General features: G+C 36.4%; 1 protein-coding gene, 1 long non-coding RNA gene and 1 other non-coding gene across 3 annotated transcripts; 2 read left to right on the top strand and 1 right to left on the bottom strand.

The window, feature by feature from the left end:
- The first annotated feature begins 23,728 nt into the window (after positions 1 to 23,728).
- Positions 23,729 to 31,435, top strand: LOC110935588 (rop guanine nucleotide exchange factor 12). Its single transcript, XM_022177960.2, has 7 exons — positions 23,729 to 24,023; positions 24,096 to 24,212; positions 25,952 to 26,103; positions 26,171 to 26,245; positions 26,821 to 27,090; positions 27,996 to 28,316; positions 30,799 to 31,435. The coding sequence occupies exons 1-7, from the start codon at positions 23,960 to 23,962 to the stop codon at positions 31,207 to 31,209; spliced, it is 1,410 nt and encodes a 469-aa protein (XP_022033652.1). The 5' UTR covers positions 23,729 to 23,959; the 3' UTR covers positions 31,210 to 31,435.
- A 9,921-nt stretch (positions 31,436 to 41,356) lies between these two features.
- On the bottom strand, positions 41,357 to 41,429 carry TRNAA-UGC. Its single transcript has one exon. It is a non-coding gene; the product is annotated as a tRNA-Ala (tRNA).
- Positions 41,430 to 53,771: 12,342 nt separating this feature from the next.
- Positions 53,772 to 66,869, top strand: LOC118491695. Its single transcript, XR_004891947.1, has 3 exons — positions 53,772 to 54,164; positions 65,795 to 65,856; positions 66,671 to 66,869. It is a non-coding gene; the product is annotated as an uncharacterized LOC118491695 (long non-coding RNA).
- Positions 66,870 to 72,089: the final 5,220 nt, after the last annotated feature.

The raw sequence follows: 72,089 nt of genomic DNA, 5'->3' as shown, positions 1-72,089 counted from the left end.
AGAGTGGGACTCCATGTAAAGATACTACTTCATCTACGTATAACTTGGCTAGCCTTTCCATGCTAAAAGTTTCCTTCATTGGTAGAAAATGAGCTGATTTGGTTAATCGGTCCACAATTACCCAAATCGCATCATTACCTTTTCTGGTTTTGGGTAACTTAGTAACAAAATCCATTGTTATAAGTTCCCATTTCCATACAGGCATTTCCAATTGTTGTAGTAGTCCTGAAGGTTTCTGATGTTCGGCTTTAACTTGTGAACAGGTAAGACATTTAGACACGTATTCAGCTATATCCTTTTTCATACCTATCCACCAGAAATTATTTCTTAAATCTTGGTACATCTTATTATTTCCTGGGTGCATAGTATACCTAGATTTATGAGCTTCTTCTAAAATTTTATTTCTTAATTCTCCTTGCTTAGGTACCCAAATTCGTTTCTTGTGGAATTTCCAAATTCCATCATTTCCTTGTTCCAATTCTTTCATGTAACCTTTCATTCCTTCAGCATCATCCTTGATTGCTGTTTCCTGAATTTCCTTCAATTGTTCCATTAAATCTACTTGTAGATTTAATCTAAGAGCACGGACTCGCTTTTGCTTTTCATGATACTTACGACTTAAGGCATCTGCGACTACGTTCGCCTTTCCTTCGTGATATTGAATATCACAGTCGTAATCGCTCAGGATTTCCATCCACCTCCTTTGCCTCATATTTAACTCTAATTGCCCAAATATGTACCTTAAACTTTTATGATCTGTATAAACAGTAAACTTACTTCCATACAGATAATGTCTCCAGATCTTAAGGGCAAAATTTATGGCTCCTAATTCTAAGTCATGAGTCGTATAATTTTCTTCGTGATTTTTCAATTGCCTAGAGGCATACGCAATTACCTTCTTGCGTTGCATTAACACATATCCGAATCCTAATTTTGAAGCATCACAATATACTTCAAAATCTTCTGTTCCTTCGGGTAAGGCTAAAATTGGAGCATTCGTCAATTGGTGCTTTAATATTTTAAAAGCTTCTTCTTGTCTAGGTCCCCATTCAAACTTAACGGCTTTACAGGTCAGCTTAGTTAACGGTACAGCTATCTTAGAGAAATCCTTAATAAATCGTCTGTAGTATCCAGCTAAGCCTAGAAAACTTCTAATTTCCATAGCAGTTTGTGGGACCTTCCATTTGGTGATTGCTTCTATTTTAGCAGGATCTACGTGAATTCCTTCGTGATTCACCATGTGACCTAAAAATTGCACTTCTTGTAGCCAGAATTCACATTTCGAGAATTTGGCGTAAAGCTTTTCTTTTCTTAATAAAGTTAAGAGTGCATGCAGATGCTCACAGTGTTCTTTCTGATTCTTTGAATAAATAAGTATATCGTCGATAAAGACAATTACAAATTTATCCAAGTATGGTTTACAGATTCTGTTCATCATGTCCATAAATGTTGCTGGGGCATTTGTTAGTCCAAAGGGCATGACTGTAAACTCATAATGACCATACCTAGTTCTGAAAGCAGTTTTAGGTATGTCTTCTTCTTGTACTTTCAATTGATGATATCCGGATCGTAAATCTATCTTAAAAAAATACCTAGCTCCTTGAAGCTGATCAAAAAGATCGTCAATCCTAGGTAATGGGTATCGATTCTTAATTGTAACTTTATTCAGCTCCCTATAATCAATACACATCCTCATCGATCCATCTTTCTTTTTCACAAACAACACTGGTGCTCCCCAAGGGGATGAACTAGGTTGTATAAATCCTTTGCTTAGTAATTCATCTAACTGCTTTTTCAATTCTAACATTTCAGTGGGTGCTAATCGATAAGGTGCTTTAGCTATTGGTGTAATACCCGGAATTAGATGAATTCTAAACTCTACCTTTCTATCGGGTGGTAACCCAGGTAATTCTTCTGGAAAAACATCTGGGTATTCTGAGACTACAGGGATGTCATGAAGTTCTTTACTTTTAGTGTTAATGATTACGGAAATCATATACACCATTTCTTGTTTCCTTGAATAACTAGCCAATTTCATTACTGAGATGAATTTCAGTGGCTTTCGAGGTCTATCTCCTGAAATCAAAATCACCTCTCCTGTGGGGGTTCGAATTTCTACGGAATTCTTATCACATAGGATTCGAGCATGGTTGGCTACTAACCAATCCATTCCTAATACCACATCGAATCCGGCTAATTTCATGGGTAACAAATTTGCAGAAAACTTATGGCCTAATAGTTCTATTTTTCCTTCTTGCAAAACTTTATCTATGTTAACAGAATTACCTTCTGCCGTTTCAACTATAAAAATTTGCCTAAGGGTGGTTAAGGTAACTTAAGAGCTTGGCAAAATGAAGTATTAATAAAACTTTGGTTTGCACCAGAGTCAAATAATACTTTTGCAAACACGTCGTGAACTAGGAACGTACCGGCTATCACATCTGGGATGAGTTCGGCTTCTTGAGTGGTTAGCTGGAATGCTCGTGCATTCTTCTTAGTAGTTCCATCGGTCGTTTTACCTCTGTTGTCTGTTGGTTTAGCTAGCTTAGGACATTTTGATCTAAAATGTCCGGTTTCTCCGCAGTTGAAACAGACTGTTGTCTTCTTTCTACAATTTTCTTCACGATGTCCTGCAACTTTACAAAAGTTGCAGATTATATAGCATCTTCCAAAATGATTCTTTTTGCAATTTCTGCAAAAAGGCGGATTTGCGGATTGCCTCATTCCTCTCTTTTTGAACTTCTTATTATTACCCACACGAAATCCTTGGGTAATCTTTTGAGCCAATTCTTTCTTTCGATCTTCTTCTCTTGTGCATACTAGTTCATCGGTTAAAGTATTAGCTAATTCCACAGCATCGTCAATAGTACGAGGTCTTGCAGCCTTAACGATGTTACGGATTTCACTAATTAGTCCCCAAATATAGCGAGAAATGAGTACCGGTTCTGGCGAAGCCAATGTTAGTACCACTCTAGCATATTCAAAGAATGTCGAAGTATAACCGCGACACTCTACACCTACCATACGATGGCTTAAGAACTTATTCGCCATTTGTTCTTTTTCATATTCGGGACAGAATTTTCTTTCTACAAGACTCTTAAATTCTTCCCAGTTCATAGCATAAGCCATCCTTCTTCCTTTTGCTTGTAATACTGTGTTCCACCACTCTAGCGCCCCTTCTTTGAACAAATTCGACGCATACATAACCTGATCTTCTTCGGCACACTTACTTATTGCAATTACTGCTTCGGTTTTCTCTAACCAACGCAGTACTGCAGTTGCTCCTTCGTTACCTGCAAATTCAGCAGTTTTGCAAGCCAGAAATTCTTTGTAAGTGCAAGCAGGCGTTGCAGCTTTCATTTTCTTAGGAGGTGGAGCCTGTCGTGGATTATTATCATGATTGTCATGATTGCCGCCTCCGTTTACACTATGACTAAAATTATCTTCCTGAGTACGTTTACTAGGAATGATTTGTTGCGGATCAACAGGTTTCTGAGCAGCAGCCATGATTGCTAGAATAGCATTGGCTATCCCTTGAGTAATAATATTTTCTATGTCTTGTCTAGTCATATATTGGTTTTCCTGATTTTGCTCAGATTGATTCCCTTCATTTACTGGTTCATTACTGGCGTTTTCCATCTGATAATTATTATAGATATAACTATTAGTATCAAATGTTTGTAAATAAAAAAATTGCAAGTAATCACATAAATCTTTTTCACAACATATATATATAGCCAAAATTGTCGATGTTTCGACTTCTATTTTGATTTATAGGTTATATAGGCATCTATACACACTGTTTATCTTACAATGTTTTATTTCCCATTTTACAGAGTTAGATTTTTACTATTACTATTATGATACAGACACACTTCCCACCCCGCTATCCTTTGGTTAACTGGCAGTTTTAGTAGCGACGCTCCCTCTTGTCGTACTTCCAGGAGATTTGTTCTCCCATTTCCCGGATCCTATTCCCTGTACCTATCAGCTCTTCACCGAACTGACGAAGTTCGGCTAAGTTTTCGTTGCTCATTGGAGGATTGGGGAACGGTTCTGGATCAAACTGTGGGAGGAAGGAATAAGGACTGTTGATCATATTTTGGAATTGCCAGTCATTCGTCCACCATTCTTCCATTTGGCCTAAAGGTCGAGTGTGGATTAGTGGGTCTGGAATAGCTGGTTCCAGATTTACGGGAAGTTGGTTTTCGGCAGGGTAAGGATAAAGATTATTATGGATAGGGCTAATGACATCACAATTTGCCAGTAAACGGTCTATTTCGTCTTGAAATGTGATTTCTTCAGGTTGTCTAAAGCTCTCTCCAATTTCTATTCCTTTTTGTTTAGAATCTTTCCTGATTTCTATCTCTGCTGGCTTAGAATTTTCTCCGGTTTCGATTCCTTTTCCTTTCTCTATAGGGTTTTCTACTTTGGGAAGTTTCCTAGTGGCTGGCTTTCTCCTGCGTACTTTCCTCCATCCTACATATCTTCTTCTCTTTTTAGGTTTTGCTTTTTCCAGCGGTGGAGCTTGGAATTCCAGGGGTTCCTCTATGTCAGCAATATAACCAGTAAAGTCGTGAGAGACTTCAATTGGTACTGGGTAGAGGTTGAGATTCTGAAATGCTTCCAAGATCTCACTCATGCTGTGTAGCATATATGCAAAATGCACAAAAATGCTAATTTAAAACTTTGGAACAAAGTTTAACAAATAAACATTGAAGTTTTGTTGAATACTAATTTGTACAAGAGACAACAGGAAAGAGAACACACTAGGATTTAGTTATTTATTTACTAGGTAGTAATTTTCATGCTTATTGATAGTTTAGAGGTTTGCATTCTCTGTTACGGTAGCTAGCATATAAAGATTTGCCCATTTTTCGTCTAATTCGTCTTTCCAAGGTGGATTATTGCCTAATTCCTGGATTTCTGGATTAAACCTCACTTTCTTGACTTGGGGTTTCTGGCTTTTCCTAATAATCGAATTTCTTTTCTCTGGTGTAAGAGGATTCTCATATTGTGCTTTCCGGACAAAAATTCCTTCTTCCAGGGTTGCTGGGTATTTGGAGGAAGAGGTTCCTTTTTCCGTGGGTGCAGTATCTAATTTGTGGTAGATGGCAGAAAGCCTTTGTTTACCCATACTGTAACTAACGAATAACTAATTAAAACACATAATCACAAAATGGCAATTTAAGTATTCCTCAAATAATTTAATAGACTTAAATCAGTAGTAAGCTTATAACAGTGGCTCTGATACCACCTTTTCCTGTCACGGCCCTCGGCCCCGGTTTGACCCGGTCCAGAGCCGCGAGACAGGAAATCCCGTGGTATTTAATTTAGGCGACAGCGGAAGTCTTTTTAATACAGGATCTTTTAATACTAAAACACCCGTTTAATATATTACATAAAGTTTAGGGATAAAATCCCATAATTTACAATAAGATGATTTCACAGGGAAATCTTTATTTTTCAAAACATGTTTCTTTATTTATTCACATTGAGCCACTTCTCTAAGCTTGCAGTGCTTCACGGCACTTTTCTTGGATCACAACAGATCACCTGAAACATGTTTGAAAAGGGTTTGGTCAGCGGGGAAATACTGAGTGAATCATTCTTTTTATGTAAAAATCATGTTTAGTTATAATTTACAGTATTAAAAGCGATTACAATGTTTCTACATGTCAATCAGCTACCCACAGTATTTGTCACTCGACTCGTTTCGGTGACTGTGGTCATATCACTGTTGGGTCCGTTCACCCACAAGTGACGTCAATCACTATTAGGTCCGTTCACCTAAAAGTGACATATCATGATTTAGGTACGCTCACCTAAACTGATAAAACACTAGTAATGTGCACAATACCCCACATACCGGCTGTAATTGAAGACTACAAAGACTTAATCCTTGTAATTATAACTTTGGAAAATAATTTGGAGTATTGTAAAACAGTTGATAAAAAGAGAATGACTCACATTGCAGATTTAACGAGCAGAGTATAAGCCTAGTGATTAGCCTTTGATTTAACCTAATTTAAACAACAATGCACACACAAACGGGTTAGTAACTAATACAGCAGTTACGACAATTCACGAGATTAAACCCTCACAACGATCAACAAAGTGCAATACTTAATAATTCAACGGATTCACAACGAATAACAGAGCATAGTCCGAATTCGAACAGCACTCAAATATTCAATTCGAAATCACGACGAATAACAAAGTATAAGCTCAATTTGAGCAGCACTCAAACAATCGTTGGATAGTTATAATCGATCGGACGTTGAATCGTAATAGCGATCGAGTTATTACCCTGATCGCGGCAGCGATTCGTGAATCGTGTGTGTTAATTGTACTGTTATTGCTATAACTCGACGTACACAGTGAGAATTGACGTCGTTCCAAAGACAGAATTCAAGTCCCGAAGTCTGCTATTTATACTAATTTTTGGACCTCGCTTACGGACCGTAAGCCCTTTTCCCTTACGGTCCGTAAGGGAAGCAGTCTATTTATAGGGTGGCTAGGTTCGGGACTAGGCTTGCTGACTTGACAATTTTGCGAAATTCTAATTTGACAACGAATTATTTAGATAATCGTTGGCTAGGTTTTACCCCCCCCCCCCGAGTTTTAGGGGCCCTGATCCTGATTCCGATTGTTCTGGAAATTTTGGGATTTATGCAGAATCACTTGGGTGTCTCAATTAGGGTTTCCTTAATAGGCAATTATCACCCTAAGTATTAATTTTAATGAGAGTTGTTACAATTATAATTACTTACTCCACATAATACAACTAATGTAACATAAAAAGTTCGGTAAGGTTAACTGGTTGAGCATTGGGTGATTCCTGTTCGGTCAGGTTACCAGGGTCTAGACGAGGTTCTGTTGGTTGACACGTTGTCAAAATGTCTCGATAAAACTACAAACAATCAAAACGACCAAGTGAAAGACGAACGGAATGACCAGCACGGAGTGCTATCCGATCGGACTACTCGGACAGCCATCCGAGCGGCTGGCCATTTGAACGGCTGACACTTTAGGTCCCACACTTAACCAACTGAAGTTGAGTATTGAACGAATTGCTATCCGACCGGATTACTCTTCGGATCATGAGATACTTGACTTTAACACTTAATCGATTTTCAACATGTTCAATGCGCTAGTAATGCCACCCGACCGGACTGCTGTCCGATCGAGTGACAACCTGCGGTGAACTTGTTCTCACTGAAGTGTCAACCTATCGGATTGTTGTCCGATCGGACAACCGTCCGATCGATCGACCTGAAGGGTAGAGATACTTCAATGTTTTCAAATGCTACAACAAAAACTTCAAAAGACAAGCCATCATACACAAACACATCCTTCTCATAGAAAGAAACAATCCACTCGAATAGTCATCCGACCGGACTACCGTCCGACCGGATAACCGTCCGAACGGATTATCATCCGCACAACTGGCCGTCCGATCGGATTACCATCCGACCGAACTGCCATTCAACCCATCAACACTTGCTTTCGTTTTACGAGTCACTTATCGTTATGCTATCGTTCTAATCAGGCTAACCTTACTCTCAAGCGCTCCCTTCAATCCATCAACCGCCGTGAGTATACTCGATCCCTTTTTGCTTTAAGCACTTTTGGGAGTTACATACGTTACTTATACGAAATCACATCAACACACTACGCAATACTTTTAATGCTAACCGTTACCGCATGTATTACATGACTTAATGAATGCTCGTTTGTTATGTTTACACATGGAATGCTGTCTACCTGCCTTAGCAATGATAGTACTATAGTTTGGACTCAGCACCCGTTCACACGGGGGTTGTTAAGGACAATTATTTTCATGGATTACGGTGGTGATCATGTATTACGAACTGCCTTGGGCAGTCAACCCGCAGTCATTGGTATCGATAGGTCCATGTCGATAATTAACATGCTTCGTTTTCCTCTGTGTACGTGCTAGTTATATGCGTAAACTATTTCGAACTCTATATGCTATTATCAAACTTGTATGCTCGCCTTTACACTATGTGTATTGACTTTTATTTTAACGTATGTGACAGGTTTTTAGGATGCTTATCTGCTAGGAAAGCGAGGCTAGAATAAGTTTCTAGAGGCCAACAAATAGTTGTCTCTACAAATGTAATCAAGAGTCTCTAGAAGCAGATAAACAATTGGGCTATTTGAAAATCTGAGTTGTCGGAATAGAACTATTTGCCTAGATTTTGTCTGTAAAAATCTGTTTACCTTTTGAGACGTGGTATGGGACATGTTACTTTAAATTGATTGGTAATGATAATTGTTATGGAAACTTCTGGACAATCTGTTTCGCTCAGTGCCATGCCCCGATGTTTCCGCCGTCGGTTGGGGTGTAACAGATTGGTATCAGAGCCATAACTATAGGGAATTAGGCAAGACTCGACCTAGTCCGGGTCGATGTCTTAGAGACCTAGTCTATAGTTAGGACCCAATAGACCGACTTGTGCATATCCAGTAGGGGTCATGTACGAGCCTATTACTTGCTTTCTCGCCTATACTACACTATCACTGCACTCGAATTTTCAAATGAAGACAAGCGAATAGGTCGAGATTAGGTGTGAAAACCGCAAACTCTCGACTAAAAATTTGCTTGATCAACCCGCATTTTTACTTACCAACGGGGAGAATTATACCAAATCAGGAGTGAAATCCATATTTTGATGAATAATCTCCTCTTTTTTTTTTTATTAAAAATAGGAATGAAGTTGCTAAGCCAGGGGTGTAACCCTAACCTTGACGACTTTTTCCGAACTTTACTTGGTTTTACAAAACTCTCACCAAAGTCTCGACGGACTCTAACGACCTGAAGTCACGATATGACTAACGGGATGCGTGCCAAATGCCCAAGAATCGAGGCAGGAGCACAAGTCCTGAAGGCCGAAGAGTGTACGACAAGTCGTTGAGAATAGTCGGATCACTTTGGATAGTCAATGTCTAAATAGCCGCAGACAATCTATTTCTCGATTTTTATGTGTTTCGATTCTGAGCCCGCGACTGCTGACTTTGATGATTCGTTGATTTTAAGTGTTTTATGTGCATTTACCTGTTACATGTTTAAAATTTTTGGAGACTTGTTCGATTTTTGCCTTCACTTCGATCAAGGGGGGATATTGTTGGAACTTATGAGATCGTTGATACTTGAACTGGATTAGTTTTAGTATAGTTTGTAGCTTGTTTTAAAGTCTAGGGGCTTATTTTGTAATTTAATGAAAGTAGCAAACCTGACCTAGTGTAGATAAGATGCCAGCATAATTATAATTATGTTGGCAAGTCAGGATCTATATAAACCCATGTTTTGTTGCCCTAGCCAAGCTTTTGGCTCTTTTGGTGAATATTAGTGTTGTTTACATTCAATCTCTACTATTGTGCTTAAATCAGATTTCCAAGGTGCTTCATTGATTTATCTTCTTGTTTGGATTCAACACAACACTTGTTGTATTCATCATACCATTAGCTTCATCTTCATTCTTGATTCTTCTTCACTTTTTCATAGTACAAACACTTAATCAATAGGTGTTTTGGACTAAAACAATCAACCACTGTGATCCGGATTGATATTGGGATCTACAATCATATTGCAAATTTTTTTCTAGCATTATTATTTTGTAAGTTTATAGAACAATTCGGTTTTGTACAAAACACGCCCCCTCTTATAAGTTTATAGAACAATTCGGTTTAGCGCGCAGGGTTGTTCTCTAGTTCTTATAATAAAAGAGAACAAAAGAAGAAAAAAAAAGTTCGAAATGTATTTATCTAAGAATATTAGAGATGAGTTAAAGACAAGTAAAAAACACTAAATGAAAATGAAAGTGTATTTAGCACAAGCCATTATTCACTTTTGTTTTGTTGTTTTAGTGGAAGAGTAACATATAGTTTATAGTAATATACTAATTTAAGTATATTTTGGCTGTGAAATATACAAGTCTACTAGTTCTCATATATAAAGTTTTATATTTCAACTTTACTTAGGTAATACAATTATATAAAAATTAGAAGAGTAAACTGCCATTTTGGTCTCTGTGGTTTAGGCATTTTTGCGACTTTAGTTCAAATATCAAACCTTTTGCATCTGGGTCCCTGTGGCTTCAATTTTGTAGCCATTTTAGTCCAAAAGTGAAATCAGGCCAGATTCCCCAAATTAAACTCTCATGTTTTGTCTTTTTCCTCTAGGGTAATTTTGTCATTTTCGTTTTATTATAACTGATTATTAATTAAAAATAATAAAACTAAATAAATCACCCTATAAAAACACATCATCTTCCCCATCACCACCACTGCCACTCTCTCCCCCCTTCTCACCACTGCCACCTCCTCCCCCTCCATTAACACCACCACTACACCACCACCATCCCCACCGCACCACCACTACACCACCACCCATGTCTCTCTCTCCCTCTCTCCTCTCTGCCACCACAAGCAACACCACCACCATCAACACCCACCCCACCCCACCCCACCCCACACTACAACCACCCCCACAAGCACCACCTCTTCAGAGCCCTAAAACAGACCCACTTCAAAAGGTGTAATCTTGAGGTGAATCAATGATCAAGATTCAAGAACAGTGAAGGTGGCAGCCATGGAAGCATCATCTTTACAAGCATCATCTCTGCCGTACCTAATTCTCCCTTCGGCAACTCACTCTCTCCGGTCATGAGTCCGATGATGGTTCGTTGCTGTTAGGCATAGGTGTCGCTACTACAACCCCAACAACAATATCCAATCAACGACATGGGGTTTGGTGATCGTGACTGCAGGGTTGGGTGGTGAGATTAGGGTTTATCAGAATGTCGGGTTGCCTGTTAAGGTCGGGAATCTGTTTTAAGATCTCATGTAAGCTTTCTTGAACCAATTTTAATGGGTTTTTGAGGGATTTGGGTTTCAGGGTTTGTGGATGTGAGATCTGTGTCTGATTTTGCAATTTAGGTATTGGGTATGTATGTTCAGTTTTAAGGGTCAATTTGAGATTCTCTAGAGGATGGATGATAATAGACCTAGATGTTGATGATACAGAATTGTTGCGTTAGTTATATCAGAGTAATTGTTCGGATAATTTGGTCCCTAAATTGCCTGTTTGATTTGCAGAACGATGAATAATGAATGAAGATTTGGGGGTTTGTTGATCGAAGAAGCACATAATGAATGAAGATTTGCCTGTTTTTTTTTTTTTTTTTTTTTTTTTGGGAAGATAATGGTTAAATAAGGGTATAAACGTATTAAATATACTTAATTTAGTTTATTAATTATTAATATGTTATATTAAAATCAGATGGACAAAAATGCCCCTGAATAAAAAGACAAAATAGGCAGGTTGCAACAGTCAAAAAAAGGGGGTTTTTGCATTTTTGACTAAAATGACAATAAAAGTGAAACCACAGGGATCTATATTTAAAAAGTTTGAGATTTGGACTAAGATTGCAAAAGTACCCAAACCACAGGGACCAAAATGGCAGTTTACTCAAATTAGAATATTAAAAAATGTAGTTTAAAATCTCAATACGTAATTTTCATCAAACGAATTGTATACCTAATACATGACAAGTAGAGTAATTAAGTATAAAATATCTAACATGTATGTAAATATATAAATGAATATATGAATATTGATTACCACATGTATCTTATTGTCATCCCTAATTACTCTAGAAAACTTGAAGCCTTGGATTCCAATTTGTTTGAACGAATTCGAGATTGGCTTGTACGGATTATTTTTCATGACTTATGTATTATCAAAATGGGGCCCATTCTATTTATTTGAATTTTAAGGGGCTAGATGACTTTTGACTTTTGACTTGTGAGTTATGACAAGTCAAAATCAGTGTGTTATTTGTGTGTTAATAAAAATAATGCAGAAGCCGCCTGTAGATTGGGCCCAAGGCTGTCTTTGATGGGGTGCGGGGTGGGCAACGGCATAGGGCCCAAACCCTTCAGGGGTCCAATTCTTTTTAATTTTGTATAAAATTTACGTTGTATAAGTTAGAATATATATATATACTGAATCGAAAGATGATACAAATAAACTTGTTGGGGTGGTTGTTGCCTTGCTTAGACAACAAGGAGATGTGAGTTCTAATCCTAGCGTCTCCAATTTTTTTTATTTTAGGTTCATGTTTTAGTTTTTTTAGTTGTATATGACATTTAATGCCTAATTTGTCAATTACATCTTTTTCTTTAATTAATAAATTACTAATTACGCTTAGCTAAAAATAACTATTTAAATTACTTTCACATAAATTTTAGTGATTAAATAATTGATGAGTTTATAATACATGGAAATTTGCGAATAGGGCCCAAAATTTTTATCTCGCACAGGGCCAAAAATTTTTTTGTTATTTTCGGAGACGGTCCTGATTGGGCCCAAGTTGAAGCTATCAAATTTTCATACAGGTTGTATTATGTTTGGGTTAATCTTTTTTAGAACGATAAACTAAATCAATGGATAAGTATCCTGTGAAACATCTAAATTGAGCAAATGCATCCCCTCTTTATAACGGTAAGAGTTGGATGCATACCGAACCATCAAGCCACCAGTACCGGGGAAAACCCCCCGCCCGAAGGCCACTGTGGTAAAACCCGATTCGGCTCAGTTTCGAACTGGCGACCTCCAGAGAGGCTTAGTTCTAAACTTCATTGCCACCACCAATGTCCTTCAAAGTGATGCTAGTGGGAGTTGAACTTCGGATCTTAAAGAGAGCTGCCAAGTGACCAACCACTAAACCAACTTATCAGGATATTATGTCGGGTTAATATTTCAAAACTCCTTTTTCTTTTTTATTTCATTTTTGTTTGGTTTTATGTGTTATTGATGTAGAGTAAACTATTATCGTATGACAATATTAGTAAAGCGATCTGATATGTTGTAAACATCGTAGCTTATTCTGATTAACTTTAAACTCTTGATTTTTGACACTTAACCATGTTTCTATAGCTAGTTAAATAAATTAGTTGGAGCTAGTTAAATTTTTGAAATTTTATAATGGTTAAGATGAAGGGTAATTATGTTAAAAGTTACATCGTAATATATTTGATGTAGTAAATGAATGTTAGTTATGGTAAGGGATAAGGAAAAGGTAATAGTCAATTATTGTTGATTTATGTCTAATTCATCATTTTCGAAACGTAAATAAACGTTTGTATGCTTCCTAAATTTGAAATATATACGATAAAATTATCTTTTTCTTTTTTAATTCGAGTATAGTATTGGCATATTTTTATTTTTTAGTGTAATTAGGTGTGTCGTCATTATATTAACAATGTGTCTAACTTTAGTGTCACCCGGTGAACAGTTCATTTAGCCTATATAACCCGTATGTGACGGGATATGTGACTTTGTTGCCAACACTTTAAAATTTAGTTGGACGCATTTACTATAACAACCCTCGGTAAAACCGACATCCTCATAATAATTCTGATACCCTAATATATCTTTAAATGTATCTAATTGTCTTTATATGTATCCCGTATGTGCAAACCGAGCCCCGAACTAGATTATATTATATAAAATAAATAAAAACAATAAAACTTAAGCCGAGGCGGGCCGCGTAGGGCCTCACCTCAAGCTTAAGCAGGCCGCGCGAGTAGGTAACCAGAATTCACCAAAACCTTAAGCCCAAGCGGGCCGCGTACATGGTGGGTTAAGTCCATGCGGGCCGCGAGTGTCCGGATTTGTGGCGTGACCCGGAGCGGCCACGTGTCCAACTCGTGTCGAACCTATAGGATGACCCGGACAAGCTATGCCTTGACCCGGAGTTGACGCGGGCCGCGTGAACCCGGCCCAAACTCCACGCGGGCCGCCTGGAAGTCCAATTTCAGCACTATAAATAGGAGGCATCGGGCATTCAGTCTGATCGTTCAATTTTCGTTCTTTCTCTCTCACTTTTAAATAGCGGGCATTATACCCGAGTCCAATACCCCCTAAAATAGCGAGGTTCTGCTACGATGTAAGTATTATAACCCCTGGAGACGTATTAGATACGCTGCCCGATTGATCTAGGGTTCCGTAACGGCTGTCGTGGTTCTGCCCGACGTAGTCGTTGGAATGCCGTCTCGGGGAGGGTATTACTAATGTTAAATTGGGTTATTATACTAACACACGTGCATTTGTGTAAATTATAGATATTCACCAGGAAATCATAAAGGATAACCTAAAACAGCAATGTGAGTTGATCCACTTTTTGTTAACTGTTTTTACAAAACCTTGCATACTTTTACATGAAAATAACAGTTATTGAGTATTTGTAAGAATATAATTATCACGGGTATGTTGGGGTTTTGTATACAAAATTGGTTACAACCTGGATATGGAACCTGGATATGGAGTAACATTACCACAAGTCGGGTATCGACAGTACCATGGGTGATAATTGATATAACTTGGAAACAAATGTAATTGCGGGATGCGCCCTCAATACTGTTCACTGTGAATTTTATTTAAACTTGATTAAACTGGGATTCACTCACCAGTATTTCCCACTGACAAAACCTTTTTAAAACGCGTTTCAGGTAACGCAATGTGAAAGCCAAATAGAAGCCAGCTGGACAGCACTGGAGGCTTGGAAAAGTGGCAATAAAAGTTACCTAAATAAAAGAAAGCGTTTTATTTCAATAAAGTGGGATTTATCCCTGTAATTCAGTTTGTAATAAAAACTTGGGTTTTTCCCATGTGTTTAATATTATAAAATATGGTGGTTTACTCTGATTTAAATATTTCCTAACTACGGTCCTGATGAAATTTCCGCTGCCAAATTGGATAAATAAACGTGATACCACCGCAACTGGCTCACGACCGCCCGTTCCCGGGAACTAGGGATCGGGGGTTGTGACAGGAGGTGGTATCAGAGCTATGCCACTGATTCAGCCACAGAAGTGTTCTGCTGACATCAAAATTCAAATTGTTAGGAAATAAATTACGGAAATACGTGCATAATTGTATTTATTTGTTATGTGTTATCTGACTATTTGTTAGTTTACAGTATGAGCGACCAAGGACCCTCTGACGCGTATCGTCAATTGTCTGGTTCGCCTAGGAGCGAAGGCACCTCTTCTCAGCCTGCCCTCTCAGGGTATTCTGCTGATACGGAAGAAGGAATCTTTGTGTTTAAGGCTCAGTCTGAAGAGCCATTTCCTCAGAAAAAGAGGGGATGGTTCAGTAGGGGAGCACATGAGCGTAGGAAACGTTTGAAAAAGTTACAGGATCAGCGAGTGTTAGCCGCAGCCAAACGAGAAACCGATGCCTATGCCCAGGACATGCTCAATAGGGGTATAGCTAATATCCGTATTTTAGCAACCACTGCTGCTGACCCAAATCTGGAACAAATGCTTGCACCCCAACCACAATTACCAAATCCTGATCAACCCATGGAAATAGAAAACCCAGAAGAGATACCTAGGGTACCTGCACCCAATCCCCTAGACCCAAATAATTACGACCCCTGGTGGAACGAGGTTAGGGATTATGTGCAACAAAACCCAATTCAGGAAAATGTGTCGATGCCAAATTTAGGAGCCTACCCAGGGTTAGATCCTCAAGATCCCTACAATATTACTGATGCTTACGTTAGGGAAATCTTAGAAAACCCATACCCTTACCAGGCCCCGTATCAGGCACCCGCACCACAAATTCCAAACCCAGTCCTAGAACCTGCACCCCCAATGAGTGCAGAAAATGTCCAGGAACTTAGGACTTTTGGGGAAGAAATTTTAGAAAGCAGTGAGAGAATGAGACAGGTGGGAGAGCGTCTCGTCTGGAAGTATGACGAGCGCAATATGGATTTCTGGATGAATCCATATCAGTAAATGTGATGGTAAAACAGTAGTAGTAATATAATATAATATAATAATAATATATGTGTATATGTTAGAAAAAAAAAAACTACGGATGCATACTACTAGTATTGTAGCTTTACATTTCAGTCGGTACTGTAATTTTTAATTTCTGTACTGGTGTGTATCGATGCATATTATATAAAAAGAGTAAAAGTCGCAATGCTCGACGCTTTTGGTTAAAAAAAAGTGCATGTTATGTGATTAGTTATATACAAATATTATTTGTGATATTAATATTTGGTAAATGTCTAAAATTCAGATGGCCGACGCGGGAAATCAAGAAAATCTGAATAACGATAACCAGAGTAACAATAACGTGGTTAATGAGAATCTGAACAACGATAACAACGGAAACCAAATGGATAATAGTGCCATTCAGCATATTGTGGCACAGGGAATTATAGATGCGATGCCCTTTATTATTCAAACTGTTCAAGAAGCGAATAATAAAAGTAAGCATAGCAGTAAGCGACCAACTGAACCAGAAAACAGCGTGAACAATGAACTTGTACTTCAAGCGCCCATTCCTAAAAGAAGAAGAACCATTCCACATGGTTGTTCTTACAAAGAATTCTGGTCCTGCAAGCCAATAGAATTCTCGGGCAATGAAGGACCCATTGCAACTTTACGCTGGATAGAGAAAACTGAGGCAGTTCTGAAAATAAGCAAGTGTGCTGAAGAAGATAAAATAATGTTTGCCTCAAATCTATTTAAGAATGCAGCCCTAGAATGGTGGAACACTATTCTCCAAACCAGAGGAAGTGATAGGGTTTATAACATGGAGTGGGAGGAATTTAAGAACATGGTAGAAAGGAAATTCTGCCCTCCCAATGAAAAAGAACAAATAGCAAATAAATTTCTAAATCTTAGAATGACCGGGGTAGACAGTAAAGGTTACACTACCACATTCTTTGAATATGCTAGGATAGTGCCAAACCTTGCATCACCTGAACCGGTATTAATTTCCCGTTACATCTGGGGATTAATTGGAGAAATTAGACATGCAGTCAAGGCAGCTAGACCTCAAACCATAGAAGAAGCTGTAGAACTAGCTAATACCTTGACAGATGAACTAATCCGTACTAGGGAAGAAGATCAGAGGAGAAACTTAACCCAAAGGCTTACCCAAGAATTCCGTTCTGGGAATTCTAACCGTAGAAATATAGGTTCTACCTCTGCACCATACTGCAGGAACTGCAGGAAGAAGCATTCTGGGAGATGCTCCAATTACTGCAATTTCTGTAAGTTGCCAGGTCACAAGGAAGAAAATTGCAGAAGAAAAACCAGTAATGGAATGTGCTACAATTGTGGAGAAAAAGGTCATATTAGGACCAACTGCCCAAAGTTGACTCCAGCTGCAAACAACAAGAACCCTAAAAATGCTAGAGCATTCGTTTTGACTGCAGACGAAGCCAAGATGATTCCAGACGTCATTGCTGGTACGTTTTTAGTTAATGATATTTTTGCTAAAGTATTATTTGACTCTGGTGCAAACCAAAGTTTTATTAATACTTCGTTTTGCAAATTCCTAAATAAATCATTAACTAAACTACCACAAGAATGTCTAGTAGAAACCGCAAATGGAGAAACTGTTAAGATTTCTGAAATCTTGCAGGGGGCAAGGATAGAAATTTTAAATCAAAAATTTATAGCAAACCTCTACCCAATGAATCTGGCTGGATTTGATGTTGTGCTAGGAATGGATTGGTTAATAGCCAATAAAGCCAGTATTTTATGTGATCAAAAGACAATTCAATTAAAGTCACCAAGAGGTGAAAGGATTTCAATTAAAGGAGATAAACCCTTTAGATCCACTAAATTCATCTCTGTGATGAAAACTGCAAGTTGTATAAGAAAAGGATCTATAGTGTATTGGATTTCGATAATCACTAACACTAAAGGAAAAGAATTAAAAGATATTCCAGTAGTATCCCAATTTTCAGATGTCTTTCCAGAAGAATTACCAGGATTACCGCCAGACAGGGAAGTTGAATTTAGAATCCATCTGCTACCAGGAACAGCACCAATTGCCAAAGCACCTTACCGTTTGGCACCCGCTGAAATGCAAGAATTGAAGAAACAATTGGATGAATTGTTGGAAAAAGGATTCATACAGCCAAGTTCATCGCCATGGGGAGCACCGATATTATTTGTCAAAAAGAAGGACGGATCAATGCGTATGTGCATTGACTACCGTGAATTGAACAAAGTCACGATTAAGAATCGGTACCCATTACCAAGAATCGATGATTTGTTTGATCAACTTCAAGGAGCTAGATTTTTCTCTAAGATCGATTTAAGATCAGGATATCATCAATTAAAGGTACAGGAAGAGGATATTCCTAAAACCGCATTCAGAACAAGGTACGGTCATTATGAATTTACTGTCATGCCATTTGGTTTAACCAATGCCCCAGCCGCATTTATGGACATGATGAACCGAATATGTAAGCCATATTTGGATAAATTCATAATTGTCTTCATAGATGATATTCTAATTTACTCTAAAAGTAAAGAAGAGCATGCTAAGCACTTGCACTTACTTTTAAGCCTGTTAAGAAAAGAAAAGCTTTATGCTAAGTTTTCAAAGTGTGAGTTTTGGTTAGAACAGGTACAATTTCTCGGACATTTAGTGAATCATGAAGGAATTCATGTAGACCCAGCAAAGATTGAGGCAATCACTAAATGGAAAACCCCTGAATCACCAACTGAGGTTAGAAGTTTCTTAGGATTGGCCGGTTATTATAGAAGATTTATTCGAGATTTTTCTAGAATAGCCATTCCTTTGACTAAGTTAACCTGTAAATCTGTTAAGTTTGAATGGGGACCAAAACAAGAAGAAGCTTTTAGAATCCTTAAGCAAAGATTAACCCATGCACCTATATTAGCATTACCAGAAGGAAATGAAGATTTTGTAATTTACTGTGATGCTTCTAAATTAGGTTATGGATGTGTATTGATGCAACGTCGAAAGGTTATAGCTTACGCCTCTAGACAACTTAAGAGTCATGAAGGAAATTATTCAACCCATGATTTGGAATTAGGAGCTATAATTTTTGCCCTTAAGATTTGGAGACATTATCTTTATGGTAGTAAGTTTACCATATTCACAGATCATAAAAGTTTAAGGTATGTCTTCGGGCAAAAAGAGTTGAATATGAGACAAAGGCGTTGGATGGAATTGCTTAGCGATTACGACTGTGATATTCAGTATCATGCAGGAAAAGCCAATGTAGTGGCTGATGCTTTAAGCCGAAAATATTATGAAAAGCCAAAAAGGGTACATTCTCTTAAATTAAATCTGCAAGTAGATTTAAATGAACAGATTAGAAAAGCACAAGATTCAGTAATCAAGGAAGATACTGAAAAATTAAAAGGAATGATTAAGGAATTAGAAAAAGGAACGGATGGAATTTGGAGATTTCATAAAAAGAGAACCTGGATACCTAAATTAGGAAACTTACGTCACCGTATATTAGAAGAAGCCCATAAATCTAAATATACGATGCATCCAGGAAGTGATAAAATGTACCAGGATTTAAGGAAAAATTTCTGGTGGATAGGAATGAAAAAGGATGTAGCGGCATATGTTTCTAAATGTTTAACTTGCTCACAAGTTAAAGCTGAACATCAGAAACCCTCAGGTTTGTTACAACAATTAGAAATGCCAGTCTGGAAATGGGAATTGATAACAATGGATTTTGTTACTAAATTACCCAAAACAAGAAAAGGTAATGATACAATCTGGGTGATTGTAGATAGATTAACCAAATCAGCTCATTTCTTACCAATGAAAGAAACCTTTAGTATGGAACAGTTAGCCAAATTATATGTAAATGAAATCGTTTCTTTACATGGCATTCCTTTATCAATTGTTTCTGATAGAGATAGTCGTTTTACTTCTCATTTTTGGTCAAGTTTTCAAAAAGCAATGGGAACTAAGCTGAACCTAAGCACCGCTTATCATCCTCAAACAGACGGACAAAGTGAAAGAACAATTCAGACGATGGAAGATATGCTTAGAGCTTGTGTAATTGACTTCGGAGGTAATTGGGACGAACACTTACCTTTGATAGAATTTTCTTATAATAACAGTTATCATACAAGTATCAATGCTGCACCATTCGAAGCACTTTATGGAAGAAAGTGCAGAACCCCAGTCTGTTGGGCGGAAATTGGAGAAAAACAACTATCTGGACCCGAGATAGTACAAGAAACAACCGACAAAATTATTCAAGTCAAGGAACGATTGAAAGCCGCACGTGATCGCCAGAAGAGCTACGCTGACAACAGGCGTAAACCCTTAGAATTTCAAGTAGGAGATAGAGTATTATTGAAAGTCTCTCCCTGGAAAGGAATAGTAAGATTCATCAAAAGAGGAAAGCTAAGTCCCAGGTATATTGGACCTTTTGAAATTATCAGAAGAATAGGACCTGTAGCCTATCAGCTACGACTGCCAGAGGAAATGGCAGGAATACATGATGTGTTTCATGTATCTAATCTTAAAAAGTGTCTAGCCGACGAATCACTCATAGTACCTCTTAAGGATATAGAGGTTAATGAACAACTCAAGTTTGTAGAAAAGCCACTGCAAATTGAAGATAGGAAAATTAAGAATCTCAAGCATAAAAGACTAGTTTTGGTCAAAGTGAAGTGGGACTCCAAAAGAGGACCCGAGTATACATGGGAACTTGAGTCAGAAATGAAAAAGAAATATCCACACTTGTTCCAGTAGATCTCGAGGACGAGCTCTAAAACAAGGTGGGGAGGATATAACAACCCTCGGTAAAACCGACATCCTCATAATAATCCTGATACCCTAATATATCTTTAAATGTATCTAATTGTCTTTATATGTATCCCGTATGTGCAAACCGAGCCCCGAACTAGATTATATTATATAAAATAAATAAAAACAATAAAACTTAAGCCGAGGCGGGCCGCGTAGGGCCTCACCTCAAGCTTAAGCGGGTCGCGCGAGTAGGTAACCAGAATTCACCAAAACCTTAAGCCCAAGCGGGCCGCGTACATGGTGGGTTAAGTCCATGCGGGCCGCGAGTGTCCGGATTTGTGGCGTGACCCGGAGCGGCCACGTGTCCAACTCGTGTCGAACCTATAGGATGACCCGGACAAGCTATGCCTTGACCCGGAGTTGACGCGGGCCGCGTGAACCCGGCCCAAACTCCACGCGGGCCGCCTGGAAGTCCAATTTCAGCACTATAAATAGGAGGCATCGGGCATTCAGTCTGATCGTTCAATTTTCGTTCTTTCTCTCTCACTTTTAAATAGCGGGCATTATACCCGAGTCCAATACCCCCTAAAATAGCGAGGTTCTGCTACGATGTAAGTATTATAACCCCTGGAGACGTATTAGATACGCTGCCCGATTGATCTAGGGTTCCGTAACGGCTGTCGTGGTTCTGCCCGACGTAGTCGTTGGAATGCTGTCTCGGGGAGGGTATTACTAATGTTAATATGGGTTATTATACTAACACACGTGCATTTGTGTAAATTATAGATATTCACCAGGAAATCATAAAGGATAACCTAAAACAACAATGTGAGTTGATCCACTTTTTGTTAACTGTTTTTACAAAACCTTGCATACTTTTACATGAAAATAACAGTTATTGAGTATTTGTAAGAATACAATTATCACGGGTATGTTGGGGTTTTGTATACAAAATTGGTTACAACCTGGATATGGAACCTGGATATGGAGTAACATTACCACAAGTCGGGTATCGACAGTACCATGGGTGATAATTGATATAACTTGGAAACAAATGTAATTGCGGGATGCGCCCTCAATACTGTTCACTGTGACTTTTATTTAAACTTGATTAAACTGGGATTCACTCACCAGTATTTCCCACTGACAAAACCTTTTTAAAACGCGTTTCAGGTAACGCAATGTGAAAGCCAAATAGAAGCCAGCTGGACAGCACTGGAGGCTTGGAAAAGTGGCAATAAAAGTTACCTAAATAAAAAGAAAGCGTTTTATTTCAATAAAGTGGGATTTATCCCTGTAATTCAGTTTGTAATAAAAACTTGGGTTTTTCCCATGTGTTTAATATTATAAAATATGGTGGTTTACTCTGATTTAAATATTTCCTAACTACGGTCCTGATGAAATTTCCGCTGCCAAATTGGATAAATAAACGTGATACCACCGCAACTGGCTCACGACCGCCCGTTCCCGGGAACTAGGGATCGGGGGTTGTGACATTTACCCCTCACCTGTTTGATTGTTGCTTTCTGGTTTTCACATATTTGAACATTTTTAGCATGACATGTACAAACACTTGGTTCCAAACAAGCCAAACATTTACAAAATCTAACCAGGTTTAATTAAAGTATTATCAAACAAATGGTTATTGGATTTTATCATCCTTAACTATTGGCTATTTGTCGCTACCACCCCCAACTATTACTTTGATGCCCGTCACCTCCAACTTAACACATAGTGTGTTCTGTCACTATGTCGTTAACTGATCACTAACTTTTGATCTTGGTACTATACTTTTGGGGGTGTCATAGGGATCTTAGAAAGGTTTTCGGGATCTTAGGACACCCCAAAAGTATAGTAACAAGATCAAAAGTAAGTGATTAGTTAATAACGTGGTGACATAACACACTAAGTGTTAAGTTAAGGGTGACATACGTCAAAGTAATAATTAAGAGTGGCAACGACCAATAGCCAATAATTAAAGATAATAAAATCCAATAACCCTCAAACAAAACTAAATCTCTAACTTATACTAGGAGCACAATACAAATTACCCGAACTATCTTAATGGCTCCAACTAATGAGGAACCACCACCTCATTTTAACCAAATCCAGCCCAAATACCCTAATTCTTTTTCTTTTCCCTTCTTTTTTCAAATTAAAATTAAATCATACATTTAAAAAGACAAATATTAATTAATTTCATAACTTAAATAAATATAACAACAATTAAATTAAAAACAATAATTATCTTAAAAATCATAATTATTTAATTAAACTACTCTTCGTCCTACTCATCCGATGAATCGAGTGGAAACCAAAACTTACAATCCATCTTGTGGTACAAAACTTGAATGAAAATTTGTTTGTAAATAGAAGGAATGAGAATATGAAATTGGTATTTTGAGTATAAAAAAAAGAGATGAGCTTATTTTAAGTGAAGTTGGTATTTCATAGTTTAAATACAATTCTTTTATATAAATTTAAACGATCAAAATGACCGTTGTAGAACGATCACTTCAACAATCCAATGCGGCAAAGAGTACCAACTAACTCTATTTAATCAAACTATCCGATGGTTGCAACGGTATAGCCGTAATATCCAAACAAACCGAATTGTGATACTCGATGGTGCACCCACTACCCTAAACTAATATAACAATCTCTTATTATTAAAACAATTTCCTTTTTTAAGGATTCAATTTCCACTTAAAAGTACTTTTTTTTTATTTCATCTTAATTCAATTTCCACTTAAAAGTTCTTTTTTATTATTTCATCTTAATTCAATTTCCATTAAAAGTACCTTTTTATTATTTCATCTTAATTCAATTTCCACTTAAAAGTACCTTTTTATTATTTCATCTTAATTCAATTTCCAATTAAAAGTACCTTTTTATTATTTCTTTTTTTATTTCATCTTAATTCAGTTTCCACTTAAAAGTACTTTTTTTAATTATTTCATCTTAACTCAATTTCCACTTAAAAGTACTTTTTTTATCATTTCATCTTAATTCAATTTCCACTTAAAAGTACCTTTTTATTATTTTTTTTTATTATTTCATCTTAATTCAATTTCCACTTAAAACTACTTTTTTTATTATTTCATCTTTGAATTCTATTTCTAACATGCACCCCACGTTCCCACATCCTTCTTCTAACAACCAATTTTTTTTTCATCTTTCCAAAAACACATTCCATTTTACTCCCTACATTGCAAACAAAACAATCATCAATTCTTCATTCATCAAATCTCCCTTCTGATTCACCATTGCTGTCACAATATCCTTCAGTTTTCGTTCGTTTAATATCATTTTCGACAACAATTCTGCTGCGATTCGCTAATCTTTTGACCATTTTACGATCAAATGGAGGAGGGTAAATCAGATGCCAATTTAGATGTAGACCCTGAACTTGAGGAGATATATGCAGGTGAATTGTAATGTTTATAGAGGTTTTTTTTTTTTTTTTTTTTTGAAAATTTGATTTTTATGTGGTGAACAGATATGGAAATAATGAAGGAGCGCTTCGCGAAACTGTTGTTAGGCGAAGATATGTCGGGTGGAGGAAAAGGTGTTTCGTCGGCTTTGGCTTTGTCGAATGCGATCACGAATCTCGCAGGTAATAGATGTTGATTTTGTAGGATTGTGTTTTTTTTTAAGTTATTATGGAGGAAATAGGGGGAAATGATGATTTTTGGGATGTTAAATGTGTTAAATAGTGTTATAGGGATATATTGATGAAGAAGATGGAAAAGAGGATTTACAAGATTTTTGTAATGTGTTTCAGTTTGGTTCGGTTTTGTTTAAACTCGAAACCAAACTGAAAACATTTTGGTTTTTTTTTTTACACAAGAACTTTGTAATGTGTTTCGGTTTGGTTCGGTTTTGTTTAAACTCGAAACCAAACTGAAAACATTTCGGTTTTTTTTTTTTTTTTTTACAAACCGAAAACGTTTTATTATAGTTTTAAGTTTTAAGTGGTTCGGTTTTTTCTTCTTCTTCTTGCGTTTTGCTTTGGATTTGGCAAATTGTGCATTTAAAAATAATAGGTTATCATTATTAATTAATAATCTAAAAGACCTAGTTTTAATGAATTAACAAGAACAGTTTTGATTCGTATTTTTTGGGGGTTTTAATTTAACATTTCTAATGTAACCGAAACAAATTAAAAGAAAAAAAAAATCAGTAACTTATTTTTAATGGTTTGGTTTTCCGGTTTTTAGCTTGCTTGTATATTGCATTGGATCAGTCTACAACTTCACATACTTCCATTAACATTCTAAAGAAATCATACAAAAAAGTTCGAAACTTACATAGTTTCAAATATAAGGTCCCTGTATTTTTTCAAGAGTTAAATGTCATTTTAGTCCATGTGGTTTGAGCTATTTTGTCAGTTTAGTCCAAAGGTTTCATTTTTGGCGCGTGGGTCCAAAAAGGTTTCATCGTTGCAATTTTAGTCCACTGGGTTAACTTCATCCATTTTTTCTGTTAACGAGAAAGACAATTCGGTCATTTTATATGTAATTCTGTGAACTAGAAGGGCAATTCAACCATATAAGATAACCAAATTGCCTTTCTCGTTAACAGAAATAATGGATGAAGTTAACCTAGTGGACTAAAATGGCAACGGTGAAACCTTTTTGGACCCACAAGCGAAAAATTAACCTTTGGACTAAACTAGTAAAATGGCCTAAACCACAGGGACTAAAATGGCATTTAACTCTTTTTTCAAAGTTAATACTTACTAAATTTTGTTTCTGTTAATCAACCATATATAAAAGAGAGTTTTTTTTTTTTTTTTTTTTTTTTTTTTTTTTTTTTTTTTTACAGAAATGGATAAGTTTCGATGACTTAGCACTTACATTTATGTATGTTTGCATAAGACAAACACAATTTAGGGTCTTTATTAACAACAATGAATCAATGATAGTGTTGAGACTTAACTAATGACAAAACAAAGGAAGGGTCCGGACACCGGATTTTTCTATGTAAAAAGTCGATTTATAAGAAAAAACATATGTTTGGTGCTGGTGGCACAATGATACCCAGTCGTCCGTTAGTGATCCAAATTTGCCGTTCAAAAAAAATATTTTTTTTTATTTTATGAAAAAATGATTTTCTTACGATGTAGAAAAACTTTATGTGTCCACCCTCGGATCGAAAAGTTATGGTTCGTCACTAGACTTAACTAGATTTTATTTAAAAGTATGTAGGGCAGATTTCCCATAGATTTTTCTATATGTTTCCTTATATACGGTCTCGGGCTAGGTACCAACCAACCATGGGTAAACCAACACTAGCGAGACCAAAATCAAGTTTATTATCCAACAACACGGGTTCAAATTTCTTGTTTTACAGCTTCCGTATTTGGAGAAATTTCGCAATTGGAACCCATGTCACCCGATAGTAAAGCAAGGTGGCGTAAAGAAATCGATTGGTTGTTATCTGTCACCGATCACATTGTTGAATTTGTACCTTCAAAACAAAATACAAATGGCATAATGATGGAGGTACCAATCTTTTTTTACGCGTTTTTTTTTTAAATTTTAAAGCTACTAAATCTTATAATTTTAATAGATTATGATTACAAGGCAACGAAGTGATGTACGTGGGAATATTCCTGCCCTAAAGAAGCTTGACGGAATGCTCTTGGTATGAAGAAAGACGTTTTATTGTACTTGTTACTTTGAACTGACAACAATACACGATAATAAGGGTCAAATACATATATATCTTTTTGAAAAGAGTTAAACGCCATTTTAGTCCCTGTGGTTTGGGCTATTTTGCCAGTTTAGTCCAAAGGTTTCATTTTTAACATGTGGGTCCAAAAATGTTTCACCGTTGCCATTTTAGTCCACTGGGTTAACTCCACCCATTTTTTCTGTTAACTAGAAGACCAATTCGGTCATTTTATATGGCTGAATTGCCCTTTTAGTTAACAGAATTTCATACAAAATTACCGAATTGGCCTTCTCGTTAACAGAAAAAATGGATGAAGTTAACCCAGTGGACTAAAATGGAAACTGTGAAACCTTTTTGGACCCACAGGTTAAAAATGAAACATTTGGACTAAACTGGCAAAATGACCCAAACCACAGGGACTAAAATGGCATTTAACTAATTTTAAAATTTCCACAAGTCGTCTAAATATGATATTATCGTTTTTGATATTTTTAAACACTATTGCATGCATCTAATTAAAACTAACATAGTTTATGTGAACACAGGAATGCTTAGATAATTTTAAGGATCAAAATGAATTTAGCTATGTACCTAAAGACAATGCTGGATCAAAATCAAGTAAGAAAAGGGAAGACGATAAATGGTGGTTACCGACTCCAAAGGTTCCTCCAAACGGTTTATCTGATCTTACACGAAGATGGTTAAACTTTCAAAAAGACTCCGCGAATCAAGTACTCAAAGCAGCTATGGCTATGAATGCTCACATTCTTACAGAGATGGAAATCCCAGAAAGTTACATTGAATCCCTCCCTAAGGTAAGTGTATATGAAAAAAGTGAAAAAACTTTTGAAGGGTAATTTTGACATAGTTACCATTTGGGGAGGAGGGGTCAAAAATGTAATTTAGTTTGATTTTTGTATTTTAGAACTGCGACATGCAATCCCTAATTCTACACCACCTAAATACCCATAATGGGGGTTTGAACCCTAATCACATGGTTGAGGGAAATTCACCATTGCAAGTTTAATATGTATTAGAGTAAAGTACATGGATGGTACCTGTGGTTTACCAAAATTTTGGATTTGATCCGTAATATTCCAAAAATAAATGAATAGTCCATGTGGTTTGCACTTTGGAATGCATTTAGTCCCTAACCAACAAATTTAAAGCTTTTAGCATGTCCAAGTTAGGGATCAAATGCGTTACAAAGTGCATACCACAGGGACCGTTTATGCAATTTTGGAAAAAGTTAGGGTCTATATGTGTTTGAAAGTGCAAACCACAAGTACCAATTGTATACTTTTGAAAAACTATGGCTCAAATCCAAAATTATGATAAACTACAGGGACCATCCGTGTACTTTACTCATTATATTATGATATGATGTTGTAATTTGTTTTTAAATAATGGTAGTCAAAATGACATTTTTAAATCTGTTGTTCTATATATGTTACCCTTTTAACTAAAAAAACCACTCTCACGTTGTGCTAATAAGATATAAGGAAATAGAAAAAGTGAATGAGAATGAATTTTATGTATCAAATGTAAAACAACAATTACAAATATTTATAGGATTCTCACACGTTTTTTGTTAATGTCTTTTATACGCTCCCGTCTTTCAATTTTCCCTAAAAAATAACCTTTTATGCAATTTTTCGTATCAAAAGTTGCTAAAGGGACCGTTTCATCGAGTTGACAACAAGTGATGACTTTGTAACAGAATGGACGAGCAAGCTTAGGAGACACGATCTACAAAAATATTACAGTTGATCACTTCGATCCAGATAATTTCCTTGCAGCTATGGACTTAACTTCGGAGCATAAAATTCTTGATCTAAAAAACAGAATTGAAGCATCCGTTGTGATATGGAGAAGAAAAATGACAAATAAAGATGGAAAATCAGGATGGGGTTCGGGTGTGAGTATAGAGAAAAGAGAACAATTTGAAGATAGAGCGGAAACAATATTACTTATATTAAAACATCGGTATCCTGGTATTTCTCAATCTGCATTAGATGTCAGCAAAATCGAAAACAATCGGGTAAGAGCTTTGACACACATATTTACATAGATTTTACGTGTTTTGTGTTAATAATGTGGGTTGATTTAGGTTATTTCCAAATGCCACCCAATGTCCCAAAGTGTGTTTGAATGGTTACAACTTATTTCACGGTTATCACAAAAAAGTTATATACTTTCCAAAAAAAAAAAAAGAAAAAAAAAAGAAAAGAAAAAACCATTAACTTTCTTGACTAAGTTTGTAATTGAATAAGAATTCTTACATCTTTTTGGGTGAAGAAAGTATCAAGATTTGAACCCAAAATTTATCATGTAAATGATAGTCTTTGTTAACTATACTATGAAAGATATTAGTATTGTAATAATCCAAGATATATAAACAAAATACACTCCAAAAGCATTTAATCTCATTTATTATTTTTGTTTAAAAAAATATAACTTTTTGGATATAACTAACATGGGTAGGGATATGGTAAAAAGTGTCTAAAATGTAAGAAGGGTAAGAAGTGTTTTAAACCATTGGATATTTGATCTAATGGTTGAGATCAATAGGGTATAAAATGTAAATTGTGTTTTAATTAGAAGGACCTTATGTAAAAATTGAAGGGCAATAGTGACTTTTCCAACATTTCAAAATATGGTAACCGTTTCAAAACCCCCATCAACCTTCCTAAAGATCAGCGAATTATATGGTAACCAGCGAATTATATGGTAACCGTCACCAATCTCCAAAAAATCAACGAATTTCTTCATACTTTATCATAAATAGATCTATAATCAGATTCATGGCGTGGTGTTTTAAAAAACTGGATAAATTGACTATGATTCAGGGCATGGTGTTTTATCTGGAGACATTGTTCATGTCGTGGTGTTTTATACGCTTATGATTCAAGTCATGGTGTTTTATCTGGAGACATTGTTCATGGCGTAGTGTTTTATCAATAGAAAACGTTCACAGATTTTAAAACACCATGACTATGATTCAAGTCATGGTGTTTTATCTGGAGACATTGTTCATGGCGTGGTGTTTTAAAACATCTATGATTCAAGTCATAGTGTTTTATTAGGAGACATTGTTCATGGCGTGGTGTTTTATCAATACAAAAACATCCCAAGATTTTAAAACACAATGACTATGATTCAAGTCATGGTGTTTTATCTGTAGACATTGTTCATGGTGTGGTGTTTTAAACATCTATGATTCAAGTCACGGTGTTTTATATGGAGACATTGTATAATCAGATTCATGACGTGGTGTTTTAAAATAACTGGATAAATTGACTATGATTCAAGTCATGGTGTTTTATCTAGAATCCAGAAAACATTGTATTGTGATCACATTCATGGTGTTTTAACATCTGGACAATCAAAATACAAAATATTCCCATATTTTAAAACACCATGACCATGATTCAAGTCACGATCAGAAATGAGGATGACGAAGATGAAAGACGATGACGGTGAATGATTTGTGGAGACGAAAGAAATTGGTGACGGTGGTCGGAGATGCATGTGTGTTCAAATCGGAGAAGATGACGTGAAGATGATGATGAAACAATCAATCCCTAAAAATTCTCATGGCCAGTTTTTTTTTCAGTTATATTATAAATCAATTAAATGACAAAAAAATACAATTACTAATCTACCCTTTTGAATTAATTAAGAGGAGGGACACTTGTCATTCCAAGATTATTTCTTACACTTCTTACAAAAGATGGACTTTTTACAGGATCCTTTACCTAACTAACATAACAAAATACTTATATTAAACTTTCAATTTAACTTTAGATATAACTAACATAACAAAATAACTTATATTAAACTTTCAATTTAACATAGTAACATATTTTATGTAATATTTTTATAAAAACATCAGAAGTAATTACGACGTCTTCCGGTTATTGAATTTCATTCGACCCTAAGACTATACGGTGTGGGAGGGCATAAAAAGAGGGAGTGAAGCGCCATGCGACAACCATGTCAGCACCTGTTAGAAAAGTGGCGTGATGCCAAAAAGTGCGGGGTGGGATGGGGTGTGGAAGGATAGCGTAGTGTGACACGTGGCATACACATTTTGTATTTAGAAATTAAAACAAATCTACTTAATTTTAAAAAAAACATTAATATAATCATCCACCAACCATTTGCCGCCACGTCATCAACACCATCTCCTCCACGCGGGCGAGTTCTTGCCACCCTCTCCTCCACGCCACCCTAAACGTCGCTGGCGGGCCAGTGTGCCAGCGTGGTTGAGCGCTCCACGCCGCACCCCGTATGGTCTAATGGACAAGTAAAGCAGTCGGTTTGATGACCCCGGTTATGAAAACATTGTTTTTTTTTTTTGAATGGTTATGGTTTTATCAAAAATTTTAAAAAGTTTGAGGATCACATAGAAGTTATTTAAATTGATGTTGATGGTTTTTTACTTTTTTTTCACATCTCATTTGGCCATTTTGTCACCTTTGGAACAAACCATCCTAATTGACAGGTTGCAATATTGACAGGATGTAGGTCATGCAGTCCTTGAGAGCTATTCAAGAGTACTAGAAAGCTTAGCACACAAGGTAATGTCGCGAATCGAAGACGTATTACACGCCGATAATCTAGTAAAAAATCCATCAAGCGATCTAAAACGAAACTCTCTTAAAGATTCAGCATCAAGAGCATCAGGAAAATTCCCTAATGCAAAAGAAGAGTTAGAAAAAATTAATTACGCAAATGCCCCTACCTCGATGACATTATCCGATTTCATGGGTTGGACTTTAGAACAAGAAAACGAATCCAAAGAAGACCTATCAAATGGAAATGAAACCGCAAAGTTAGGAAAACAAACATCGGCTACAAATAGCAAGAAACTTTCGTATATAGAAAGGCTCGAGACGTTAGGAGGAAGAAGTCCATCATCTCGTCAGTGACCGCGATGTTGATGTTAGAAAAAGTGTAAGTGAAGTTATAGACATTAATGAAGTTTCATGTGTAAATATTCAGACTTACATAGAGTCTGCAATTTTGTCATGTGTATATATAGGGGATGCAAAAGCACTTTAGATAAGTGCTAATAGCTAATCTTGTACAATTAACATTATATTTCAACTTTCACCATTGTAAAAATATATGGTTATTATGAAGAATTTACAGCAACTAGTCTCACAATCTGTCATAAAATCTGAAAAGTTCTAGCATAAGTATGTACTTGTTGTCTACTAATATTATGTATGACAATATTATACCCTTGCGGGAATCGAACTCAACTCAGGTTCTAATGGTTCCTAAGTCTTATCCTACCCCCAAGATGTTGCAAATATAAATATTCGATTACAAAAATATAGAAAAACGACTCAAGGAAATAGACACTCAAAATCAATGATAGTAGTATAAATTACTGATAAACACATTAGTTGCAAGTATGAATATTGGATAGGAAATTAGAGCATTCATTTATAGAATAAGTGAGGAAAATAATCGAAGCATTGTTGTTGCTAACGTGCTAGAGAATTTGGATAAGCCGGAATGATAAGGTAGGGTAGGGATCATGTACATTAATCCAGAAGTGTGATAAGTGTATTATAACACTATATATATATATATATATATATAACACTATATAACACCATATAAACACCGTATAACAATATGTAACACCATATAACACTATGTAACACTATATGACACTATACAACACTATACATCTATCATAGACATGCTATCAGACAAACTATAGTGTTATATTTATTATATATTATGTGTTATATGGTGTTACATTGTAACGCCCTAACACGTTTTAACCAAAAGTCGCAGCGGAAATACGAACTTAAAAATTTTCTTTCATCATATTCATTCTAACATACTTAGAAATACATTAATTCACTCTTTTACCTTAAATACATTAATGCTTTCTATAAATTTATAAAAATCGGACATACTACTATTAAATTACGTGACTATGCGCCCACATGTACAATCCATCTCTTGACTCGATCTTCAACCTTTTACACTCCATGGTGAGAATCCACAGTTCTGTACAACCTGCAGACACCACGTACAATCACATCTTTAGCAATCGGTGTCATCATATATAAAATTTAAACATGCATAATTAAGCTTTGACATATCATGCTCTCGCTTATGTTAGTCCATTCATCCATCCATTCAAACCACCCGCATTGGATTTTGGCGCCTACTTTCAACTTCCATCACGAGTATACCTGCATTCCCTATTTCATTCTAAATAGGAAAACGGTTAGCATCTTTAGATTTCGTTCATACGAACATATCAATGTATACGCATAACAAGTCTCATTCATTTATACATATAACTATCTTCCGATACATGCATACATACCCTTTTTTTATTTGTACATGTACTTACAGATTTACATTCTACACATATTACTTGTAATCCTAAACACACCCATCTACACATGTAAATTGTATACACATAATTATCCATACTTACGTGTTCATAGTCATTCTCTCTTATGAATCCCAATTGTTTACTTACAATTAGACCCATACCTACGCGTATAACTACTTATTTCACCTTTATGCATGATATCATCACGTAAGATTCCTTCTTACCTATACTTAATAGAAACTATTTCTTAACTATTTTCGACTCATTTACCGTAAACTTACCTTATTACTTCCATTGTCTCATACTTTCTCACATGTTTCACAATAATCATCATACTACAATACATTTTACATCTAAAGTGTAAGTCCGGGATCCACTTACCTTGTGCGTCCATATTTGCGTTTGTTTTACTTGAGTCTTCTTAGCCCGTTAGCCTTCCAAGCTCTCAACCATTTTGACATGATTCCTACACATTCATGTCATTGCATTTGCATTCTTATTATCATATTTACTTATACATATGAACAATCATATCAATTTCACATCTCATATTTGACCTTTGTTAATCCATTCAACAAGCATAAAGCATACTCAACATTATTCCTACATAACCTTCACATGAACTATATCTCTATACTCATTATTTGCAGGAATTTCACTTATTATTTTCTTTTAGACATTTCATCGAACACTTGGTGTGCGTACTACTTACTAAGCATGATGTACAAGTATTTATAACACATTCATCCTAAATTCATCAAATAGATCAACTAATTCTTTCATAATAATAAAAATCATTACCCTAATCTTTAATTTCCTATTTTGACCATGAACATATGGTTCCAAATCCATTATTCGCTACAATTTCATCAACAACAATCAATTTAACATGTAAAACTTCACAATTTCTAACCATTACTTGACATGCAAGTGGGTTTTGCCCTAATCATGCTCATATTCGAAATTTAGCATCTATTGGTGTCTAGACATTCATAGCAACCATTAATCGTTCTAATTGTTTGCATTACATTCACTAATTACATTAAACCCACATAATCAAACATCATCAAATCAAGAAATTTCACTTACTTGAGATCAAGAATACTTAGATAATCAGAATTCTTAGCTCATGCATTCGATTCTTCACTAATTTGGCTTTCAATTGATGGAGTTTTAAAGATTTAGGATTTTGAGAGGGAATGAGTCCCTCCTGGTCTTCTCACGATCGCACACCAGACTCAAGTCTGGTTTCTCTTTTTTTTTATCATGTTCATAACAATATTTACACATCTACTCCCTCATCATTTAATCCCTATTCACTTTGGTAATTTACTTTCTAACTTAATCATCTTTCTTTTACTAACTTTTATTTTGACATAATTCTATATATATATGTTTCCCATTTTAATCTGTTAGAACATCACTATACATTATACTTTTAGGACATACGAGAATTTGGGGTGTTACAAGTCTACCCCCCTTAAAGAAGGTTTCGTCCCCGCAACCTTGCTTACTTCCACGGGACCATAGTCCTTAACTGACCAGTTGACACCAGTCCTTTTTATTTGGCACAATTCTAAAATATACGTATCTTGAGATCTCGAATTCTTGCCTTATGTTAGTCCCCTAGTGATGATCATCACTACTTGGCTATTCACTCATTTCATTCACAACACACACCATGGCAAGAATTCACTCATATCTTATAAAAAGGGTCTCATTCATAAACATATATAACTATACGTCCTATTATTACTTTCTTAAATCAAGTATAACACTCATATACTTACATTTACATGTACGTTCCTACATATATACATACATACATACCTTCATGAATACATTCGCACATGTATACATACATACATACATAAATTCATACAAGCTTTATTCCTTTGTGCACATTCAATCCCATTTCTAGTTTCTTTAAAACTTTGGTTTGTTTAACCCATTTGTAACAGGTCAATGCATGACCACTCCCTAACATATCATTTTCGCTTGTTTGACCTGTTCATGTCGGGTCATTACATATTAGAGTATGCTTTGTACTTACTTCTAATCCGAGCATACTTACAGCATGTCGCTTCATTCTTCTTATATTTACATCAACGGTTATCTTATTCATTTAATTCTTTTGTTTATCTTGGTGTTTATTCACCCAATCTCCTTCACAAATTTCTGATTTGTATCAGCATTATACTATACATGGGAAACGCCCAAATTTTTCTCATTCGACCAACAACATAAAATTCTTACAATTTTACAAAATTTTGACATGACCCGTTCGTAGTAAGTACTTTTCTCCCTGTTTTTTTTAACAATACCATTATAATTAATACTACGACACTTTCCAACATAACAAAGGTTAAGATCATATAAGGTTCGCCATGAACGTTTTGTACAAACTACACAAAAGTTTAGGATCCAAACTTCTTACTAACAAACTAGACACTTACTAATTAACATTTACTAGACAAAATGGTAAGTTAACCCATCAAAACAAACAACTTGGACGGAACACGCATAACACTTCAATACTTTAGACATGATAACATATTCGTACTCATAAAACCCTTACAAGGTTCATAATTGGTTCAATTCGTAACATAACGTAACTTTACCCTTTCTGAGATCAACTTCAATTCCTCATGCATCCAATGTTCTCGTGCCTGCATTACATTGCTTTCTCAACGGAAACACGGTTAATAACGTTAATACTTGAACGTATCTAAATCGTACATACGCACATGCTTTCCCACGTGCATACATATATACATTCATTCATACATATCTACATATGTGTATACGTTTATACCTACCCTTATACGTACTTACATTCATTCATTCATTCATACTTACATACATTCATATGTTTTTGCATACATTCATACATACTTACATACGTGCATATACTCATACATATATATATATATATATATATATATGCACATACTTGCATACATTCCTACACCTCTACGTACATGCGTACATTCATATATACCCCTCATACCTTCATGGACGATAATTCTTTCCTTATGCATATGTACATACATTCATGCCTACTTCATACATATCCACATACGTTCATACATTACTTCATCCCTACATTTACACATATACTCATGCATACATTCGTACTTACCTACATACGCATCTTCATACGTACATACATTCCTACATCTTCTACATACGTGTGTACAATCATACACAATCTCATACGTGCATACATTACTATGTAACTTCATTCGTGCATATCTTTCATACATTACTTCATACTTGCGTACATACCATTCTATACTAACGGGGGTTCGGGGGCAGCGCCCCTGAGAGAAGTGGGGTCCAAGGGGCGGCAGCCCCTGGCGGGGTCCAAGGGGCAGAGCCCCTGGCTGGGTCGAGCTGCCAGGTCAGCTTGGAAAATTTTTATTTTGGGCAAAAGTCCTTTATCAAAAATGCATCAGAACTTGATTTCGGGCAAAAAGTGCATCCCAAAATGATTACACAATGTCACATACATATTTGCTCAATTTTGACCTCCACCGTAAATTACGGTACTACCGTAACTTACGGTGGCAACCTTGTTACGGTGCAAACCCCCTGTCTTACGGTGCAAGCATTCATCCCCAGTACCCACCGTAAATTACGGTACCCACCGTAATTTACGGTGGAACCTGCACATCAGCAGATTTTTCCGTCGTTCTTGCATACTTAAACGCGCATAACTTTTGAACCATTTACCCGTTCAACCTCCCGTTTCTTCCTATATGCCCAAAATTTAGTCCTCTTTCATATGGACTCAAAATCCCATGCCCGGATTAAGAAAAATTCTTAACTTACAAGCTTTCGGCTTAATATTCATTTAAGAATTATTCGACCCGTTTATGCACTTATCAAACAAACACGTTTGTTTGATCCCAATTTTCTCATGAACCCCCTAATTTTAACATTGTCTATCGTACTAGGCTCATATCACGGGTTTATATACATTCTTAAACCCGTTTTCGCTCATATGTCTATTTTGACCCGTTAAGGGTATTTAAGTCTATTTTAAGTATGGATCACCTTTATTCGCTTCTAGCTTTTCATGCCTCCTACTTTCACACTACGACTTCTTTCGTTTTCCACCACAACTATATTCGTGGTGGATCTACCTTGCTAAAATCTAATATTCCACATTTTACCCCTCGGTTTGACAATTTACGAAAAATGCCCATTACAAGGCATTAAGCAAAAGGGCACATACCTTTCACCTCTTCGCGACCAAAAAGGTTTATTCATTTATAAAACTTATTTCCAAACTACCTTTAAGGGTCGTTTACCCAAATTGCCTTTCGAGGGCTTTTTGGTCAATTTTAGCCCTTCTTTTACGACAAGGGACTTTCAACTACGTAATTGACCAAAATCACACATCTTTACTAAAATTTTACTTACACATACCTGACCCGAGTCAAAGCATTGACCCGATTAAGTACCTTGCATTTTTAATTACTAAATAATAGCAACGAACTTTCCATACGCTATCCATCCTGTGAACATAAAACTCAACGAACGTTCTTTAGTCATCATCGTCAAATGATTATATCATCATTAATTGATCCATTTGGTCTAAACGACCCAAACCTTTTGCATTGAAATTAAAGTAGTATTTACTTACTAATTCTCTCATTTGACTCATTACAGATTTTCATCATATGGTCATAATCTTTAAACCTTTCCCTTACACATTCAACCCATCATTGCTTACGCCATAGGGTGCCTTTTTTGAATTTCCCTATACACTTACCTACACATAACTAATTTACCGTTTTACCCTTATATTTTCATTATGGCATACATCATATCAAAATCTTATAAAACTCATTGTACCTTCGTCATTCCATGGCTAAATTACCATTTTACCCCTTTTTACCATTAAGCATGGTCTTCATCATTTTCACTCATTCCGACCCGTATCATTTCGTGTCGGAACCTCGTATTTCCAATTCACCTTATCGTACTTACCACCCATAAAACAAATAAGCATTCTACGAAATGAGCGTAAACTTTACTTACCTTGCATCGAATTATACTTTTCCGCGAACTTGATCCGTTTGTTCCTTCTTTCCATTCTTTATAAATTTGATCCGCATTCACCTACGCATTCAAACTTTCATTCATACCTTCCATTCTTTCCTTTCCATTCATGTTTGAATTCATTCACGAATTCAAACCTTTCACTCATACTTTCCATTCTTTTCTTTCTTTCTCATGTTCAACCCGATTCTTAAAGAATCGTTGGACCCCTTTTTCCCTCCCACACGACCCCCATCCCAGTTCGTCCGGACATACACGTGGTGTCTCTCATGGTCTCACGAGCGTCCTATGCTTTTTGCACACTGGCCAGGCGTGCAATCCACATACTAGTCTCGTGCCTTCATGAGAATTAGCACTTTATATCCAGGAACCGGTCTTAAGTTCGTGCCACACTCATATGAATCCTTCGAGGATTTCACCCTCATATATAAGGGTATGCTACATACTAATGCTTGCAAATTTTTAAAATTTGTGTACCTGGGGTCCATTTTCCTGACATACCACACACCTTAGCTTTCGTACTAGCTTGCGACTGCGGAACATCCCCATTATCCATCAAGCTCACCTTTCAATATTCATCATTATTAGTAACTTCTCACATACTTACTTATATTAAATCTTACCTTTCGGTCTTGATCGAGTCTTGGATTGTACGGGTCAATAGTCACAAGAGCACACAGGTTTGAGTTCAAGTACTCACTCATTTGTACTTGATTTCGCTCAAACCTAGGCTCTGATACCAACTTGTAACGCCCTAACACGTTTTAACCAAAAGTCGCAGCGGAAATACGAACTTAAAAATTTTCTTTCATCGTATTCATTCTAACATACTTAGAAATACATTAATTCACTCTTTTACCTTAAATACATTAATGCTTTCTATAAATTTATAAAAATCGGACATACTACTATTAAATTACGTGACTATGCGCCCACATGTACAATCCATCTCTTGACTCGATCTTCAACCTTTTACACTCCATGGTGAGAATCCACAGTTCTGTACAACCTGCAGACACCACGTACAATCACATCTTTAGCAATCGGTGTCATCATATATAAAATTTAAACATGCATAATTAAGCTTTGACATATCATGCTCTCGCTTATGTTAGTCCATTCATCCATCCATTCAAACCACCCGCATTGGATTTTGGCGCCTACTTTCAACTTCCATCACGAGTATACCTGCATTCCCTATTTCATTCTAAATAGGAAAACGGTTAGCATCTTTAGATTTCGTTCATACGAACATATCAATGTATACGCATAACAAGTCTCATTCATTTATACATATAACTATCTTCCGATACATGCATACATACCCTTTTTTTATTTGTACATGTACTTACAGATTTACATTCTACACATATTACTTGTAATCCTAAACACACCCATCTACACATGTAAATTGTATACACATAATTATCCATACTTACGTGTTCATAGTCATTCTCTCTTATGAATCCCAATTGTTTACTTACAATTAGACCCATACCTACGCGTATAACTACTTATTTCACCTTTATGCATGATATCATCACGTAAGATTCCTTCTTACCTATACTTAATAGAAACTATTTCTTAACTATTTTCGACTCATTTACCGTAAACTTACCTTATTACTTCCATTGTCTCATACTTTCTCACATGTTTCACAATAATCATCATACTACAATACATTTTACATCTAAAGTGTAAGTCCGGGATCCACTTACCTTGTGCGTCCATATTTGCGTTTGTTTTACTTGAGTCTTCTTAGCCCGTTAGCCTTCCAAGCTCTCAACCATTTTGACATGATTCCTACACATTCATGTCATTGCATTTGCATTCTTATTAGCATATTTACTTATACATATGAACAATCATATCAATTTCACATCTCATATTTGACCTTTGTTAATCCATTCAACAAGCATAACGCATACTCAACATTATTCCTACATAACCTTCACATGAACTATATCTCTATACTCATTATTTGCAGGAATTTCACTTATTATTTTCTTTTAGACATTTCATCGAACACTTGGTGTGCGTACTACTTACTAAGCATGATGTACAAGTATTTATAACACATTCATCCTAAATTCATCAAATAGATCAACTAATTCTTTCATAATAATAAAAATCATTACCCTAATCTTTAATTTCCTATTTTGACCATGAACATATGGTTCCAAATCCATTATTCACTACAATTTCATCAACAACAATCAATTTAACATGTAAAACTTCACAATTTCTAACCATTACTTGACATGCAAGTGGGTTTTGCCCTAATCATGCTCATATTCGAAATTTAGCATCTATTGGTGTCTAGACATTCATAGCAACCATTAATCGTTCTAATTGTTTGCATTACATTCACTAATTACATTAAACCCACATAATCAAACATCATCAAATCAAGAAATTTCACTTACTTGAGATCAAGAATACTTAGATAATCAGAATTCTTAGCTCATGCATTCGATTCTTCACTAATTTGGCTTTCAATTGATGGAGTTTTAAAGATTTAGGGTTTTGAGAGGGAATGAGTCCCTCCTGGTCTTCTCACGATCGCACACCAGACTCAAGTCTGGTTTCTCTTTTTTTTTTTTATCATGCTCATAACAATATTTACACATCTAGTCCCTCATCATTTAATCCCTATTCACTTTGGTAATTTACTTTCTAACTTAATCATCTTTCTTTTACTAACTTTTATTTTGACATAATTCTATATATATATGTTTCCCATTTTAATCTGTTAGAACATCACTATACATTATACTTTTAGGACATACGAGAATTTGGGGTGTTACATACATATTGTTATACGGTGTTTATATGGTGTTATATATAGTGTTATAATACACTTCTCACACTTCTGCATTAATGTCAAGAATCCTCAATCTGATAAGGTGTGGATGTTTAGAGACGTCTATATATACTTTGTGTCAAATGATACTAGATGACATAAGGGATACAACGTATTTGGCGGATTCAAAATAGGTCGAAGTGGAAAAACATCACTTGGGATTTCCGGAGGAAAAGTTTTGGTGAGATCAGATTCGTTTAATGTTGATTCGTTCATAGCATAAGGTTTTTTGTTTAATGAATTGTTGTTATGTTTCTAATGTAAATGTTGATGTTTTTGGTGGCCTCTTAATTCATTGCTAAGAGGTGATGTTTTTATGCAAATCTTAAAAATGTTCAATTATATGGGCTTATTTATTATGATCACATCAGTTATAACTTTATACTAATAAGAGTTAATTGCCCGGATGGTCTCTGTGGTTTCACATTTTTGCACGTTTAGTCCATACCTTTTGGAAATAGCAGGTATGCTGCTTATGATTTGTCATTTTGTTACTCGGATAGTCCCTTGAAATTTACTCAGGGGACTATCCGAGTAACAAAATGACAAACCATAGGGAGCATAACTGCTATTTCCAAACTAACTGATATCAATCTATTTAGGGACTATCCGATTAACAAAATAACAAACTATAGGGAGCATATATGTTATTTTCAAAACGTGAGGACTAAACATGAAACTATAGGGACCATCCGGGCAATTAACTCTATTAATAATAATAAATAGAATCACTTTCTCAAAAAAAAATTGGTAAAATCTAACTACTAATAAAAGGTGGAGATGCGGGGGATCGAACCCCGTGCCTCTCGCATGCAAAGCGAGCGCTCTACCATTTGAGCTACATCCCCGTCGTGTTATTTTATTTTGTATCTAGAAAATATACATTAATAAATATTACAGAAAATTGAACCATATTCTCTAGCTCATTGAACTAGCTGGTACTTGTAATATTATGGATATGCCATAATATCAAATTTAGCTTCACAGTAATAAAATTAATTTAAATCATACAATTGATTCAAGTTATATTTATAATCGACACTTTATAGTTTATATTTAGGGGGAGAAATATTCTAAACACAGAGAAAAATTGAAACATGTCACTTTGATCCAACTCGTTTCGAGACCTATTTTTAATTGTTATAAAACTCGGTTTATGGCTTTGATCTCTACAGGTTTGTAGATGGTACCTATCCGGCTGCAAACCCTACAGTCGCCATTGATGGTACGATCACTCCTCATACAGATTATGCTAAATAATTTAGCCAAGATCGACTATTATTTGATGCTCTTGTCGACAGTCTACCACCGCAAATCATTCCCTTAGTAACCAATGCTTCAGCTTCTCGTGAAGCACACATGGGCGCAACTTCTAGTGGGCGGGAGGCACCCCCCCCCCCCCCCCGAACTTTTCGCTCAGTATTAGAGAGTATGCAGTTTTCGTATATAAATTTTTGGGTATACACGTTTTCGACCCTCCGGTATTACAGAAATTTTTTGGTATATACGTTTTTGACCCCACGGTCGAAAATATCAAGCTTCGCCACTGGAAGCACGGGAGATTCTCGCAACAACATATACATCAACCTCACGACTCACGAGGGCATATTAAACAGTTACAACACCGACTGAAATAACTCACCAAAACACCCACCCACCCAAACCATTACCGCTTACATGCAAAGCATTAAAACGGTAGTCGATGAACTTGCAATTCTTGGCAAGAAATGGATCAAGAAGATGTGGATGTTGTTCTAAATGGGCCTGACCAATCCTTCTATAAACCCATTTTTGATTCAATTCATGCACGTGATATTCATAGCTAGACCCAAGGAGGGTGGGGTGGGTGACGGCCCATGACCCGGTCTTCTCGTGGGTCGATTAACATTTTATTTATTTCAATCCCATTAACGCTAAAAGCCATTTTATGTAAGCCCAGCCCATTACTCATCAATACCCATTTAGTAAAGTTTAAACTCATTTTTAAATTGTCCAAATAGTTTAAAATTGAGTAAATTACGTTTTTGGCCCCTATGGTTATATCACTTTTACTATATTAGCCCAAAATAAGAATTTTTAACATATCTGTCCCCATGGTCTCTATAACTAACCATTTTGGCCCCTAAGTCTAACCATTTTAGCCCCCATGATCTCTATAACTAACCATTTTGGCCCCCATGATCTCTAGACTTAGAGGCCAAAATGGTTAGTTATAGAAACCATGGGGGCAGATATGTTAAAAATTCTTATTTTGGGCTAATATAGTAAAAGTGATATAACCACAGGGGCCAAAAATGTAATTTACTCGTTTAAAATTAAACCCAGATAAAATTTAAAATCAATTTAAAATTGGGAAGGTGAGGATGACGTCAAGTCATCATGCCCCTTATGTCCTTGGCGACACACGTGCTGCCCAATAGGGTATTTTTTCTACTCGCTCCGGACCCAAAATTTTCAAAGATTATCGGTGCCGGCCCTGATGATATTCCAATTTCTTTTAATTCAACACGAGAAGCTAATCAACCATGGGGCTGGCCCTGGTGATATTTCAATTTCTTTTAATTCAACACGAGAAGCTAATCAACCATGAATTATGAATGGCTCAACAGGTTGCAAACACAAGTTCCATCAACCGGATTCAGTTTTCTACGTCCAAAACAAATGTGGTGCCAAACCTTGGATGAACCGCAATCAATGTAATCAAGGGTATACACCTTCTTCAACATAGCAACACCGTACCACAAAATGGTTGGTGTAATTTAATCTCTGAGAAAGTTTAATTATTTTTGTCAACTAATTTTGTTATAATATAGCAACCAAACTAGGTTCGGGGTGAGATAAGGCTTACAGACCTTTAGCTCCTAGGTTCGTTTCCCACATGGAGATTTTTCCAGATTTATTGAGTTTCCTCCTGAGTTGGTGTATAGGATTATTGCCTAATAGAGATGGATATGACTGGGTGGTTCCACTAGTGGCACAATAATACTCCCGTGTTCCGTTAGTGATCCAAATTTGTCGTTCAAAAAATTAAATAAAATAAAATAAAAATAATGTTTAAACATATGAAGGATATATTTGTTAATGAATAAACATGTACAGAGAAACAATTAGGGTTTTATTGCATTAGAAAACATTGGAAACAAATAAAAGAGAAATACAAATTATATAGTATGGCTAGCTAGCTAATGGGCCAAGCCCACGCTAACATCTCTATTATACTAACACCCCCCTCAAACTCACAATGCAACTGCAATAAACATTGAGAGTTTGTCACATAAGAACCGAAATCGAGACGTGACTGAGCCTTGGTAAAAACATCTGCAATCTGCAAAGCTGATGGAACGAAGGGAAGCGAGATGGTTCCAAGCTGAAGATGATGACGAGTAAAATGACAACAATCTCAATATGTTTTGTCCGCTCATGAAAAACAGAGTTCTTTGCGATCTGCATAGCACTTTGATTATCACAATGCAAAGGGGTAGGTTTAGAGATAGTGACCCCCATATCTCCAAGGAGCCATCGCAACCAAACAATCTCACATGTAGCCACAACCATAGCACGATACTCAGCCTCAGTAGAAGATCTAGAAACAACATCTTGCTTCTTACTTTTCCATGAGATTAAAGAATCACCAAGGAAAACACAAAAACCAGTAGTGGACTTTCGATCGTTAATATCACTACCCCAATCAGCATCACTCTAGGCACGCAACTCTAGAGATGATTTCGAGGGAAACAAAAGACTCTGAAATTGAGTCCCACGAAGGTATCTCAAGATACGAAGAACAACTCCCCAGTGAACAGAAGTAGGAGCAGTAACAAACTGACTAACAACATGAACAGCATGAGCAATATCAGGTCGAGTAACTGTAAGGTAAACCAAGCTGCCTACAATAGTACGATATAGGCTCGGATCAGATAAAGGAACACCATCGGTGGGTGAATATCGCACATTGGTTTCAAGAGGAGTGTCTACAGTTCTATTATCAGAAAGTCTTGCCCACTTAAACAGATCAGAAATATACTTTGTCTGAGAAAGGAGATATCCTTTCGGAGACTAAGCCACTTCAATACCCAAGAAATACCGTAGTAAGCCCAAATCCTTCATAGCAAAACGATAAGCCAAATCACGCTTCAAGGACTCAATACCATCACAATCATCGCCTGTGATAATCATATCATCCACATATAAAGATAGAAGGATGCGTCCTGCTTCCGTACATCGAATAAACAATGCCGAATCGTGATTACTAGGAACAAAACCAAAAGAGTTAATCACTGTAGAGAATTTTTCAAACCAAGCACGAGGGGCCTGTTTAAGGCCATATAGAGCTTTCCGAAGACGACATACTTCATCGGGTTGATGTGCAATTCCTGGGGGAGGTGTCATGTATACCTCCTCAAGGAGATCACCATTCAGAAGGCATTCTTGACATCCATTTGACAAATCTTCCACTGACGAACAGATGCAACAGCTATAAGAGTACGAATTGTAGTCATTTTTGCTACTGGGGCAAATGTCTCCTCGTAATCCATACCATATTTTTGTGAGTATCCTTTTGCTACAAGTCTGGCCTTATATCGCTCAACAGACCCGTCAGACTTCATTTTAATCTTATATACCCAACGACAACCAATTGTATGCTTACCAGGTGGTAATGGAACCAAATCCCATGTGTGCGTCTGATGAAGAGAAGTGAGCTCTTCAGCCATAGCATTCTGCCAAAGAGGATCAGAGACAGCCTCTCTATACGATGCAGGTTCAGATAACTGATGTATATTTGAAATAAATGAAGCAAACGAAGCCGAGTAAGTAGAGTAGGCAAAATCTGGTAGCTTAGTGGACTTACATTCACGAGTGGACCTCCTCGGAGGTGGAGCTGTCTCAACAGAAAAAGGAGTTGTCTCAAGCATGGTTGGACCCGAAGTTGTGTCTGACGATGTGTGGGTATCTTGAGCGGGTCTTCAGTTTCTACTTGACCACTAGACTCAACAAATGTAGCTGGAACATCAGATGATGTTGATGCATCAATATCACAAGCAAAAGGATCAATGTTTCGAAGATCTGACTTTGTTAAATTATGTGAGTTGGAGGGAATCGAATAGAAAGAAATATGCTCGAAGAAGATAACATGCCTTGAAACATATAACTTCTTACTTACTGGGTCAAAACAACGATATCCTTTCTATCCAGTGCCATAGCCTTTTGGACCACTAGCATAGCCCAAGAAAACACATAAGGCTGACTTATTTGACAATTTGTCTCGTTTGACATGAGGACGAAGAACAAAGCAAGTACATCCAAAGACTCTTAGTTCATCATAATCTGGGAGTTCACCATATAACTTCTCAAAAGGAGACAACCCGGAATTATGAGCAGTAGGAATCCGATTAATCACATGTTGGGCAGTTAAGAGTGCTTCTCCCCAAAAAACACTCGGAACATCAGCAGATAGAAGAAATGATCGACCAGTTTCCATAAGATGACGATGTTTCCTTTCAGCAACACCATTCTGCTGAGGGGTGTCGGTACAAGATGACTGGTGTATTGTGCCATCAGACATAAGTAATTGGGAAAAGTCATTAGAAGTATATTTACCCCCTAAGTCACTTCGGAAACACTTTATCACAACTGAATGTTGTGTCTTTACATAGGCTCTAAAGTTTTTGTAAATACTCAAGAACTCAGATCTACGTTTCATAAGATACACCCAGGTATAACGAGTATAATCATCGATAAAGGATACATAATGGACCGACCCCCTTAGTGGATACTGGCGATGGACCCCACACATCAGAGTGAACAATATCAAAAGGAGCAATAGAACGAGAAATACTTTTCTCAAACGGTAAAGCTGAGAACTTGGCAAGTTTGCAACCACTACAATCAGAGATGTCACAAATGTTCAAATGACCCAAGGCACCCGTGGAAGCCAAAAACTTTAAGCGAGATGCTGACACATGTCCCAAACGAGAATGCCAACGATAAAAATCGGGAGATGACCGATTCAACCGAAAGGAAGACAAGTTAACACTAGAAGCAGCCACATCAAATTCTTTGAGTTCATCCAAGACATAAAGTTCACCTACTCGACGACCGGTTCCAACCACCCTCATAGAACTTTTCTCTAGGACACAACAAATGGAATCAGAAAAGAGCACCCAATGACCAGATTTGCACAACTGACTAACCGAAACAAGGTTTAAAGCAGGATTAGGGATATAATAAACATTAGTGAGTGAAATATGTGGTGTAGCAACACATCCAACACCCTTATTGGCATTGATGTAGCACTAGCAGATATAACAGATGTAGGTGAACCAGAAGTCAAAGATATAAATGATGGCAAGTGGGGTGACATATGATGAGATGCACCAGAATCCAGAATCCAAATAGAAGAAGAGATACCTGAGGTACTAGATGAAGACATGCATGAATTTAGAAACAATCTAAACTGCTCAAAAAACTGTGGATCTAAAGCAGACATTGAGACAGGACCAACTCGTGCATTCGAATTTGAAACGCGTCGTTGTTGTGTACATTGATCGAAAGCAACTTTAAAGCCACGTGTGGATGTATGAGAATTATCCATGATGAAAATAATTAAACCCCAATCAAAATAGAGGCACAAATAAGAGCAACCAAATACGAAACTCAAAACAAACCAATCAAGTATGGCAAATCCAAACTTTTCGTCCAAACTATCTTTTCATAAAAAAAAACCCAAACTCAACAGCGGAAGCAAATACGAACCATTGGAACCAATAGCGAAAGCAACCAATACGAACCAAATAGGAATTCCAATACCAACCAAACTTCGAACCCAAAATTACCAACACTAGAAAATCCACACTGTAAAATAAACCGCGGCGAACGAACGGAGACAACCACAATCTAAAACAGATACTAATGAACCAAATCAATCAGCCAAATTGAGAATACAAATTCTTCTGATGCAAAATATTATGAATGCTATGATGATGTGGATGATGTGTTGATGATGCTATGATGATGTCGATGATGTATTGATGATGCTATGATGATGTCGATGATAGATGTTGTTAACGTCACACCCATAACAACTTGAATTCAAACATTCATTGGATGCAAATAATAAGAAACTCTTATCCTTTGCATAGTAGTGGCAGCTGACAACCCTGTCTCCCAAAACACTAGACGACGAGTTTCAATTTCTATCCGCAAGGTTGATGCATTCCAAAGTATTCCGTAATCAAATTAATAAACATGAATCGAATGGAGCTCTAATACCATTAACAATAAACATGTACAAAGAAACAATTAGGGTTTTATTGCATTAGAAAACATTGGAAACAAATAAAAGAGAAATACAAATTATATAGTATGGCTAGCTAGCTAATGGGCCAAGCCCACGCTAACATCTCTATTATACTAACAATATTATATTTAAGGGTTGGTTAACGTACAATTAGCCTTAACGTACGATACGTACGCTGTGAAATATAACATGTGGAATTGAACAAACCCACGATTACAACATGCGGCTTCACAAACCCGGACAATTACAACATGCAGATTTCACAAACTCGGACACTTCTTCATAAACTCTGACAAATTTCCAACATGCGTCTAATTTTTTCACAAACTCGGACACTTCTTCATAAACTCTGACAAATTTCCATCATGCCTCTAAATTATTTTTAACATGCGGGATTTTGTTTTTTCTCCCATCCAGAAAACTGTATATTATAATTCCACAGCATACGCAGCGTACGTTAAACCTAATTGTATTTTACACTTTCTCTTTATTTAATCTCTTAGAAAGTTTAACTATTTTTGTTAACTAATTTTGTTATAATGTAGCAAATAAAATAATACTTTAAACATATGAATGATATATTGTAAAGGTTGAGTTATTTTTCATTATGGGCTAAGTTGCGAAAAAGGAATTTTGTCTTAGCCGATGGGCTTGTTTGGACGTAGACAAAAGCAATGGCCCAATAAGTGGGCCTTAACATGGTATGTTCTTTAGGGGCTGTTTGGCAACATCTGAATGGTTAAGTGCTGAACCAGTAAGAGCTCTGTAGGGGTGAGCAAAAGGAAAAACCAGACCCTACCCGACCATTACCCGACCCGACCCGAGAACCGATCAAACATAAAATACAGAACCGATTCACTACCCTAAATATAGGGTCGGTTCCGGTCCATAGGTCAAAGTCGGGTTTCACCATGAAAAGAACCGAGAACCGACCCGACCCGACCCTATTTTATATGAAAAATTAGAACCGATCTAAATACCTAGGTACTTAGGTTCGGGTCGGGTTGGGTATTTTTCGGTTTAGTTCTCGGTTATTTTCGGTCCGGACCTAAACTTGCTCACCCCTAGAGCTCTGAACCATTAAGTGCTGAACCAGTAAGATGCTTCAACCATTAACAACCTATATAATAGTTACCTGTTCAGTAGCAAATGTCTGACCAATTTAGATTAGAGGTCTTAACCATTCAGACTATGTATAAATCTTAACCATTCAGAGGCAAATGTCTGAACCATTCAGACATCTGCTCGTGAAACAAACAGTTTGAACCATTAACTGCTGAACCAGTAAGAGATCTGAACCATTAAGAGCCTCATTAAGGGGTAAAACAAACAGCCCCTTAGTTCTAACTAGATTTACAACCCATCGCAATGCGGCGGGGATCTGTTTAAAATATAACTCCCAAGTTAGCTTCGAAGATGTCGGGTCAAATTTTGTGCTTCCACTTCGATCCACACTGTCTATATCGCAAATATATCACTTTTTTCTTCGCCTCCTTAGTACCAGATCCGTCCCCTTATTGAATTAAGCCTCCGCTACATACTTTGTAATCACCCTTGATTCTGCAACAAATTGCTAAATATTGAGCCCAAGAAATAGAAACAAAAACTGAAACTGATACTAAATTACACTCAATTCGTACACATAACGTATAAAATTATGAAAATATCAAGCGAACAACAGATTAATTGTTGAGAAATCTAGTGATACAGATTACCTTACGTTTAGAGCAACTAACTGAGGTGTCGTCTGTTCACGGGTGGTGAAATCGACTAGAACGAACTCAAAGTCGAGATCCTTTTCAAAGAATGCTACCATATCATGACACGTTGGGGTTATCCCGTGCAATTTGATTGACATGGTCTGTTATCGGCACCTACGAAACAAAATAAATTTACAGGGTCATAATCACAATTCACAATTTGAAACCGAATTTTTTAAGCCTACACACATTCATAACAATATAATTATTTTTAAAGTCTGCACAGTTCTGTTTCTCCCACTATTAGATTTTTACTTGATTTTTTTTAAACAAATGTGTACCAAGAATTTGGTTTGCACACTAAGGGTTGCGATGCTAGGGTTAATTTGGGGAGAATATGAAAAAGCTTAAATCAGATTTAAACAACAAATCCTCGATAGCACCCAAACCTCATAACTTCTAGAAAAAAAACATCTACCAAATTCGACTTCTGGTTTCGATTTTACACATAATACATACAAACTATAACATCAGAGGCAACTTAATGAGCCAAAATCTATAGTCTCCAAGTAATTCAAATTATAACATGCAACAAATGACTAAAACATTAGGTTAAAAAAGCTAACACGCTCACCTGATAATCTTCCTAACATGCTCCGGCGGCAAATCTTCCTTATGCGTCTCAACTAATCCAAACTTCCATTTATCACCATACCACTTCGAGTTCAACTGCATCCACTTTCTCGCAATAATTGCAATAATGACCATTATTCTGGTTTTAATTTGCTGCAATGATGATTAGAATTCAGTTATGGTATGGTTTGCACAACAAACATCTTCTCATCTCTCAATCTCTGCAACATCTCTTCTGTTTCTTTTAGACAAGTGTTCAAGTCTAGCAGTGCGCTGTTGCTGCTTCGAATCGGCGTACCCTGGGAACATATTGCGACTCTGTTTAAGGGAATTGTGTCAAACACAAGCCGGTTCACTGTTACTGTTTCTTTTTGCTTTCCTGCTTTTTGTTTTAGATTTCAAGTTCATATCAGCAGATTACTAACAAAATCTGATAATGTTTTTATGCTTAAGTGTTTTAAGTAATTGAAGTTCTGAGTATAGACGCTCCAGTTCCTCCGGATTCCAAGCTACTTCAATTCCTTCCAAATCATCAAATGCTTTGTATCTAAATTCCCAATAATCAAAGAATCTAAAACTTACATGAAATTAAAACATAAACCTATTGATAACCTAATATCAAATAAAAGAATAATGCTAAATGGTCTTTCAAAACGGTGTCCTTATTTAGCATTACATGAAACTAAAACATAAACTATTGATAACCTAATATCAACTAAAAGAATAATGCTAAATAAGGACACCGTTTTGAAAGACCATTTACCTAACACTTCTTTGTACTGCAAATCGTCCATATTTCAACATCAACTTACAACTCAATATCAAAACCTAACTGTCGAATCCCCTAACTCCAGTTGAGTGCCAATGAGACTCGTCAACACTTCGATGGGCCTTCCTTTTGACCTACAAAATAGAACATCGTTAGCCTTGTCACGGAGGGCCCTAGAGGGGGGATCATCCAAAGCTACCGTTTTTTCACATACCTTATGATCCCCTAACTTAGTTGATCGTTTATATGCATCCATTCGCTGATTTGGGGCTCGAATTGATCTTCAGTTTGATGATCTTAGATGATGAGCAAGGGTTTCCTCCCCTTTTTCTTTCTCCTGGACATCAACCAGAACACACACTAGTGTGCGTGTTCTTTTTAGTTTTTGCTCTTTTAATCTCCTTACTTCCAATTATCCAAGATTAGCCCTTTAGGTTTAGTTAAATACTTAGTTTTGTTTAAACCCCCAGATAACACTACTAATAATTTACCATTATCATAACTAGGTTTGAATATTCTTAGTCAGATTGCTAAATTTGGGGGGGGGGTGTTGTTAAAACCTGACTCGCCCGAGCCTTTTATAAACTTTTACTTACTAAAAGTATTTGTTCACTTTGATTAGCGTTAGCTTTGATTATTTAAAATCTTAACGCTTATCCGATCAACTTTTTACAACTTATGGTATTTTACCCGTTCTTTAATATTAACGTGATTTAATTACCAAACTCATTTTTGGGATATTACAAATTATTTTGTGGAAAATGCCTTATACAATGAATATCAATTTCGACGTCGTTTTCGTGTGAGCAGCCGTCTTTTTTTTGCGGATTAGTGGCGATTTAGAGCGCGAATATACTTTTTTCAAACAAAGACCATATGCACGGGGTAAAGTCGGATTCTCTCCGTTGCAAAAATGTATGGCCGCCATTCCACAACTAGCGTTTGGAATGACGAGCGAAGCATGGGACGAGTATCTAGAGATGTCAGCACAAACGTGCACATAAAGTATTCATAATTTTTGTGAAGGTATATTTTTTTGTAATTTTAATGTTTATTATATGTTGTTATTTTTATTTTATTTTTTGAACAGCAAATTTGGATCACTGATGAATCACTAGAATATTATCGTGCCACCAGCAGAAGCACCCGATCATATCTATCTCCACTAAACAATAATGTCTATACACAAATTCAATTCAAGAGAAACCTAAAATCTGGAAAAAAAAAACCTTTGTGGGAACCAAACCCGAACCTAATGGTCCATAAGCCTTTTGTTTCACTCATAAGATGCCACTAGACTATAATGTTATCCATATGCGGGGTTGGTTCTGGTACGAACCATATTTATCCTACAAATCATAAGAACAGATCCTAGCAATTAAAGAAAGTTAAATTAGCACATACCAAAACAATACGTACATAAAAGTAGCACTTTTGAATTATATTAGCATATGAAATTAATCAAAATAATTGATTTTGCACATATTTGAATGATATCAGCACTTTTTTAATGAACACATTGAAAACAAATGGAAGATCGAAATAAAGAATTAATTGATTGTTAGCCTATTTATAGGGAATTCAATATAATTGATATTATTTAAGATATTATTTTATATATTTTATAATTTCTCTATAATTGGTTGGATGTCGCGTGACAATTTTTAAATGGTTCTTACAATTTGCATACGAAATATGGTTTGTATTTTATCCTACTCTATCCATATGCTACTATGGTTTTTTTTACGTTGAATACTTTCGTTGAATTCTTGTTTCTAACCTCGCCTCATTCTGACAAGACAAATGGGTGGTTTTTTATTCCTAACTAGAAGAGTAACCCGTCGCGACACGGTGGGGGACTAGATTTATATTACATCAAACCCGTTGTCATTGAGTTACATAGAGAGACGTACATTGATGCCATCATCAGATGTTAAGGAAAACGATAAAGAAAGGCACGGACCTTACATTTTAAGAAAAAGCTAAATGCACTTGGTTAGCAATATTAGCTTACAAATCATGTTCTTGTATAGTATCTCATTTATTGTTGGACATATAAAAGATATATCCCATATATATGCAGATACTATATATGCTTCTCCATTTAAAAAAAATATTAAAAACCATACACTGTTAAATAAAAACCTACAGTTGCGTATTAGTTTAGTTTATATTAAACACAATCTAGAGAGAAAAATTTCGACAATAAAAAAGAAATGCAAGTATCAGAAACAAAAAAAAAACAAATAAATATAGCATACCTGATACATTCACCCTCATTTGTAGCAACCACTATTGGAGAAAAAGTGTAATATACGAAACTTTCAAAACCCTAAGATGATAAATGCTATAAGTAGTACGGCATATTATTATGTCGGATAATTTGTGTTTAGAACGTTGGTGTGTATTTATACTAGTGACGTCTAAGATCTAGATAATTAATATACCAATATTACAATGTAGGTACGTAACATATTTTATTATCACTTAAAATAAATAGAGACATAATGTTGTGGAAACAAACTAACGTGAGAAATAATTGCCTTTGCAAAGGATGTCTTTTATTGTATAATAAAAATAATAATAAAATAAATAATAATAATAATAATAATAATAATAATAATAATAATAATAATAAATAACCAAATAAAGGACTGCATTTAGAAAGAATAAAAAAAAGATCCAGTTGTCAAATTCATTCATTTCCAAATTTCGAGCAATTATGGTGAGCCTTATTTCATTCAAAACATTCGACGAAAATCTCGGGATTTCGTATCCATCTCAAACAACCAGCATATTTCGTATTTCTTGATCCATTTATACCCTTTCATCTCCACCAAAACCCTTTTATACTACCGATGATTTCGCCGCCGCCAACCACCGGTTCGAACCTATCTCGCCAGTTTGTTTCGCAGGTGGTTCGTCTGGCTTGAGCCAAATCAAACCCGTTGAGCACCACCACCGCGATTGATCGAGCATCCGGTAAGCTTCTCTTTCCATTCCATTGTTCCTAATTCGGGAGCTCCATGATTGACCCTTTGTTAGCCACCATTGCCGAGTTCTTTTAGTCGTCTCTGTTCACACCAGTGACATACCGATAATTCTGAGCCACCGCATCGACTCCGTCTAAAGGTCTTCGTTGAACCTACCCCACCGCACCGGCCGTCGATTTTCTAGACATAAGGTATCGATACTAAACCGCTTATCTTTACCACCAAGTCGTTACTCTATTAACATATTACATGAACGATTGTAGAAGATACAAACTGTTTTCTTATAACATTCTAAATTCATCCTTGCTCATGTCACGTAAAACTTATTGTAAGCGACAATGAAATGAAGAACCAAATTGAAAATATGAATTGAACACCTTTCTGAACCTTTCTCCGATCACCAGAGGTGATACCGGGTTGGTGACTGTCTTCCCACGTTGTTTAGCAGGAAGAACGTTGCTCATACTATTTCTGAAAAAAAAAAAATTAGTAAAGATGAGTCTTTTTAACATGAGAACATGATTTGATAAAGCAATTGAGCATATGAAGCTTCGTGTACCTTTCCTGCCTCATGTTTGAGAATTTAGAGAGAGATTGTCTTGGAAATATATAACACCCTTGAATTTATACTAAAATTAATAGCTATTTTATACCAAAAGATGATAGCTTAACATAAGTTTCAAAAATGTTACACATCTTAGTCTACTAAGGACTAAGATAGAACGTACTAAGTCGTTTAAGAATTTGTTTACAACCAAAGAACAACAATTTAACAAGTTCAAAACATAGCGGAAGCTTCGAAGTGGAGTGTTCGGTTCATCATCAAAATCACTTGATCGCCATCCATGTGACCCACCTAATTACCTATGATCAACCAATAAATCATTAGCTTTGACGTTTATAAATAATAAGATATCAAGGTTTAACATCATATTGAGAATAACAAAAATATAAAAGTTTTCCAGGCTCCACCGTAACTTACGGTGCCCCCGTAAGTTACGGTGAGTGCTGGAAATTCTTGGATCCACCGTAATTCAGTAGAAAACCACCGTAAATCATTAATCTCTACCGTAATTTACGGTGACACCGTAATTTACGGTAGCACCTGGGAATTCATGTTTTTGTTTGGTTTAAGCATTTCAACCAAAATTCCAACTCTCGGATTTCAGTATTCTGCATTATCAATGTAATAAAAGTCTGATATTTCTAGCACGTCATAATATAACCAACTACATACAACAATCTATCATATTCCGGAATGTAGATCATGTTTTACTTGATTATTTGACCCGTTTGGCTTGTCTATGGAATTCCTTCCTTTATGACAACTACCAACGAGTTTAATTTATTATTCAACCAAGTATTCAATGCAACAATGCCATCGCTTCAATTCATAATAACTAGTAATTTTGATAATCAACTACAATGATCTAATTTCACATAATGTAACGAGTCATGTTACATACCTTTAAAGTAAACCCTTCAACGTGCATCCACACCGGTTTGTCCGCTAGATGCCCCGGCTTCCTTCCCTAAAGAGTTCAAGCACTTTATGTTTAGAACTCCATGTTTTACACACATAACGCACATTCGTCTTACTTCGTATTTATGCGTTTAAAACTTAACAATTCAGTTTTCAAGCCTTCTTTGAGGCATTTCAACAAACATCATGAGGGCAGAATTTCTATATCATTCTTATTCATGTTTATGGATTGCTAATTAGTTAACTTAACTTCAATTAAGCCATCATATATCATGTAAACATCATATCTTCATGGAGCTATTTTCTAAGGTCAATTTACACTAAAATAACCACTCAAAATCCTAGAGTTCATCATCATCATGAAAAACCCACAACCCACCTTCAAGGTGTTCATGGAATTTTCCTTAATTTGGTCATGTTTAGCATGAAATCAGTTAGGTTTCACTTCTAAACACCTCGTCACTTCTAATCAAACCTAATAACACACATGCAACATAAATTCTCTGATTTTCTAAAATCATGAGAATTTCAAACGAAGAATTAACACGAATTTTTACATACCTTGGAATCCTCTTGTGATGAGAATCACTAATCTATGTTTAGATTTCGATTTGGACTTGATTTGGGCTTTCAATTTGAGCTTTTTGTGACAAGTTAGGGTTTTGAAGATATCCCTGGTCGCCCCCTTCTCTCTTGATCGACCCAACACCAGGTTTTTGGGTGTTTGGTTACTAATTGTAACTTAAGTTTTAGTTTTTGACAATTCAGGCCCCTCTACTTTGTTCTACACATTGTTTAGTAGGTTTTAACCCTTCATGAGCTATTTTTAGTCTATCAACTAACTAGGTTAGAAGTTTCTAGTTAGTAAATTTCCGTTTATTTATAATTTATAATTTTAACATAAGGTTTTATATTTTCGGGGTGTTACAAGTCCACCCCCCTTAGAAGGGGTTTCGTCCCCGAAACCGAATTACGTACCAAATAATGTAGGGTGGAGTCGTCGCATCTCCTCCTCGGACTCCCATGTAGTGTCTGACCCCTTTCTGTGCTCCCATTTGACTTTGACTTGGCTTATTATCTTGTTCCTCAAACTTTTCTCCTTACGATCTAAAATCGCAATTGGTTTTACTGCATAGTTGAGGCTGTTATCCACCTCGATGTCATCGTAGTGGATATGAGCAGTTTCGTCGGCCAAACATTTTCGAAGATGTGATACGTGGAATGTGCTATGAATTCCACTCAACTCTTCGGGTAATTCAAGTCGATAAGCCACTTTACCAACCCGTTCAGTGATTCTAAATGGCCCAATAAATCTCGGGCTTAACTTTCCCCTTTTTCTGAATCTAATAATACCCTTCCATGGGGAAACCTTTAGCATGACCATATCGCCAACCTGAAACTCAATTGGCCTATTTCTTTTATCTGCGTATGCCTTTTGCCGGTCTTGAGCCGCTTTCAAGTGTGCCCGAACTATGTCGATTTTCGCATTTGTAGCTCGGATTATATCACTTGGTGCTAGCCCTCGCGGACCCACTTCTCCCCAACATACCGGAGTCCGACACTTTCTGCCATATAATAGCTCATACGGGGCCATTTTAATGCTCGCGTGATAGCTATTGTTATATGCGAATTCGACCAAGGGTAAATGGACATCCCAACTACCCCCAAAGTCAATAATGCAAGCCCGCAGCATATCACCCAATGTTTGTATTGTTCTTTCGCTCTGCCCATCCGTTTGTGGATGGTAAGCAGTGCTAGGGAACAATTTAGTTCCCATCTGTTCTTGGAATTCACGCCAGAATTTCGAAGTAAACCGGGTATCTCTGTCTGACACAATGGATATCGGTACCCCATGCCTTGCTATGATTTCATTGGTGTAAACCTCCGACATTTTCTCAGATGTATAAGTCTCACGAATGGGAATAAAGTGAGCGCTTTTAGTTAACCTATCCACGACTACCCAAATAGCATCAAAACCACGACTTGTTTTAGGCAGTTTGATCAATAGGTCCATCGTAATTTGCTCCCATTTCCAAACCGGAATTTCTAACGGTTGAAGTTTACCATATGGCCTTTGATGTTCCGCCTTGACTTGTAGGCACGTCAAACACCTTTCCACGTATTTCACGGTTTCCCGCTTCATTCCGGGCCACCAATAGTTTTGCTTCAAATCATGATACATCTTGGTCGCTCCCGGGTGAATGGAATAGCGGGATTTATGAGCTTCATCAAGTAGAAGCTTCTTAACCTCACATGTGTTAGGGACCTAGATTCTATTAAAACGAGTCTTTAGGCCGTGACTGCCTACCTCTAGGTCTTTAACTTGGCCGATAATTCTTTCCTTTTTCCAGTTTTCTGCCTTTACAGCTTCATCTTGTGCTTCTCGAATTCGTTCTAGCAAGCTTGAAGTCACAACCAGTTGCATTGATCGTACCCGTATCGGGGTATAATCTGTTTTGCGGCTCAGCGCATCGGCCACTACATTAGCCTTTCCTGGGTGATAACGTATTTCACAATCATAGTCTTTCACCGTTTCCAGCCATCTTCTTTGTCGCATGTTTAACTTCTTCTGATCGAAGAAGTATTTCAAACTCTTGTGGTCGGTAAATATGGTGCACTTTACCCCATACAAGTAGTGCCTCCATATTTTTAATGCAAACACTACCGCCGCCAACTCGAGATCGTGTGTGGGATATTTCTTCTCGTGTATCTTCAATTGCCTCGAGGCATAGGCTATTACCTTGCCCCGTTGCATCAACACGCAACCGAGTCCTGATAGTGAAGCATCCGAATAAACCTCCATGTCTTCGACTCCGTCCGGCAATGTTAGTACCGGAGCTTGAGTTAACTTTTCTTTTAGCGTTTGAAACGCTTTCTCTTGGTCAACACCCCAAATGAACCTCTCTTTCTTTCGTGTTAGCTTTGTTAGTGGTGACGCAATCTTGGAGAAATCTTGAATGAATCTCCTGTAATACCCCGCAAGCCCCAAGAAACTTCTAATTTCTGAAGGGTTCTTCGAGGGATTCCATTTTGACACGACCTCTATCTTTGACGGATCCACCAGTACTCCGTCGGCACTTATAACATGGCCAAGAAATTGTACCTCTCGTAACCAAAAGGCACATTTAGAGAATTTTGCGTAAAGCTTCTCTCGTCTAAGGGTTTCTAACACTTCTCGTAAGTGATGTGCGTGTTCAGCTTCACTTTTCGAATATACCAATATATCATCGATAAACACGATGACCGACTTATCCAGCATTGGTTTGCAAACCCGGTTCATGAGGTCCATGAAAGCCGCGGGTGCGTTTGTTAGCCCGAATGACATCACGAGGAATTCGTAATGTCCGTATCTCGTGCGGAAAGCCGTTTTCGGCACATCTTCTTCTTTGACCTTTAATTGATGATACCCCGATCTAAGGTCAATTTTAGAAAACCAGCTCGCACCTTGTAGTTGGTCGAATAAATCGTCTATCCTCGGGAGCGGGTATCGGTTCTTTACCGTGAGTTTGTTTAACTCCCGGTAATCGATACACATGCGCATACTCCCATCTTTCTTTCTCACGAACAATACCGGTGCGCCCCAAGGAGACACACTCGGCCTTATGAATCCCTTGTCGAGCAGGTCTTGGATTTGGGACATCAATTCTTGTAATTCTGACGGCGCAAGTCGGTACGGGGCTTTTGCTACGGGTTTCGCGCCCGGAATCAATTCGATCCCGAACTCTACTTCCCGTTCGGGCGGTATCCCCGGTAAATCTTCCGGAAAAACATCTTCATAATCTCGTACTACCGGTACATCTCCAATCTTTCGTGATTCTTTTTCGGGTTCATTAGCGTATATCATAAATGCCTTGCATCCTTGCTTCATTAGCTTGTGTGCTTTCAACATTGAGCATACTATGGGATTGCCTCCTTTTTCGCCATAGATGGTGACGTGTTTCCCGCTCGGAGATGTCAGTTTTATCTCTTTACGGAAACACACGACCTTTGCATGGTGTCGAGATAGCCAATCCATCCCAACGACGACTTGAAATTCTCCCATCGACATCGGGATTAGATTTATCAAATATTCTTCATCGTCAATGCTCAGTTTGCAATTTTCACATACATCGCAAACAATAAAACTTTTATTATTACCTATCTCTACTTCTAAGGGCACAGGTAATTTAGTTAGAACAAATGAAGGATGTCGAATAAATCCATATGAAACAAAATAACACACGTGCAGGAATCGAGTTTACAGTAAATATACCTGAGACCACGTCAGGTTCAATCTTTGCTTCTGCGGCGGTTAGTTGAAAAGATCTTGCCTTGGCTTTAGGGGCTTCACCCTTCGGTTCCCGCCCATCCTTCTTTTCAACCAATTCCGGGCATTCAGACTTCTTATGACCCGTTCGATAACAATTATAACAAACCGTCACCTTCTCCGGGCACGATATGGCTATATGTCCCGTTTTCTTGCATATAGGACAAGGCTTATCCTTGTAACGACATTCGCCTTTATGACCCTTCCCGCAAATTCTGCAACTTGGTGACCCGCCTTTCGTATCAGATTTCCTTGCGCTCTCATTTGTTCGTGCCTTCTTAGTAGGGCTTGGATTTACATCATGTGCTCTCCGTTCACCCCTTTCGATACTCTTTTTCAGCTCGATTTCCCTCTCCCGAGCAGCATTTATAATCTCGGTAAGGGTCTCGTATTTGGAAGGGGTGATAAACTCCCTATACTCGGCACTCAACATGTTATGATAGTAGTATATCTTTTGTTCTTCGTTTGTCACTAGATCGTCACAAAACTTCATTTTGTCCATAAACGTTGCCGTGATCTTGTCTATGGTCTCGTTTTTTTGCCTGAGCTGCATGAACTCTTCCTTGATTTTATTCATAACCGCTTTGGGGCTATGATGCTTCAGAAATGGCGTCTTGAATTCATCCCAAGTCATGACCTTAACAGCTTCAATACCGATCTCTCTCTTCTTGTTATCCCACCAATCTTTTGCTTGATTTCTTAGTTGACCCGTACCATAGGCTACATAGTCATCTACATCACAATAGGTCCTCTCGAATACCCCTTCGATATCACTTAGCCATCTTTGGCACACTATTGGGTCAACCTCCCCATTGTATATCGGTGGTTTACAGGCCATGAATTCCTTGTATGAACAAGGTTTCCGTCCTCCATGTTTTTCCTTTTCAAGTTTTGAGTCATCCTCTAATTTCTTGATTCTATCTTCTACCATTGATAGAACTGTGTTTTGAATTCTATCAATGAAGCCTGTCAGACTGTTTTCGATTGCCTTTCCAACCTCTTCGGCAATCACTTCTCTCACTTGTTCGGTGACTCTTGGCACCGCATCATCATTACCTTTATCAGCCATCTCTATTTCTGAAATGTTTACACAAGTTGTTAAAACATTCCATTTATAACACATGCTGTTCTTGTTTGATTCAATCAAGTTCATAACTTGATTTAGTCGTTCTTGCTTTTGATTCAATCAAGTTCACAACTTGATTTGATCGTTCTTGCTTTTGATTCAATCAAGTTCACAACTTGATTTGATCGTTCTTGCTTTTGATTCAATCAAGTTCACAACTTGATTTGATCGTTCTTGCTTTTGATTTCTTGTATTTAAATGAGCCTACTTGCTCTTTTCATGCATATTTGTTCATTTCTCATTCTTTACGTAATATAAAATTTATTAACAGAAGTTAGTTCTTACCGGATGGTCGATCAAGCTTGAACCGAACACTTATTGATAACCTGAGGCTCTGATTACCAACTTGTAACACCCTTGAATTTATACTAAAATTAATAGCTATTTTATACCAAAAGATGATAGCTTAACATAAGTTTCAAAAATGTTACACATCTTAGTCTACTAAGGACTAAGATAGAACGTACTAAGTCGTTTAAGAATTTGTTTACAACCAAAGAACAACAATTTAACAAGTTCAAAACATAGCGGAAGCTTCGAAGTGGAGTGTTCGGTTCATCATCAAAATCACTTGATCGCCATCCATGTGACCCACCTAATTACCTATGATCAACCAATAAATCATTAGCTTTGACGTTTATAAATAATAAGATATCAAGGTTTAACATCATATTGAGAATAACAAAAATATAAAAGTTTTCCAGGCTCCACCGTAACTTACGGTGCCCCCGTAAGTTACGGTGAGTGCTGGAAATTCTTGGATCCACCGTAATTCAGTAGAAAACCACCGTAAATCATTAATCTCTACCGTAATTTACGGTGACACCGTAATTTACGGTAGCACCTGGGAATTCATGTTTTTGTTTGGTTTAAGCATTTCAACCAAAATTCCACCTCTCGGATTTCAGTATTCTGCATTATCAATGTAATAAAAGTCTGATATTTCTAGCACGTCATAATATAACCAACTACATACAACAATCTATCATATTCCGGAATGTAGATCATGTTTTACTTGATTATTTGACCCGTTTGGCTTGTCTATGGAATTCCTTCCTTTATGACAACTACCAACGAGTTTAATTTATTATTCAACCAAGTATTCAATGCAACAATGCCATCGCTTCAATTCATAATAACTAGTAATTTTGATAATCAACTACAATGATCTAATTTCACATAATGTAACGAGTCATGTTACATACCTTTAAAGTAAACCCTTCAACGTGCATCCACACCGGTTTGTCCGCTAGATGCCCCGACTTCCTTCCCTAAAGAGTTCAAGCACTTTATGTTTAGAACTCCATGTTTTACACACATAACGCACATTCGTCTTACTTCGTATGTATGCGTTTAAAACTTAACAATTCAGTTTTCAAGCCTTCTTTGAGGCATTTCAACAAACATCATGAGGGCAGAATTTCTATATCATTCTTATTCATGTTTATGGATTGCTAATTAGTTAACTTAACTTCAATTAAGCCATCATATATCATGTAAACATCATATCTTCCTGGAGCTATTTTCTAAGGTCAATTTACACTAAAATAACCACTCAAAATCCTAGAGTTCATCATCATCATGAAAAACCCACAACCCACCTTCAAGGTGAACGTGCATCCACACCGGTTTGTCCGCTAGATGCCCCGACTTCCTTCCCTAAAGAGTTCAAGCACTTTATGTTTAGAACTCCATGTTTTACACACATAACGCACATTCGTCTTACTTCGTATTTATGCGTTTAAAACTTAACAATTCAGTTTTCAAGCCTTCTTTGAGGCATTTCAACAAACATCATGAGGGCAGAATTTCTATATCATTCTTATTCATGTTTATGGATTGCTAATTAGTTAACTTAACTTCAATTAAGCCATCATATATCATGTAAACATCATATCTTCCTGGAGCTATTTTCTAAGGTCAATTTACACTAAAATAACCACTCAAAATCCTAGAGTTCATCATCATCATGAAAAACCCACAACCCACCTTCAAGGTGTTCATGGAATTTTCCTTAATTTGGTCATGTTTAGCATGAAATCAGTTAGGTTTCACTTCTAAACACCTCGTCACTTCTAATCAAACCTAATAACACACATGCAACATAAATTCTCTGATTTTCTAAAATCATGAGAATTTCAAACGAAGAATTAACACGAATTTTTACATACCTTGGAATCCTCTTGTGATGAGGATCACTAATCTATGTTTAGATTTCGATTTGGACTTGATTTGGGCTTTCAATTTGAGCTTTTTGTGACAAGTTAGGGTTTTGAAGATATCCCTGGTCGCCCCCTTCTCTCTTGATCGACCCAACACCAGGTTTTTGGGTGTTTGGTTACTAATTGTAACTTAAGTTTTAGTTTTTGACAATTCAGGCCCCTCTACTTTGTTCTACACATTGTTTAGTAGGTTTTAACCCTTCATGAGCTATTTTTAGTCTATCAACTAACTAGGTTAGAAGTTTCTAGTTAGTAAATTTCCGTTTATTTATAATTTATAATTTTAACATAAGGTTTTATATTTTCGGGGTGTTACAAAATAATAATAATAATAATAATAATAATAATAATAATAATAATAATAGTAGTAGTAGTAGTAGTTTCTGTTGATCCTAATAATAATAATAATTCTACAAAGCTTCGTGTACCTTTCCTGCATCATGTTTGAGAATTTAGAAAGAGATTGTCTTGGAAATAATAATAATAATAATAATAATAATAATAATAATAATAATAATAATAATAATAATAATAATAGTTTCTGTTGATCCTAATAATAATAATTCTACAAAGCTTCGTGTACCTTTCCTGCATCATGTTTGAGAATTTAGAAAGAGATTGTCTTGGAAATAATAATAATAATGATAATAATAATAATAATAATAATAATAATAATAATAATAATAATAATAATAATAATAATAATAATAGTTTCTGAAGATCCTAATAATAATAATTCTATAAAGTTTTTGTGAAATGAAGTTCAAAACATCTTAGTCTCAGTTTTATGAGAAACTAACTATAATGACTATAACCAATGAAATCAAGTATAACAGTTTATTAATCTATATATTTAAAATATGTTCTGGTTGTATAAGTAAATAATTTGTGATAAAAATAAACTGGTTAATATTTACCTACTAATATTTCTACCACTTCAAAGCTCGTCATCCAAATTATCACTGCATGTATATGCAAATAATAACATAATTGTGTGTATGTGACAATAAATGAACCTTACATCCTAATTAGAGTTTATTGTTCCTATATATATATATATATATATATATATATATATATATATATATATATAGAGGATCCTGTACAAAGTGGGACTTTTGTAAGAAGTGTGAGAAATAATTTGGGAGTGACAAGTGTCCTTTATCCTAATTAATTCAAAAGGGTATATTAGTAATTTGACTTTCTTATCATTTAATTGATTTCAAAGACAACTGCCAAAAAAAAAACTTGCGATGAGTTTTTATAGGGATGAATCGAATTTTGAATTAGGAGAAATTTTAGGAAACATTATACATCTGATTCTTTTATCTTCTTCATCATCTTTTAATCGCAACATCTTTTAATCATGTATCGTTCATGACGTGGTGTTTTAAACATCTGGATACATTATTCATGGCGTGGTATTTTAAACATCTGGAGACATTGACTATGATTCAAGTCATGGTATTTTATCAGGAGACATTGTTCATGGTGTGGTGTTTTAAACATCTGGAGACATTGTTCATGGCGTGGTGTTTTAAACATCTGGAGACATTGTCTATGATTCAAGTCATGGTGTTTTATCTGACTCGAATTCCAGATAAAACACCATAACTTGAATCATAGTCATGGTGTTTTAAAATCTGGGAATATTTTGTATTGATAAAACACCATGACTTGAATCATAGATGTTCTGGGAATGTTGTGTATTGATAAAACACCATGACTTGAATCATAGATGTTTAAAACAACACGCCATGAACAATGTCTCCAGATAAAACACCATGACTTTGAATCATAGATGTTTAAAACACCACGCCATGAACAATGTCTCCAGATAAAACACCATGACTTGAATCATAGTCATGGTGTTTACGATTTTTATACAATGTCTCCAGATAAAACACCATGACTTGAATCATAGATGTTTAAAACACCACGCCATCAACAATGTCTCCAAATAAAACACCATGACTTGAATCATAGTCAATTTATCCAGTTTTTTTAAAACACCATGCCATGAACCTGATTACAGTTCTCTTTATGATAATTTATGACGAATATGCAACCAAAGACATCCTACAATTAAGGTGAATCATTAATTCTGATATTTAAGGAAAAAGGAGTGAATGTAGGAGTTTTTTGGTCGTGTATGATATGGTTACCATATTTCAAACATTGAAAAAGACACTATTGCCCTTCAATTTTACATAAGGTCCCTCTAATTAAAACACAATTTACATTTTTATACCCTATTGATCTCAGCCATTAGATCAAATATCTAATGGTTTAAAACACTTCTTACCCTTCTTACATTTTAGACACTTTTTACCATATCCCTACCCTATATATATATATATATATATATATATATATATATATATATATATATATATATATATATATATATATATATATATATATATATATGTATAGAGTAAGGTTAACATACAAAAAGCCTTATCATACATCACGTAGGAGACAATGGTAACCGTTGGATCAGGGTTATAATCACGCATGGGACCACATAATCACGCATGGGATCACATAATCACGCATGGGACCACATAATCACGCATGGGACTATAATCACGCACGTTCTATGATAATAACGCACGTTATATTTTTTGTCATGTATGTTAATGTAGGTTAAGCCCTGAAGTACATTATACTTTCTCTTATAGGTTTTCATAAACGATTGGGAAGAAGTTAGCATTGCCGGTATTGTCATCGTAGATTGCTTAAGGTACGGATTTTGTGGTCTCTTGCTTTTGGCATAATATTGTTTTCTATTCTCATAGTGAACGGATATTCGGTCCGTCACTCGTAGCGTAAAGTGTTTACTCGCTTCATAATATTGTAGTATCTATCGTCACTGATCTATGATTTATTGTTACACATCTCGTATTGAATTATTGCCTTTAATACGCATACGAAAGGTTACACTTTTTTTTCACTCATTGTCGCATGTTCTCATAAGTTTTATTATTTATTATTGATCATTGGCTAGATGTGATATAGCCTTAGTGTATCGTTAGTGTATTTGCCTTGACTTGAGTGAATCGTTTTATTGACCTCAATACCCGAGCATATCCACCTATGGGGACATAGGGCGTCATCATAGGCACAGTTGACGTGCACCATCTGTGACGGTGTGAAAGGCCCACGGTGTCTCTATATTGTATTGTGTGCAAAGTGATTGCACTTATTGATTATTGAGAGGCGTATGGATCGATCCTAGGAGTGTAAGTGTAAGTGTTAGTGGTAGTGGTAGTGGGATAGGTGTGAGTGCCCAGATCCCCTCTACATAATGGTGCATTGGAACTGCAGCTAATGTATAAAGTGTTAGTGTTTATTGTTAGTGGCTCACATGGGTATTTCTAATATACCTTTATGGTATTCATCAGTGATCATTCAGCGTATTGTATTGTTTACATCGTTAAAGTGTTTAGTGTATTGCTTCTATCATTTATGTGTTAGTGCTATTGTTTCTCCGTTACTGGGCAATTTTTGGCTCAACCGTTTCTTTTTGTTGTTTTCTTTTATTATGTCTTAAACAGATACTCAGGGAAATCGGGGAAATGTGTGAAGAGTGATAATAAAAAGCTAGAGTTGGAACAAGGAGTTTAATAAAACCTTATATTCAATAAATTTAGACACTTATGTTTTTCTGTTGACACCGTTATGTCATTTTAGGGATTTTTGTTTTTAAACCTATGGAATTTATGTTTTAATTAAGTTATTAATTATCTCTGATTACCGAATTGTGTAACACGTCAGCCCTAATCAGTCTCAACAGAAAAACATATATGCCATAGTTTTTTATTTATGTTTGTATATTTATGTTGTTGGGGGTTAAGGATGAAAAACACAATAGTTTTTAAAACAGCTGTTTTGCAAAAGATTCATCCACTGTTTAAAGGTATTGTCTCATCTCATAAAATGTTGTTTTCTGTAACGACTGTTGAGTTGCTACTGGTGCGAACATCTGTTATTCACAACAACAGTATCCAAAGAATTGTCAATGATTAACTTTATAGAAGTTTTGAACATCTGTTATTGCTCAACGTCTTTAAATGAAGACGTTTTCACCGCTGTTGATTTACCACTACTCAACAGTGCTGACAATCTGTTATTGGTCAACTGTTATTGCTCAAGTTGTTACTGGTGCGAACATCTGTTATTCCCAACAACAGTTTCCAAAGAATTGTCAATGATTAACACAATAGAATTCTGGACATCTGTTATTGCTCAATGTCTTTAAATGACGAGGTTTTTTACTGCTGTTGATTTACCACTGCTCAACAGTTCTGAACATCTGTTATTGCTCAACTGTTGATTTACCATTGCTTGCCATGTAGATTATTGTTGGTCTTTAAATGAAGATATTTTTTTATATTTCTTTATGGCAGAGCTTTAAAATTTTTCCTTTCAGTTTCTTGATATTTAATTTTATAGTTTTCACATGAAAATTTATTGTTTAAATGTTTTGCATTAAATGGCTGCTGATATTTAATATCAATCTATTCGTTTATATTAAAAGTCTGTTGAAAGGACTGCTAAGTTACTATTGTTGTATAAGATCTGTTGTTGCCCAACAGTGGTTTCCAAATATTGCTGAAGGGTATTGTCTGTTCTCTTAACATCTGTTGTTGGCCAACAATGGTTTCCGCAACAACTGTCAACCATTATCAGAGCAGAGGTTGTGACGTGGACAAATGTTAGCCATCAGATCTTTCTAACTTCTAACACGCCAGCATTCACCTTTTCACTTTATAAACCACTGCTTCATCCCCAAACAGAGGTTTTACTTTCATCTGGAGTTTAAAATTCAGCAGTAAGGTTTCCACCTTCTTCAACACTTCTTCGTTAACCTCTCGCAACTTTCAATTCCGATCATGACTTTGGTAATGAAAAAATCGCATAACTACGTTGCTATTTTTGAGAAAACCGAGAACAATACTCTATATCATTCGATGATTGATATTCTTACATCATCAAAATATAAGGTCATTCTTACCACCGACGCACCCATTTTCCAAGAGACGCTTCGTGATTTTTGGGCTAATGCGAATATTGAAGAACAAAACAATGTGGCTGTAAGTATAACTTCAAAAGTCGGAGGTGAATCGGTTGCTATTACCCCCAGTACCATATCAACAACATTTTAGGTATACGACTTGGCAGGTAAGACCTCTTTGCCGAAAAATGAGATTCAAACATTGTTGGTGCATGCATCTGTCGACTTTGTCTTGTATCGAGTCTTAGACTAGATTGTATAGATCAGGGCACGTTTTACGAAAAAATAGAAAAGTTGTGTGTGTTTTAGGCTGATTCCGCTTGAAATGGAATCTGATCATTTCAAGCAAAATCATAAGTCCTGATTCCGCTCGAATTGTATTTATTGATTTCGCTTGAGGATCTGATTCCGCTTGAGCATGTTCAAGCGAAATCAGGTGTCCTATATATAGTGTTCCGAGCGAAATCATAAGTAAGTAGTGACAATTGTGATTTTCCATACCGAGGTGCTGCCGGTGTGAGATTTGAGCTGTAATCCGTGTTATATCAATCAGAGAAGTGTTTTAAGTGTATTTCTAGCTGTTTCGTACTCAGTTTCTTGTTTTCCGCACCTGAAACTGTTTCAAACTCCTCTGAACGACTCATTCGGGTCGATACTTGATCCTACAAGTGGTATCAGAGCTTAGTAAGAGAAGTTCTATACGATTCAGCTTGAAAATCTCTGTTTTTTCAACACATTCTTTCAAAATTTTAAGATTTCACAACTTGAAGGGGAGGGGATATGATGGAGAATTGAACAAGGCAACTATGTTTAAAGGTAATTTTCCATCGCTGATGAAATTCTTGTTCCATACTCTCTTAATCTGTCTCTCAAATAAAACTACTTCTTTTAACGAAATACCTTTGAAAATTCAGTCATTGGGGTATGCAATTTTGATAAATACTGATTTTAACTACTCCCAAGCACTTTTTGCTGATTTGGTTGCAAATTTAAATAGCATTAAAAAGGGCAAAATTGCTGTTATTAAAAAGGGCAAAACTACTGTTATTAAAAACGGGAAAGCTGCTGCTATTGAAAAGGCGAAAACTGCTGGTTTTCTTATGTTTCCTAGACTATTAAGCTACTAGCTGCAAAAACATGTTTCTCAAAAAGCTTTTGAAAAAGGTGAAGCTATTAAAATGAATAGTCTAAATTTTACTCGCCTTATGGCTAAAGAGTCAGATGTTTTCAAAACTGAAGCAAAGGAGAATGAGAAAATTTTAGATGAGTCTACAACTGCTCCTCAAACGTCTGTTGTTGAGCCCACTGCTCTTGGTGATCACAACACTACAACCACTGCTGTGTAACAATCCTAGCTAAACTGACACTCTCGATTATTTTCCCGACACCTAATGTATTTTAAAAAAATATTCATATATGTCTTTAAATATACCACGTATGTGAAAACCGAGCCCGAAATACAATATAGCATTTTAAATGAATTAAAAATCTGAAATTTTAAGTTGAGGTGGGCCGCGTAACCCCACCCCAACCTTCACACGGGCCGCGAGAAGCCCAGAATGTGGCAAAGCCTGGTGCGGCCACGTGGCCCAACACCCGGACAAGCTAGTTGATGACCCAGCTAAGCTACGCAGTTGACCGGAGTCAACGCGGGCCGCGAAGGCCCTGTACTTGTGTTACGCGGGCCGCGTAAGGACCAGATTCAACAACTATAAATAGAGGGCATCAGATCTCAATCGAATTCGCTCACAATCGTTTCTCAAATCTCAAATTCCGAATATTAGGCTTTATACACGGGTATTATACCCCCTAAATAGCGAGGTTCTGCTACGATGTAAGTATCATAACCCTTGGAGATGTATTAGATACTCTGCCCGATTGATCTAGGGTTCCGTAACGGCTGTCGTGGTTCTGCTCGACGTAGTCGTTGGAATGACGTATCGGGGAGGGTATTACTAATGTTAAAATGGGTTATTATACTAACACACGTGCATTTGTGTAATTTATAGATTATTCCCAGGAAATCCTTACTGATAATCCTAAGACAACAATGTGAGTAATCCTCTTTTTGTTAAATGTTTTTACAAAACCTCATTTAATTAATTATATATTAAACAGTTATTGAGTATTTGTAAGGATACAATTACAGTCGGTAAATTTGGGGTTTTGTGTACAAAATTTGTTACCAACTGGTAAAGGAGTAACATGACCATAGTCGGAACGACATTACCGTGTGGTGGTAATTGATATGACTTGGAAACAAATGTAATTGCGGATGCGCCCTCAATACTGTAAAATGATTGTTATTTCAACTTGATTAAACTGGGATTCACTCACCAGTATTTCACACTGACAAAATATTTTTAAAAACACGTTTCAGGTAAAGTGGCAAAAAAGTTACCTAAGAATAAAATAGATGTTTTTGTTAAACAAAATAGGATTTATTCCTATAAAAGTGTGTATACTGAAAACTTGGGTTTTACCCATGTGTTTAATATTATAAAATGTGGTGGTTTACTCTGATAAAATATTTCCTAACTACGGTCCTGATGAAAAATTCTGCTGCCAAATTGGACAATAACGTGATACCACCGAAACTGGCTCGCAGCCGCCCGTTCCCAGGAGTAGGGATCGGGGTTGTGACAAAAGGTGGTATCAGAGCTATACCACTGATTCAGCCACAGAAGTGTTCTGCTGACATCAAAATTCAAAGTGTTAGGAAATAAATAACGAAAATACATGTATAATTGTATTTTCTTGTTATGTGTTATCTGACTATTTGTTAGTTTACAGTATGAGCGACCAATGACCATCTGGCGCGTATCGTCAATTGTCTGGTTCGCCTAGCAGCGAAGTTGCCTCTTCTCAGCCTGCCCTCTCGGGGTACTCTGCTGATACAGAAGAAGGAATATTCGTATTTAAGGATCAATCTGAAGAGTCATTTCCTCATAAAAATAGGGGATGGTTCAGTAGGGGAGCACACGAGCGTAGAAAGCGTATGAAAAAGTTACAAGACCAGAGAGCACTAGCCGCAGCAAAAAGAGAAACTGACGCATATGCCCAAGATATGTATAATAGGGGTATAGCCAATATCCATATTTTAGCAACCATTGCAGCTGACCCAAACCTGGAGCAAATGCTAGCACCCAAACCACAACCACCAAATCCTGATCAACCCATGGAAATAGAAAACCTTGGAAATCAAGTAGAAATGCATGATTTCAACCCGGAGGAGATACTTGCACCAAATCCCCTAGACCCAAATTACGACCCATGGTGGGACAACAACAGGGATTATGCGCAACATTACCCTATCCATGAAGATTTACCCATGCCAAACCTAGGAGCCTACCCAGGGTTAGATACTCTAGATCCCTATTTCGACAACGATGCATACATTAGGGAGATTTTAGAGAACCCTTACCTATACCAGGCCCCGTATCAGGAACCCGCACCCTAGATTCCAAACTCAGTCCTAGAACTTGCACCCCCAATGAGTGCAGAAAATGTACAAGAACTTAGGACTTTTGGTGAGGAAATTTTAGAAAGCAGTGAGAGAATGCGACAAGTAGGAGAGCGTCTCGTATGGAAATATGATGAATGCAATATGGATTTTTGGATGAATCCATATCCCTGAATCGATGGTGGAAACGGTAGAAATAATAATAATATAATATAATAATAATATATGTGTGTATGTGGTTAAAAAAACTACGGATGCCTATTACTAGTGTAGTTTTAAATTTCAGTCGGTATTGTAATTTTTATTTCAGTACTGGTGTGTAATAGATGCATACTATATGAATAGAGTAAGTCGCAATGATCGACGCCTTTGACCAAAAGTGTGTGACATGTGATTAGCTATATTCAAATATTATTGATATTAATATTTGGTAAATGTTTAAAATTCAGATGGACAACGAAGTGAATCAAGAAAACTAGAATGATAACCACTCGAA

The sequence above is a fragment of the Helianthus annuus genome, chromosome 4, assembly GCF_002127325.2.
Source record: "Helianthus annuus cultivar XRQ/B chromosome 4, HanXRQr2.0-SUNRISE, whole genome shotgun sequence".
In the NCBI taxonomy this organism is placed as follows: domain Eukaryota; kingdom Viridiplantae; phylum Streptophyta; class Magnoliopsida; order Asterales; family Asteraceae; genus Helianthus; species Helianthus annuus.
This window is presented reverse-complemented; position numbering and strand designations above follow the sequence as displayed.

Bases quoted from the DNA above. Each gene is read 5' to 3' on its own strand.
- LOC110935588 (XM_022177960.2), top strand. From the start codon at position 23,960: ATGGAGGAGGGTAAATCAGATGCCAATTTAGATGTAGACCCTGAACTT. The intron at 24,024-24,095 runs GTGAATTGTAAT...TGTGGTGAACAG, and splicing joins ACTTGAGGAGATATATGCAG to ATATGGAAATAATGAAGGAG. The intron at 26,246-26,820 runs GTATGAAGAAAG...ATGTGAACACAG, and splicing joins AGCTTGACGGAATGCTCTTG to GAATGCTTAGATAATTTTAA.